General features: G+C 41.0%; 1 protein-coding gene across 1 annotated transcript; it reads right to left on the bottom strand.

The window, feature by feature from the left end:
* Window positions 1-30,729: 30,729 nt before the first annotated feature.
* Window positions 30,730-54,627, bottom strand: LOC128692413 (facilitated trehalose transporter Tret1-2 homolog). The gene is made up of 3 exons (XM_053781582.2): window positions 54,235-54,627; window positions 52,739-52,877; window positions 30,730-32,473 (listed from the first exon to the last, which is right to left on the bottom strand). The coding sequence occupies exons 1-3, from the start codon at window positions 54,457-54,459 to the stop codon at window positions 31,245-31,247; spliced, it is 1,593 nt and encodes a 530-aa protein (XP_053637557.2). The 5' UTR covers window positions 54,460-54,627; the 3' UTR covers window positions 30,730-31,244.
* Between the last annotated feature and the right edge of the window lie 17,462 nt (window positions 54,628-72,089).

The raw sequence follows: 72,089 nt of genomic DNA, 5'->3' as shown, positions 1-72,089 counted from the left end.
AGTGTGCTGCCTGGTTTCTTTAAACACGTTTTGCCACGTTGCTACACGTTTTCTCCTGATACCCCCAGTGACACTGCTACCTGCTTACTACACACACACCTGATCATGGCGTTGCATACTTGTTGGAGACACTCCTGACCACAGTGCTGCCTGCTCGATGCAGATAAAGCTGATCACAGTGTTTCTTGCTTGATTTACACTCACCTGACGACGGTGCTGCCTCCTTGAGGCAGCGCCTGCTTGTTCCAGACACTAGTGATGAAGATGCTGTCTGCTTGTTCTAGTCACTTGATCACGGTGCTGCCTGTTTGCTGCAGACACACTTGACCACACTGCTGTTTGCCTGCAGCTGACACACCTTACCACTGAGTTGTTTGCTTACTCCACACACACCTGATCATGGTTTTCTCTACTTTGCCTAGACTCACTTTCCATTACTTCGGGATGGTAAAACTGCATAATAATATATTACTCGGTTCCTGTGATCTTGCTGCATCACTTGGTACCACACGATCCTTCAGAATATTCGGTGGTAAACTTTCCTAATCTTATTCTTTTTGTTTCCCAGTTATCTTCTTTATTAATCAAGTCACATTTGCTTAAAATTCAGCTTAATTAAAAAACAAATGCCTTAATGAACATGTTTTTCTTAAACCTCTTTTACTAAATAGACTTCTTGGTATGATAATTTCACGAGTCATTCTACAGAAACTTTCTGAAATTACAAAAATTTAAGAAAATGAGGCATTCAAAATATTGAGATAAAAAACTATTGCTCTAATCAGACTATACTATCTGAATGGAAACAAAGTTTTTTAGATCACTGTTTTGATTACTAGGTTTGTTGTAGATCCCTTCACAGACACACTTCGTCTGATCACCATTCCTTTCCATTATAGCAACCTCTTGAAAAAGCGTTGGATGCCACACGAAAGGCCTAGAACTATCACTCAATTCCCCTTATGATTGTTTTGTGTGTGTGTGTGTGTGTGTGTGTGTGTGTGTGTGTGTGTGTATATATATATATGTGTGTGTACTCACCTATTTGTACTCACCTATTTGTGGTTGCAGGGGTCGAGTCCTAGCTCCTGGCCCCGCCTCTTCACCGGTTGCTACTAGACCCTCTCTCTCCCCGCTCCATGAGCTTTATCAAACCTCGTCTTAAAACTGTGTATGGTTCCTGCCTCCACTACGTCATTTTCTAGGCTATTCCACTGCCTTACAACTCTATGACTGAAGAAATACTTCCTACTATCTCTCTGACTCATTTGTGTCTTCAACTTCCAATTGTGGCCTCTTGTTTCTGTGTCCCCTCCCTGGAACATCCTGTCCTTGTCCACCTTGTCTATTCCACGCAGTATTTTATATGTCGTTATCATGTCTCCCCTGACCCTCCTGTCCTCCAGTGTCGTCAGGCCGATTTCCCTTAATCTTTCTTCATAGGACATTCCCCTTAGCTCTGGAACTAACCTTGTTGCAAACCTTTGTACTTTCTCTAGTTTCTTGACGTGCTTTATCAAGTGCGGGTTCCAAACAGGTGCTGCATACTCCAGTATGGGCCTGACATACACGGTGTACAGTGTCTTGAATGATTCCTTACTAAGGTGTCGGAATGCTGTTCTCAGGTTTGCCAGGCGCCCATATGCTGCAGCAGTTATCTGATTGATGTGTGCTTCCGGAGACATGCTCGGTGTTATACTCACCCCAAGATCTTTCTCCTTGAGTGAGGTTTGCAGTCTTTGGCCACCTAGCCTATACTCTGTCTGTGGTCTTCTGTGCCCTTCCCCTATCTTCATGACTTTGCATTTGGCAGGATTAAATTCGAGAAGCCATTTGCTGGACCAGGTGTCCAGTCTGTCCAGGTCTCTTTGAAGTCCTGCCTGGTCCTCATCAGATTTAATTCTCCTCATTAACTTCACATCATCTGCAAACAGGGACACTTCTGAGTCTAACCCTTCCGTCATGTCGTTCACATATACCAAAAATAGCACTGGTCCTAGGATCGACCCCTGTGGGACCCCGCTCGTCACAGGTGCCCACTGTGATACATCATTACGTACCATGACTCGTTGTTGCCTCCCTGTCAGGTATTCTCTGATCCATTGCAGTGCCCTTCCTGTTATATGCGCCTGATGCTCTAGCTTCTGCACTAATCTCTTGTGAGGAACTGTGTCAAAGGCCTTCTTGCAGTCCAAGAAGATGCAATCAACCCACCCCTCTCTCTCTTGTCTTACTTCTGTTATTTTATCATAAAACTCCAGAAGGTTTGTGACACAGGATTTGCCTTCCGTGAATCCGTGCTGGTTGGCATTTATACTCCTGTTCCGTTCCAGGTGCTCCACCACTCTCCTCCTGATAATCTTCTCCATAATTTTGCATACTATACACGTCAATGACACAGGTCTATAGTTTAGTGCCTCTTTTCTGTCTCCTTTTTTGAAAATGGGAACTACATTTGCTGTCTTCCATACCTCAGGTAGTTGCCCAGTTTCCAGGGATGTGTTGAAGATTGTGGTAAGTGGTACGCACAACATATCTGCTCCCTCTCTAAGGACCCATGGAGAGATGTTGTCCGGTCCCATTGCCTTTGAGGTATCGATGTCCCTTAGCAGTTTCTTCACCTCCTCCTCATCTGTATGTATGTCGTCCAACACTTGTTGGTGTATTCCTTGTTGGTGTCCCCATCTGGTCTGTCCCCCCAGAGTCCTTCCTGTCTCTACTGTAAATACTTCCTTAAATCTCGTGTTGAGCTCCTCACATACCTCTTGATCGTTTCTTGTGAGTTCCCCACCTTCTTTCCTCAGCCTTATCACCTGGTCCTTGACTGTTGTCTTCTTCCTAATGTGGCTATACAGCAGTTTCGGGTCAGATTTGACTTTCGATGCTATGTCGTTTTCATACTGTCTCTGGGCCTCCCTCCTTATCTGCGCATACTCGTTTCTGGCTCTTCTACTAATCTCCTTGTTTTCCTGGGTCCTATGCCTCCTGTACCTTTTCCATTCTCTGTTGCACTTAGCTTTTGCCTCCCTACACCTTCGGGTAAACCAAGGACTCGTCTTGGTCTTCCTATTATTTCTGTTTCCCTTGGGAACAAAACTTTCCTCTGCCTCCTTGCACTTTGTTGCCACATATTCCATCATCTCGTTTACTGATTTTCCTACCATTTCTCTGTCCCACTGAACCTCCTGCAGGAAGTTTCTCATACCTGTGTAGTCCCCCCTTTTATAGTTTGGCCTGTCCCCTTCAGTTCCTGTTACCTTCTCCACTTGTAACTCTACTATATAGTCAAAACTCAGAACCACATGATCGCTAGCTCCAAGGGGCCTCTCGTAAGTGATGTCCTCGATGTCTGAACTGCTCAGGGTGAACACAAGATCCAGTCTTGCTGGCTCATCCTCCCCTCTCTCTCTGGTTGTGTCCCTGACATGTTGATGCATGAGGTTTTCAAGTACCACATCCATCATCTTTGCTCTCCATGTTTCGGGACCCCCATGTGGCTCCAGGTTTTCCCAGTCGATCTCCCTGTGGTTGAAATCGCCCATGTGTATGTGTGTGTGTGTGTGTGTGTGTGTGTGTGTGTGTGTGTGTGTGTGTGTGTGTGTGTGTGTGTGTGTGTGTGTGTGTGTGTGTGCGCGCGCGCGATAAAATCACAATAAACAGGTGATATCACAATATGTAGAACAACCAATGTGAAAAAAGAACTAAATTTAGGTCACTGATAATGAATATAAGAACATAAGAACTTAAGAAAGAAGGAACACTGCAACAGGCCTACTGACCCATGCGGAGCAGGTCCATGTCGCTCCCCCCCGGATTAGCCCGATGACCAACCCAGCCTGGTCACTTCCACTCAAGGAAGGAGCACGGCATCAGACCCAGCAGCACAAGCTAGTCAGGTCCAACTCACACCCACCCACACCAACTCATGTATTTATCTAACCTATTTTTAAAACTACACAACGCTTTAGCCTCAATAACTGTACTCGGGAGTTTGTTCCACTCATCCACAACTCTATTACCAAACCAGTGCTTTCCTATATCCTTCCTGAATCTGAATTTTTCCAACTTGAGACCATTGCTGCGAGTCCTGTCTTGGCCGGAAATTTTCAGCACGCTATTTACATCCCCTTTATTTATTCCTGTTTTCCATTTACACACCTCGATCATATCCCCCCTAATTCTACGCCTTTCGAGAGAGTGCAGATTCAGGGCCCTTAGTCTATCCTCATAGGGAAGATTTCTGGTACATGGGATCATCTTTGTCATCCTCCTTTGTACGTTTTCCAGAGCATTTATATCCATTCTGTAATACGATGACCAGAACTGAGCAGCATAGTCTAAATGACGCCTAACCAAGGATATATAGAGTTGAAGAACCTGATTGTGTGTTAGCTCTAATTTTCAATATAGACCTACGTGTCACAACAGGTTCCAACAGGCTTGTGGCAGTGTGTTTCTTACCAGACTCAGAGTCTCGCTGACCTTCATTATTGTTCCAGCAGTCATAGAAGGTGGTTGTGCTGTACAAGCTTATATTTTGAGGTGAAAGGTAGGTGATTTTCTTAGCCAAACACTTTTTACACCAAGTACTGCTGCTTTCTGTGTGAATGGGACAGCCATGCAAGAAGGTCCCACTGTATTAGGAGAGACTGGCCACCTCGTCAATCATTGGAGCCTGGGATGAACAATGTTCAACATCCACGTCTCATTGAACCAAACAAAATTTTGTTACCACCACTACACATAAAACTGGGGCTCATGAAAAACTTTGTAAAAGCTATGGACAAATCCGGCCAGGGATTCATGTATTTAATATCAAAATTTCCCTCACTGAGCGACGCTAAGACAAGAGAGGGAGTCTTCATTGGTTTTCAGATTCGAGAACTTATTAAAGATGGTGACTTTGAATCAGACCTTCATGGGGAGGAGAAAGCTGCTTGGGAAATATTCAAGTTAGTGGCGAAGGTTTTTCTCGGAAACAGAAGGGAAGACAACTATGAAGAATTGGTGAAAAACCTCATGAAGGCTTACAAGAGCATCTAATGTAACATGTCACATAAAATCCACTTTTTGGACTCATGTCTAGACTTCTTTCCAGCGAACTGTGGGGCAGTTAGTGACGAACATGGCGAAAGGTTTCACCATGATATTTCAGCCATAGAAAAATGGTACCAAGGCAAATGGGACACAAGAATGCTTGCAGACTATTGCTGGACATTGGCAAGAGATGATTCTTCAGCCCACTATAAGCGTCAAGCAAAAATGCAGAGAATAGGTACGGATTAGAGTTTAAAATATACTAAAACATATTGTACGTTATAATAAAATAATCAAATATTACATGTCTCGTATCTTTAAACCTATAGACAATAAGCATTTTTGAAGGTGATATTTGGATTCAAGACATGAAAATACATTAGAATAAACTAATCTCATTTAACAAGCATACAACTTTTCAAAAATTGTTGACCAGTGACTTGTTTACAAAATTTTGTCCTGGTTACCGTACACGAGCGTTGAAATTGAAGTTGGAAATAGAAAAAGGACCAGGGACCCTCTCAAAGGTCCCAAAAATGCCAGATAGGGAAATAAGATGCAAAAATTTACCTAAATTTAAAAGGAATAGATTATCATATCTCGTAGGTCAAAAGAGAGGCATCTACAGGCGAATCAAAAGGGCATAGAGGCACTTAATAAATAAGTTTATTCAATTAAAAAATAGAAATAACAAAAAATAAGAAAAGCCAAAATTCGCAAGGGACTTCAGGATTAACTAAAGGATTCTTTCATGGACAAGACAGAACCACTTAAATAAGGCTGAGGCTGGAAGGCAGACAGACACACAGAGAGGCGAGGCTGACCTTAGGGAAGTGAGGAAGGGGAGACGTCCGGGGGCCCACGGATGGATTCCTGGACACATGAACCTGGGGAAGGAGAAGGGGGGGGGCCTAAAAGACGAACCACTGGTCTCCACGTGGCAAGGTCTGGTAACTCAGAGATAACTCTGAGGCTGACAGTGGTAGCAAATAATAATTTTATCATTACTAATTGTTATTTGCAATTCAAAAGCGTCAACCTCAACAGTAGCCACGGTGGTGTGATTCCCACTTCAGCCTCCCTGACAGTAGCCACGGTGGTGTGATTCCCACTCCAGCCTCCCTGACAATAGCCACGGTAGTGTGATTCCCACTTCAGCCTCCCTGACAGTAGCCACGGTGGTGTGATTCCCACTCCAGCCACTTCAACGATAGTATGAGTAGGGACAAGACAGACCCACTTAAATAAGTTGATCTGTCTTGTCCCTACTCATACTATCATTGAAGTGGCTGGAGTGGGAATCACACCACCGTGGCTACTGACAGGGAGGCTGAAGTGGGAATCACACCACCGTGGCTACTGTCAGGGAGGCTGGAGTGGGAATCACACCACCGTGGCTACTGTTGAGGTTGACGCTTTTGAACTGCAAATAACAATTAGTAATGATAATAGTAAAATTATTGTTTGCGACCACTGTCAGCCTCAGAGTTATCTCTGAGTTACCAGACCTTGCCACGTGGAGGCCAGTGGTTCGTCTTTTAGGTCCGCCCCCCCCTCCCTTCGCCTTCCCCAGGTTCATGTGTCCAGGAATCCATCCGTGGGCCCCCGGATGTCTCCCCTTCCTCACTTCCCTAAGGTCAGCCTCGCCTCTCCGTGTCTCTGTCTGCCTTCCAGCCTCAGCCTTCCCCAAGTTCATGTATCCAGGAATCCATCCGTCCGCATCCGGATGTTTTCCCTTCCTCACTTCCCCAAGGTCAGCCTCACCAACCTGTATACTTGCCTTCCCCAGGTTCACGTATCCAGGAATCCATCCGTTCGCTCCCGGATGACTCCCCTTCCCCACTTACCCAAGGTCAGCCTCAACATCAACCTTCCTCAAGTTCATGTATCCAGGAATCCATCCATTCGCTCCCGGATGTCTTCCCTTCCCCACGTACCTAGGGTCGGCGGTGCCTTCCCCGGATCAGTGTCTCCAGGAGTTCACTTGTCACCTGAGTGAACTCCCTTCCCCACTTCCCCAGAGTCAGTGGTATTCTTGCGTTTCCCCAGGTTGATGTATCTAGGAATCCAGATGTCTCCCCTTCCCCACTTACCCAAGTTCAGCCTCAACTGCTAGTATTCATGCCTTTCCCAGGTTCATGTATCCAGGAATCCATCCGTCTACCTCCAGATGTCTCCCCTTCCCCACTTACCCAAGTTCAGCCTCAACTGCTAGTATTCATGCCTTCCCCAGGTTCATGTATCCAGGAATCCATCCGCTCGCTCCCGGATGTCTTCCCTTCCTCACGACCCCAAGGTCAGCCTCAACATCAACCTTCCTCAAGTTCATGTATCCAGGAATCCATCCGTTCGCTCCCGGATGTCTTCCCTTCCCCACGTACCTATGGTCGGCGGTGCCTTCCCCGGATCAGTGTCTCCAGGAGTCCACTTGTGTCACCTGAGTGGACTCCCTTCCCCACTTCCCCAGAGTCAGCGGTGCCTTCCCCGGATCAGTGTCTCCAGGAGTCCACTTGTGTCACCTGAGTGAACTCCCTTCCCCACTTCCCCAGAGTCAGCGGTATTCTTGCGTTCCCCCAGGTTCATGTATCCAGGAATCCATCCGTCTACCGCCAGATGTCTCCCCTTCCCCACTTACCCAAGTTCAGCCTCAACTGCTAGTATTCATGCCTTCCCCAGGTTCATGTATCCAGGAATCCATCCGCTCGCTCCCGGATGTCTTCCCTTCCTCACGACCCCAAGGTCAGCCTCAACATCAACCTTCCTCAAGTTCATGTATCCAGGAATCCATCCGTTCGCTCCCGGATGTCTTCCCTTCCCCACGTACCTAGGGTCGGCGGTGCCTTCCCCGGATCAGTGTCTCCAGGAGTCCACTTGTGTCACCTGAGTGGACTCCCTTCCCCACTTCCCCAGAGTCAGCGGTGCCTTCCCCGGATCAGTGTTTCCAGGAGTCCACTTGTCACCTGAGTGGACTCCCTTTCCCACTTCCCCCGAGTCAGCGGTGCCTTCCCCGGATCAGTGTCTCCAGGAGTCCACTTGTCACCTGAGTGGACTCCCTTTCCCACTTCCCCAGAGTAAGCGGTGCTTTCCCCGGATCAATGTCTCCAGGAATTCACTTGTGTCACTTCATGTGGACTCCCTTCCCCACATCCCCAGAGTCAGCGGTTGCCATCCCCAGAGACTTTGCTGGGTGGAAACTTGGTCTTGTCTAGCTGGTCTACGGTAGAGACTGTCCAGGTGGGTGGAATTACTGGAGAGGGGACACAGTAAACTGCGTCCAGTAATTACACCCACCAAGACAGCCGCGACCGCAGGTCAGCTAGACGCCACCAAGCTGCTACACAGCTCGGCCACCAATGAGAGGCTAATTAATAGCAATTTTGGAAATCCTTTTATATTACACTATGAATTTATACTTAATACGAGTATGTTTTGCTTATTTAGTAATTTAAAAGTATTTGTGAGTGTTTTATTTTATGTAGATGATTGTCCAAGCGTTGAAGAACTTTTCCACCTCCATCAAAACTGTGTTAAATATTACACTGCTTTCATTTTTATTTATTTATTGGTCTTTTTCATTTGACACTGAAAGGTTAACAAGCGCACAAACATACACATATTTAAGTGTTTTCACATATATTTATACGCTGATTTACGGTATTTTGACGACATTCTTTGTGAAACATAAATATATAAAGACGGGACACGTTTGTGACACTAGTGGAGGACTGTGTCATGTGTACATGTTATTGTTTATAAATGAATGTAATGCTTACGTGTTATTGTGTATGGGTGTTATGTGTACATGTTATTGTGTATGTGTGTCATGTGTACATGTTAGTGTATGTGTGTTATGTGTACATGTTATTGTGTGTTGATGAATGTCGTGTGTACATGTTATTTTGTAAGAATGAGTGTAATGTTTACGTAATGTGTATGAGTGACACATATTGTTTATGAGTGTCACATACTGTGTATGAGTGTACATGTTATTATGTATTGATGAGTGTCAAATGAGATTTTCTAAATCTCCATGAAAACTGTAAAATAATGATAATCTCTGTTTCTCGTGTTTCTTAAATGAATTTGAGGGTCGCAGATGGAATCAATGGCAAATGCATGCATGTATACATAACTGAACGCATATATATATATATATATATATATATATATATATATATATATATATATATATATATATATATATATATATATATATATATATATATATATAATGTGTGTGTGAGTGGTGTGTACAGAGTTTTAACACAGTATGTTAATAAAGCTGTGTTTACAGTGACATCTGGTTTACATGATGGATTTTTATGTATATATGGTCTTCTGACCAAAGTACAGTGACATCACACGTCTTTAAGACCACAGGTGACATCACACAACATTATCTAACACCCAGTTTTATGAGTAAATGCTTGCCGTCTTTCTTGTATATTATAACTTAATTCAACACTATAGCTACCAAAACATTACGTAAGATTAAATAAATTTGTAACTCTACTACATCTCTCTTGTATCTTTTTCAAACCAATAAATGCACCCAAGTGCGGCTTTCCTTTATATATGTGTTCTTATGTATTTCAGTATTTACACATGATCTGCAGATTCCCTTCCTTTCTGAACTGACCCTTCCTTGATGTTGGTGAGGGGCTCTTGATTTAGGGAATTGGATCTGTGTTCCAGTTCCCCGAATTAAGCCTGAATGCCTTCCACAATCCCCCCCCAGGCGCTGTATAATCCTCCGGGTTTAGCGCTTCCCCCTTGATTATAATAATAAATCTGAACTGACACTCTTCTTTCTTATCCATATTTTGTCTTTACCATCACTTCAGTAATCATAATTCTGACACACACTTTACCTGGTCTGGTCTACAGTCTTATTCCATTATAATTATTACATTCTTTAAGGGTTTGTTTTACCCTTTTCTTTTATAAACATTATGAACAAATTTATTAACTTTTTAGGTACTTTATTCCAACTGCGTCACAAACTTCAATGTTAATCCATTCTAAATTTCCCAGTTTTAACCGTCTTATTGTCTCATTTCTTTTATACTGACTAACTCTGTTGACAGCAGAGTTAGTTAGGCTGGCAGCAGAGTCAGCCAAGCTGACAACAGAGTCAGCCAAGCTGACAGCAGAGTCAGCCAGGCTGACAGATGTACCACAGAACTATGCTCTTCTTTATTGCGAATTATGTAGACCATACATGTCTTATCTGATGTTTACTTTTCACTTTCATCTACACATACACATCACTACAAACACACTACTACCAACACACATATATACATATATATGTACACGTTCTCATTGGCCTATCTGCACTCTCCCTCACCATTGTTTAAATTAAACAATACTCTATAGTATAAGAGAAGTAAGAAAATTCTGATTATATAATTTAAATTTTCTTGATAAATTGGAATGAGGGTTACAATATTTTGATGAAATATTTTGGGAAAATAAGTAAACATGTGAAGAAGTGACTAACTTGAGAGACTTGTGTTAAGACAGATATTTTTATAAATCATCTTAATAAACACTTTAAGTAGAATTAATTATTTAATACGTCAGTTTTCACACATCTCTCAGCTCTTCATTAATAATATAAAAAACATTCACCACCACATACAAAATATAAACTTTAAGGGATGAAAACAAAAACTGTCAACTTGGATGATTCGATCTCTTGACAAAAAGAATTTTGGTGGTGGCTGCCACAGTCTGGCTATGACGTCTCTTTGTTAATATATCCCATACTGTTATGTACTGTGATGTATGAATGTTAACATATATTACACATTGAATGTTGTTGTGCACTATGTTGCAGAGATATATAGCACAAAGTCAGTAAGTAATGAAAAAAGACACAAAGGAAAGGAACTATTGAATGAAGAAGATTGTTTCACAGGTGAAAGTTCCTCTCTGTTGTTATGTGTGTTTTCACCACCATCGTTGTGTTGTGATGCGTATAAAGTTTGTCTGATACACCAGAGTTAATAACACTGTACGTAACCTATTTGGTAAATAACTGATAAAAGACTTATTGGTAGGATTCTTTTCTTAGGATTCTGTTGGTAGGATTCAAGTGTATAAAACTGGACGCTATTGGAAGACTGCTACTGGAAGGATTGTTACCAGAAAATTATTGGAAGACCTCTGGTCTTCTACCAATAGTATAGACCTCTGTATATTGAAAATTAGAGCTAACATACAATTTTAACCATGATATTCATTATCAGTGACCTAAAATTAGTAGGAAATTGCTACACTGGTCTCAGAGGCGTTTTGATTGTTGACCTGTGAATTATCAAGGAACTATGATAGTTCCTTGATAATTGAGAAATATATTTTAGGTAAGTTTACAATAATTTAAAAATAAACAAACTCAATGAGATATATTTTTTCGTTAGGTTCAGAATGATATTTGTGAAATTATTGCATACACTAATTTTCGCTTGCCTTATCGGCAAGAAGAGCGTTGCTATTTAAGCCAAAAACGCAAGTTTTACCTATTCGTCACGACATATACATACTTATTAGTATGTATGGTATCGGTATCCCATTAATTATGACCGATACTATACGATACTTTTAAAATATTAATAGTGCATGTGGGCTTAAAAAAAATAAACACTACCTCACAATTGTGAGGTGTTACTCACACACACACACACACACACACACACACACACACACACACACACACACACACATTATCGACAAGTAACTTTGTCAACAAGTAATTATCACAACAAGCCAAGAGATTAATAATGGCGTTATCGTCTCAGAGAAATTAAGTTATTGAAAAGTAACGGTATCAGTAAAATTATTGGTATCGTAGCAACAGTAATATACATATAGTTTCTCAAACGTCTTGGAAGATATAAACCAATAAGAATAAATACATATTAGGAATAATAAATGAATTTGACCCAGAGACAGCAAGTTGTAAACTGTAAACGGGAAAAATCAAGGGGTTAGAAGCACTCTGAATACCCAATAAATTGATTTCCCTAGAGACCACTTTCACTGGTTTTAAACGACTGAGGGATGTTCTTGACCTCCCTAGAGAGACAATCCATTAGGATGAGCGGCTCAAGAGTTTAGAGACGGCTGGAGGTTCCTCGATGAAGATAATTAAATTTAAATGAACATAACAATACTTTTTCTGGTGTGAAAATGTGATACGTGTGCTGAAGCCCGTCCATTCTCTGTCTTACTTTCAATTAATTGTGAGTGCTTAGGAAGTCACATCACTGGTTGTAGAAAACATGCAGACAGTTGGAACATGTATATTCTGATTCAACACAATTAAGAACAATGAAACCCATCAGGAAAAGAAAATAATAGATAATTTTTAATATTGTTCTATTTCCCAACAAGACATTGCGATTCAATACAGGAAACATTCGCTTTCACTCGTTTCTTAGAAATGTTTCCATCAGCTTATTATTTCAGTGTTTTCTACATATATTGAAGTGAAAATTTCATACCATCTATTTGAAATTAAAAAAAGAATTGTCTTTATTTATCTCTTCTCTTAGTCTATCCTGCCTTACCATATTTTGTTCCAATTTTGTCAGTTTTTCCATCTATCCATTAGATTTCTTTTCTCCTGGTGCATTATTATTATTATTATTATAATCAAGGGGGAAGCGCTAAACCCGGAGGATTATACAGCGCCTGGGGGGGGGATGTGGAACGCATTCAGGCTTAATTCGGGGAACTGGAGCACAGATCCAATTCCCTAAATCAAGAGCCCCTCACCAACATCAAGGAACCTTCCTTGAGGGGATCTCCTGGTGCAAATTCTGAGCTGTCTAGGGCTACAAATATTTGGCAATAATATATCATAAAATATATAATTTTTCCTTCTCCCGGTTTGCTTCTATGATGTAAACTGTCCTGTGGTTCACATCAAAGTACAGAATCACAAACATATAAGAAAACTACAACCATAGGGACAGAAAAAATAATTTAGTACCCGAAACGGGAATGCAGCAAGAAATAATTAGAATGTATCATCACCTAGAAGCCGTCTTCTGTTTGAATATTTACTTTGCTTAATTTGGGACACCACTCAGTACGTCGCTCTACTGCCAGTACTGTCAACAGGCAGAGACATCTTTCTCCAAGCCGTGATATCTGACGTCCTTTTGAGAAACACTGCAAGTGCGAGAGAGACAGAGAGAGAGAGAGACAGAGAGAGAGAGAGAGAGAGAGAGAGACAGAGAGAGAGAGAGAGAGAGAGAGAGAGAGAGAGAGAGAGAGAGAGAGATTGAGATTTTAGGTACAGAGCTCCCAATAACCGTTCGGATCCAATGCTTCTCAAATTCCACAACCATCCTTCTTTTTTTTTTTTTTCACTCGCGGAGCAGCCCAGCAGTTTGTCATGTATTGCGCCCTCTCGCACCCTGACCTCATCCATTCACTCCACAATGAGAGGGGTGAGCAGGCTCGGTCTCTCTGAATTTATTGCATTCCCACTTCCACTTCAAGATAAGACTCACTTGAATTTAATCCAAACTTCTTTGCGGTCATCCTCTATTGACAGGTCCTTCGCTGGTAAGTGGGTTTTTCCTGGCAAGGAGGAGGGAGGGAGGGAGGGAGGTCCTTTCTTATCAGGTGGTCCTTTCCTGGCAGGCAAGTCCTTTCCTGGCAGGAAGAAGTCTCTCGCTTGCTGGCGGGTCCTTTCCTGGAAGGAGAATCCTTCCCTGGCAGGCAGATGGTCACTGACAGGCAAGTCCCCTCCAGTCAGGCAGAATCTATCCTTGAAGATAAGTTAATATCACGGAAGCCATTCTTATTTGTGAGGTCGGTTCTTCCCAGCGGTTCCCAGTAAGAAGTTCTTAGCATATTCAAGACAGGAGTTCTTCCCGGTAGATTCAAGTAAGAACGTTCTCTCAACGTATCTTCCCAGCTGATCGTCACAAGCACGTTTTTCCCGTCCTCCGTTCACTTAGTTGGATCACCTTACAGCGGTGGCATTATCTGGACGGTCTGTGCCTTTTCTCAGAGAGAGGTGTCACTCTCCCCACACAACCTGTTATCATTTTATCAAGTTAATTATTAAGGAGGTGCTCAACGTCAGTTTCTTAATCCTTCCAATTTTTCATCAAATGCTGTTAGTTTATATAGTTTAAATTAGGTATATTTAATTTCTGTTAGGTTTGATTTGGCTACCTTTTGTTGGGTTAGGCTACATAAACCTATTGCAATGTTTATGTAGCAGCAAATAAAGAAACTGCTAAAACGAGCACAAGATGTCTGATTTCGAGGTGGCTGAGAACAAGAGCACTCAGAGTTCAAATCTGAAGATTTGTCACATTCGGTGCTGGAAAGGTTTGCTCCACAGGGTCCTGGCCGGGCCCATAACCCAGATTTTCATTCGACATAAACAGTGGGGATAATTTTCCCTTTCGTCTAAATTTGTTCAGATCTTCAAAAGACATGTTCTTTAGAGCAGACCTTAATAAGAAATATTTCTAGCAGAACTTACGAAGCAGATCCTTCCTAAGTACTTCGTAACAAGTACGTTCTTCCCAGCAGGTCTAGCAAGCATTTTCTCCCTAGCAGAATTTAGTATCATTATCCCAGCAGATCACAGTAAGCACCTTCTTCCCAGCAAATGTTAGTATGCAAGTTTTTTCCGAGTACATCACAGCAATTGGAAAAATAATTATATATTTAAATGATTGAAGATAAAGGATAAAACATGAAATTTATATTAAATCGGAAAAAATATTGTTTAATTAATGTTAGGAACAGCGATCCAAAAAAAAGGAGCCTTCACTGGATCAAACCCGGTTACCTCTCATTCCCCAGCCTCTATATTCCCAGTAAGAGTTTAGCATTTCCCCATTAATTTAATATAATAAGTAGTATTAATTTTTAATTTGGTGGAACAATTTATTGATAATTTGTATAGTTATATAATTAATTATAAATATTTATGACTGTTTTCAGTACATGGCCAAAATCAGATTCTATATAGTCATTTAGTTATGATTCATTTTTGTATCTGGTTTGGATAAATGTACAGTGTCATCTTCAAGACTATACCTACAGCAGATGTCAGAATTCTTGTTTTTACCCTTATTTTTCTTCAGGGACTTTTCTCCCTAACTAAAGAGCGTCTTTCCTGAACGGTTCCAGATACTGAATTCTAATGCACAGTGTCCAGGGCAAGGTTCCTGGGCTCTGCAGGTGCTGCTGCCAAATTTATATACTAAAATGGTATCATTTCTATATAACAACATGGTAATCTCTGTTTTGATATTCAAACTTTCAAAGTGATTGAATATTACTAAGCCTGGGGACACTTGGTACCAAAGATGAGGAGGTACTTGTACCTCCTCCCATGGGAGACTTAAGTCTCGAGACACTCCCCAGATAGGGAGCCAAGGCCGGGTCACCATTACTTGGAAAAGACCCGGGCCGGGAGAATACCGGCGAATAAAAAAAAAAAAAAAAAAAAAAAAAAAAAAAAAAAAAAAAAAAAAAAAAAAAAAAAAAAAAAAAAAAAAAAGAGGAAAGTTCAGTTTGGCACTGAAATATGAAAGTGTGAATTTGCTAATTTAGTTTTGATATTGCGTGGTACATTTTTCGGTGCAGTAACCTGGGAGAGACTCTTGAAATGCTTTATATTTTATACATTGATGTATCCTGTTCTACGATAAGTTTATTTTATTTCCATGCTGAATAGGCACAAATCTACTGATTTACAAAAATAATAAAAATGGAACTTCATTGTTTCTATGTGGTAAATAAAGAATACCTCTTTTATGTATTTCAAATTGCTTAGTTCTGTTGTACATAGCTACAAAAAATAGTTTACAATGTTATTTGGCTGTAAAGTCCAAATTCGATAAGTTTATTAAAAATATTGGAATATTTTTTTCTGAACACATGAGTATCATAATTAATAAAGTGGTTTAGATTATTTTTGCATTGTATAGATTTCAATTTGAATAAATGGTTTAGAAATTTGACAAGTGTCCCATTTATCAACTTGTTGGGTCTTTAAACCGTTTATTCAAATCTCACCTAACAGCAACATTTCAGAATCTTGATGCAGGGAATTCTTCAGAGTTCTTGTGACTTAAAGGCATGTACTACTTCCGCTAGTGGATTTTCCATTGGTGACTCCGCCTACGACTACTGCACCCCATCTGTCTGTATAACATAAGTCCCATCTCGGCGAATGTGCTGCATTTTTATCAAGACTGATGGACTCAACACATCGACTCAAGGATAAGGGACTCATTACTTAAAACTGCTGCTCATTTTCACTATTCTCTGCATGGACTGAAGAAGTCACTGTCTGGTGAAACGTTTCCAGAATAAAGATTTCCAAATGTTGCACAACTGACTCATTTATGAGATTTCAATATGCTAATTTATTTAAGGAAATTAGGACATGATTTCTCTGCCGATACTTGAAAATGCCTCTTTAATTAATGCTCCAAACTTTCGATGATAGTTGTGTTCTACTAATCCCTGTTAGAGCAGACTAACTGCTGCGTACTTCACACAGTTAAGTTGTTGTCCCGATGTAAGAATACTTATTACCCAAGGTCAGTATTGGAAAGTCTACGGAACCCCCCCCCCCCACCACACACACCATGTTTCACGATTATACTCGAATTTTAAATGCTTAAATGAGTTAATTTCTAGCTCTAGAGCCTCTTGAGAGTGCAGAGCTACAGTCCCTCTCATTCTGTTGGGCGTAGGTCTGCAATTTCTGAGATTTTTAGGATCTTAAGCTACAGAAGCTAGGCTTCCTGTGCTCGTTCACAGGAAGCTATTTCACTTCTTGAAATTATTGATCCATCGTACAGCACTTGGATCTATTTGGAGGGTTGAGTTATAGCTCCTAGGTTTGTCGAGAGAGTTGAGCTACGGTTCCTCTGTCTATTCAGATATTTGAGGTACACTTTTTTAGGCATTATGTGCGTATTGTTGTAGTGATGGCTGACATTGTTATTCTTAGGATAACTCTGTACCCGTCATGTGTCATACATTTCCTGGGGAAAGGAAGGTAATCCGAGTTGACACTGGTAAGAGAACGATAGTTCTAATTTTTCAGCTCAAGAGTCTTTTATCAGCATGAATGCCCTTCCCTCTACGTTGCAGGATATGACTAGGCACTTATCAGGTTTTGTGATAAGGAAAGATCTGAGTATCTGTCATAGATCTCATTTAATTTGCAAAACTATTTTTGCTTTAGTATTATGTGAATTCACAGAACTCGTATGTTTGTTTAATACACATCTAGTTTTTAAATGTGTAGAATAGTTAGTGCAAATTGTTTGCTCTTATCAGTTTGATAAGCCAAATTTTCTTTTATTTAACATATCTTGATGCAGTGCATCAAGATAATTATAATGCTGTGCATTAACTTTCATATTTATTTATTGCTCCAAGTAAATGGATTTTTATTATTTCATATCTGTATTCAAACTTCGTATGACATTAAAAGGCATAGTGATACTGCAACATAGATGGAAGGACACACGTGCATACACATAGAATATAGAATTTTATTTTTTGATACGCTTCGGTCTTGAGACTTTAATCACTCCAAATGATACAAGAGAATGAGAGAGCATAGTATATATAGTGGAGAATGTATATCAGAGGTCAGACGTTGGCGTCAGGCAATTAATTACCGTATCAGGTGGCAGCAGGGAGTCAGCGTGAAGCGGTATCATATGTGCCAGAGTAATTGACATGATGTATTTGCCGTCTTTGATCTATGGTGTTGGAAGTAGCAATTAAGGATACTTCAATTCAGTGTCCCTTGTTCCTGTTGGATTCTCTAGATAATTTCTGCTTTGTTCCAGTGCATGAGATAGCCTTTAGATCCCCGCAAGATACAAGCATTGCTAGTGTAGTCTCGGTTGCAAGCATTTCTGTATTTATGGACTCGCATGAAAAGATTCCTCCATGTTTTTCCTATGAAGATCTTGCTGCACCCTCCGCATGGTACAGTGTAAACTCTTGCTTCGCTGTTAGATATGTCATGGTGATCTTTCTTCCTGGTAAGCTCTCTGAAGGAGTACCTATAACAGCTTCATATATTACAACAATTACTTCTGTTTTCCGCTAGCAAATGGGGCATCTTACATTTGAAGTAGCAACAGTATTACCCTACACGACTCTGATTAGTATCCATTCCCATTCAGGTGGGGAGACTTCCATTATCTGAGTGTGTGAGTGGGTCAGCAGGGAGAGCTCCCCTCAGGCCACCGCTCTCACACGCTCACCCCAAGTGATTCAATATGCAAAACAGGTCTTCCATTCCAAGCCACCACAACACGCCAGCACAAGGCACTTCCACAGGACCACTGCCAGGAAGTTAAATGGTGGAAGTGGTAGACACTCTCTAGTAATATTCTGAGAAACTGATTACAATAAAGAACACACCTAATTAATCACTGAGAACCTGTTTACTAGATAGAATACACCGCCTAATTATTGAGAACATGTTTATTAGAAAACACTAATCCAGTGACTGAGAACCCGATTGCCAGACAGAAACCACCAGTGTAATTATTGAAAACACGGCTACTAGACAGAAAACATCAGTCTTATTATTGAGAACTTGCTTTATAGATAAAAATAAAATCAGCCTAATAATTGACAGCCTACTTATTAAAGAGAAAACATTAGTCTACTTGTTAAGGTTTTACTTAATAAGTTGAATTCAACATTGTAACCAGATAGCAACTTTTTTGTTAGTGATGGAGAAATTTTGTTAGTGATGGAGAAATTTTGTTAGTGATAGAGAAATTTTGTTAGTGATGGAGAAATTTTGTTAGTGATGGAGAAATTTTGTTAGCGATGGAGAAATTTTGTTAGTGATGGAGAAATTTTATTAGTGATGGAGAAATTTTGTTAGTGATGGAGAAATTTTGTTAGTGATGGAGAAATTTTGTTAGTGATGGAGAAATTTTGTTAGTGATGGAGAAATTTTGTTAGTGATGGAGAAATTTTGTTAGTGATGGAGAAATTTTGTTAGTGATAGAGAAATTTTGCTAGTGATGGAAATTTTTTGTTAGTGTTGGAGAAATTTTGTAGAGTAAAGGTGGAATTTTCATACTGAGTCATGCTGGGAAGGAACCTTCAAGTTGGTTCCTTCTGCTACAGTAAGACCACGTGTTACAAAAACCAGGTGTTATGGAGAATAGGTTTTTAAATAAAACAGGTGTTATTGAGACCAGGTATTAAGGAAACTAGGTTATAAATCCCAGGAGTTATTAAGACCGTGTGTTAAAAAACTGGTGCTATTGAGATCAGGTATTATGGAAACCAGGTGTTATACAAAAGCAGGTGTTACAGAAACCAGATGTTACAGAAACCAGGTGTTATGGAGACTAGGTGCTGAAAGAAACAGGTATTATAAAAAAACAAGTGTTATGGATACCAGGTGTTAAAATAAACAGGTGTTATTGAGACCAGGCATTATGGAAACCATTTGTTATAAAAAACAGATGTTATGGATACCAGGTGTTCGTGGTACCACCAGTGAAGAGAATATATAGTATTAGATTTATTTTCCTTTCTTCGTTGGAAGATAAGATGAGAGAGACAACAAGGACGCAAGTTATTACAATCTTTATATATATATATATATATATATATATATATATATATATATATATATATATATATATATATATATATATATATATAATTCACGAGTAGTAGTACAGGGATTCCTTGATGTCGCTGAAGGATCCTTGATCCTGGAAGTTGGAGCTACTCTCTCGTTCCTTTGGTCGAACCTGATTTCCTCACATTCCTCATTAGCTGTGTGATCCCTACAGATTTAGCGCTCTCCCATGAATACAATATAGTATTAATCTTGATATGCACGCCTTAAATAATTTTTGTACTACCTAAACCAGATCTTGCAGCAAGTAACGTCTGTAGGTGGTGACGTCAAAACAATGTAAAAAACGATTTTTTTTATTTTACGAAGTTTAACCCATAGTGTGATTGCAATTTCTTGTTTGAGATAAAGTTCCATTGGGTGATAAAATCCCGCTATGGCAGATAAAGTCGTAATATGATTGATGAAGCTCCTCTGTAGGTGTCAGGGGAACGCCTTCCGCCTGAACAAAAGAATTGAAAAGTAAAAGGACACAAGTGCAACTAATGTGACATTTATTGTGGCAACGTTTCGCTCTCCAGGAGCTTTATCAAGCCTGATAAAGCTCCTGGAGAGCGAAACGTTGCCATAATAAATGTCACATTAGTTGCACTTGTGTCCTTTTACTTTACATATTGTCGGTAATTCTACCAACTTTATTACAAAAGAATTGAAATATAAATAATAACTGAGGCATAACAACTAAAATAATTTTCCTTTGACTTTAATTAAAATTAAGTAAAATAAAAATGACCGCTGTGGTTTCAGTATGATGTTGAGACAGGAGTATCTTATGCCCAGGATGGTCTCTTGTGATGTTTTCAGAAGAAATGGTATTGGTTATCCTGGTTGGCGGTGTGTGTCCAATGTTCTGGAAATCCTGTCAATACTTGGTCGAAGTACAGCACTTCCCATTTGAGAGAGATGAGGAGTCGTTTTTTCCCGCTATGTCCTGTTTCAGGGATCTTGCTCTAGTTAACTAGTGTCTACCCTGTTTGCCCAGACCAGTAGCAGAGCTGATCAGGAGAAGAGTGGAGGTGAAGTGATTCTCCAAACTTCAACCCACACCAGGTAAGGTTAATACTACCAGGAGTAGAAATTAAAGCAAATCAGACCCCGAGGAACTGAAGTTTAGTCTCAGCCTGCTAGATGGCAGTGCGGGCGGTAACACGCTAATGGTTCCTGGGTGTCTGAAGAACCATAACCCCCCCTTTTAAGGACTTTTACCTCACAGTTGGAGATAAAGCCCTACTGTGGGTGACAAATAATCCAGTAATATAGCCTAAACTCTGAAGAAAACTGGTAAGAAGATAAAACTTTCGGTAAAGATGTGTAAGAATGTCTTAAAAAGATGTCAAAAGTCCCGAAAATTCACCTTCTACTCAGAGCAGGTAATGTTTTTCCAATCTTTAGGTGCACATTTTGGGGCAGCCTGTGCCCATTGTAACCACAGTTTCCTGTTCTTAAGTGTCAGGAGTGGAGCCCAGTGATTCTTCAATTATTTCTTTACCCATCCACTTCGAGCTTCATCGTTTTGTGCGTTCAGAGATGCTCTTTTGCATACCACTGTTGTGGTATGCAAAAGAGTCATTGTATTGTATTGTTGAGTTATTGTATTCTTCCTGTCCACTTGATCCAGTCTGGCCATTCTTCTCTGACCTCATTAATAAGGCATTTTGGCCCACAGAAATGGCACTCACTGCATGTTTGGTGTTTTTCACTCTATTTTCTGTAAACTTCAGAGATTTGTGCGTGAAAATACAGGAAGATCAGCAGTTGCTGAGATACTTAAACCATCCCATCTGGCACCAACAATCACTCCACAGTCAATGTCGCTTAGATTACATTCCTTTTCCATTGTGATATCCGGTCTGAACTTCACTAAACCTCTCGACTATGTCTGCACGCTTTTAGGCACTGAGGTGTTGCCATTTGATTGGCTGATTAGATATTTGCATTAACGAGCCACAGAGTGTATATCACATGAATTACTAATATATAATTGTATTATACTATGTATGCTATACTTATTTTCACATATTCTGAATAGAGATAATGAATTGTACATCGCGCAGAGAGAAGCTGGGTTCTACTGGTTTTGTAAATGTAGGATAAAAGGGCCATAGAGCTCGTATTGTTGCGCATCAAGGGAGATAATGGTCTTCAAGAGACGATGGAAAAACGCATCTACTGAAGGTTCATGTTTCTTGCCGCAAGAACTACACACGTCAAAACACAATTACGCCGGAAAAAGAAAATCGTCAGCTAGTTTAACACGAAAGAGGGAGAGACAACACAGTTGCGTTCAGGCATTCCAACATTTGATATTTTTGATATCCAGTAACAGTAGTAATGTGACCTCCGCACCATGAATGAAGTATCCAGCTGCAGTGACCTGATTGCCACATCTTCATTTTTGTACCTGGCAACTGTAATGCGACCTCCACTGTATCAGCGGTGAACCAAGCAGTAATGACCTGTTCTTCACACCATCAATGGTTTACCCAACACTAGTAATCTGATTATCACACCATCAATGGTGAACACGTGGTGGTGACTAGACCACCACACTATCAATAGTTTACCCAGAAATAATGAAGCTGCCTCTACACCATCAATAGTGAACCCAGCAACAGTGACGCGACCTCCACACTATCAACAGCAGTGGTAACACTATTTCCACACCAACAAAGGTGCATCATTATTATAATGGTGTACAATGCAGACAAGTAGATGAGGAAGACATATGTGCAAGCTTGATGTCTTTATTGAGGATACGTTTCGCCTGCTCATCAGGCTTTTTCAGGCAAAATACAGGTGGTGAAAACAAAAGTAATAGAGATGGAGATACGACATGATCAGTCTCTCAGCCGTGAAGATAAAGTAAGTCAAAGGTGAGTGGTCAGTTCACAGCTTCAGTCAATGTGAAGGTGATGCATGAGAAAGCAGCCTTTTGTACTGCCAGAAGTGAAATGTGGAAATGTAGATTGTTACAAAAAACGCGATTCTAAAAGCTTAGAGATCTCCAGTGAATACTAGAAAGGACTGCCCTTCTAGCATCCAGCCTGTTACTGGGTTTTCGTAACAATTAGTCAGTATCCTTGTCCAATTATCCATTAAAATTCAGTATTATTCAATAGTGCTTCAGGATTACAACTGGTAGGCTACTAACTAGAGAAATTAAAATTTAATAAATTTATTAAGTCTAGAGGTATATTATCAAATTAAATTAAATTAATCACAGTAATCAAAATAAAATCAATCTCTCGAGTTCAATATTATTGTGCTGAAAGCACATATCACATTTATAATTCTTAAGTACCGTCTGGTACATTAACATTTAATAAGATATTACAAATATGTACAAGTAAGTTTGTGTATGCGTGTAAGTGCTCTAAGTAGTTCACTATGTCTCACTACTCGACTAAACTTAAACAAGTGACTGACAAAGTCCACACATAAACTAACTTCTTGACCAACTGGCAACCAGAACAGTCTGCTTGAACAATGAAAAGAATGCTAAGCCCAATAGCCATATAACAAGCGACTGCAACACAATCAGGATCAAGGAGATAATATAACGACACTAAGTAGGGACCATCAGCAGATCCTCCACAAAAGTTACAAAACTCCCATACTACTGAATCTAAGTTCAGCATAGGAAAAACCCTGACTGTGACAATACACAGCAACCAGTACAAGTTAAGTCAGGACCTGAGATACTCAGAGTGTCTATGTGACACACAACGTCGAAAATCACTAAGTCTATACAAAGTTCTGTGAACAGAGTTCTACAGAACTAACAAGAATAATGAGACAGACAATCTGTCCAACCACCAAGCGAGTCTCGAGCAGACTGAATACTTCACGAGAGGTGAGGACACCCCCCCTCGATCACGTGATAGCCCCGTGGACAGCACAGCTCAGAAGCCGGCAGTATAACGAGCGACAAGCGATAATTACAGTAGTTTTACAATCAAGACTTGAACTGAGCACATATTATGTACATCCTAACAACATAAGTCAAATAAGAATATAAAGCAATATATTTACGATTTAGCTATTATCGCAAATATAAGCAATATAAAATTATATGAAAAGATAATATACATTATATATATATACATAATAATCATTGTAACCCATTCAGGGGTTGCAACATAGATGGCATCACAAAACATAGGCCTACTAGTGGAAGTAAGAACAGTGGAATTAAAGAGCACTGCACCTAGCCTACCGACCCATGCTGGACAGAACCTCAAAAGCAAATCTATTCTCGTTCAACTAGTGGACGAGCCATAAAATTTGACAAAAAGTCCTCTGTACCAAGATATCATGGTGTCACAAGTACCATTACATTAATGGTATAGAATACCAACAGGTAGGTGAGCAAGACATATGTGCCGTTGTTTGGTATCTTCGTTGTAAAACACTTCGCCTGCTTGGCACGAAATACAGAGGAGACAATAGATGCAGGAGCAACACCACGGTAACTTGGGATAGAGGACATCTAAAAATCTGTTCAACAACTAGTTATAAGAACATAAGAACATAAGAAAGGAGGAACACTGCAGCAGGCCTGTTGGCCCATACTAGGCAGGTCCTTTACAATTTATCCCACTAACAAACATTTGACCAACCCAATTTTCAATGCCACCCAAGAAACAAGCTCCGATGTGCAAGTCCCTCTCAAATCCAACCCCTCCCACTCATGTACTTATCCAACCTAAATTTGAAAGTCCTAGCCTCAATAACCCAACTAGGTAGACTGTTCCACTCATCAACTACCCTATTTCCAAACCAATACTTTCCTATGTCCTTTCTAAATCTAAACTTATCTAATTTAATTCCACTACTGTCTAATTTAAATCCATTACTGAGTGAGGAGAACTGGCCTGGAGCACACCCCTCTCACCAACTTACTTTTCCACTATCCCCACTTACCCCTTACCCCACAAGGGTCTTACCTATACTCTCTTGATTTTGATCTTGCCTTGAGCACCTGTCCAGCAGGCTTGCTGCAGTGCTCTGATTCCTCTATGCTTACCTCCATTAGTGGGCTCACCCTCTGTGACGTCATGCACACTTCCACATCTCACTCCTGGCAGTAAAAGGGTTGCTTTCTCATGCTTCATTTTCACAGTGATCGATGGATACATGCCGAGACATAAGAACATAAAGAAGGAACACTATAGCAGGCCTACTGGTCCATGCAAGGCAGGTCCAAGTCACCTCCCAGCCCATGCCACTGACCCAACTTAGCCAGGTCCACTTCACATCCACTTAAGGAAGGAGACAGAGAGACTGACAGCCTTATTTCACAGAAGAGGAACTAATTACCTCATATCTGCATCTTCAGAACATATGTTTTGTCTACTTTATTTCGACTAAAGTACAAGCGATTTCTGTTGTTCATCCACCATGAACGGAATACCCAGTTTTTGTGACGTAACCTCCACACCATCTTTTTATGCCTGTTGTAGTAACAATACCACTATGAGGAGGTACCTTGATGCTGGTGAGGGGCCCTTGATGAAAGGCACTGAACCTGACCTCCATACCATCGATGAGGCATCCAACAGCACACAACGGTGACCTCCACACCAGCCAGCCGTCTCACCTTTACCTTCGCACACATACATGTGTCTACCTCGGACTACCCTGTGTTATTCTTATTACATCCTCACGTTTTCTGTCTTCAGTCCATTACTGTGCAGGAGTACCACTATTCTCTTCTCTCCACTGGCTGTCCTCCAGCTGCGTGGGTCATGAATTTCTTCGTTGCTCTTTGTTATGTTTCGCTATTTTACCGAGTGTGTCTTTTGTATTTCCTTGGATGTTCTTCTGTGTGTTTTGTGTTTATTTTTATCGCTAAGAGAGCTGAATTATCTTTCAGGTCAAAGGGTTCTTTAAATATCACAACTTCCTTCTCTCATGTATTTCTTCCTTCCTTAACATTTCTTTTTATTTCCTTTCTCTCGTCTCTTGTTCTGCCGCAATATAAACAGTTCTTTGTCGCCCACTCGTTCCTGGGCAGTTTATTATATACCTCCACTGCTCCAGTTTTTCCTTACAGTATAAACATTTTGAAAACGTACTGACGAGAAAATAAGACAACCATAATCATAAAAAAAAATTACCCCTTTGTTGTACAGATGAAAGCCAGATCTGACCGTGGAGAAATAAATTCTAATAAGGAAGTCTTGTTTTATTTCAGGAAGCTTGTCCTTGCGTGACCACAAGATTGCATTATACAATTGTTTATTTGAGATGATGATTATCCATTTTTACACTTGGTTTCTCTCGTTTGTTTCTCTATTCTTATTTCTCTCATTCTTCTTCTGTTTACCCTTCACGTTTTCTACCAGGTTTTCCTCCACTCAAAGTGATAAAAACGGGGAGGGGGGGGGGGACGAGAATGGTAATTAGGAAAGATTTCTGTCTCTTATATCGAGAAAACAAGAATATCTACACTAGGAACTAACCAGTGGCAGTGTGACCCCTCCTGCTCTTCACCTTTAGTCAGTGGTGTTGGTGACACTGGTACTGGTCGAATCTTAGTGGGTAACTTTGGAGACCTGGCTCAGGACACCATCCAGGACGCTCATCATTGGTAACGTTGGTCACTATTCTTCAGAAGCATTCTCTAGGCTGGTGACCTCTCAAGGGAGAGTCCTCCATGCCGGAGGACGTTTTCTCTCTTTCAGTGGATCAAACCTAATTGTCCCTTATTTCGCAGACACCGCATGACCCCTACAGTTTCAGCATTTTCCATAAATAATAATAATAATAATAATAATAATAATAATAATAATAATAATAATATCGATTGGTGGCGATCTCCGGCTTCAAGGAACTGTAGTTGTCTTCCAATCCTTTTAAACAATCTTGATTATATGCCACTTCCCATGAGCTGTGACACCTACGGGTTTAGCGCTTCCCAGTGATTATGATAATAATCATCCATCTCTATAAGCTGGGTATTTGAAGATAAAAAGTTGCCAGTGTCCTGTGCTTGATACCTGATTAATAATGTTCGAAGTGTAAAAATTATATATTTTTCTCGAAGCAAAAGTGAAAACTTTACTGTCAATTATTACACTTGGGAATAACTTAGTTTTATTGACCATCATTCCTACATTGACCTTCTCACTCTACCGACACTTCTCACTCTACCGACACTTCTCACTCTACCGACACTTCTCACTCTACCGACACTTCTCACTCTACCGACACTTCTCACTCTACCGACACTTCTCACTCTTCCGACACTTCTCACTCTACCGACACTTCTCACTCTACCGACACTTCTCACTCTACCGACACTTCTCACTCTACCGACACTTCTCACTCTACCGACACTTCTCACTCTACCGACACTTCTCACTCTACCGACACTTCTCACTCTTCCGACACTTCTCACTCTTCCGACACTTCTCACTCTACCGACACTTCTCACTCTACCGACACTTCTCACTCTACCGACACTTCTCACTCTACCGACACTTCTCACTCTACCGACACTTCTCACTCTACCGACACTTCTCACTCTACCGACACTTCTCACTCTACCGACACTTCTCACTCTACCGACACTTCTCACTCTACCGACACTTCTCACTCTTCCGACACTTCTCACTCTTCCGACACTTCTCACTCTACCGACACTTCTCACTCTACCGACACTTCTCACTCTACCGACACTTCTCACTCTACCGACACTTCTCACTCTACCGACACTTCTCACTCTTCCGACACTTCTCACTCTACCGACACTTCTCACTCTACCGACACTTCTCACTCTACCGACACTTCTCACTCTACCGACACTTCTCACTCTACCGACACTTCTCACTCTACCGACACTTCTCACTCTACCGACACTTCTCACTCTACCGACACTTCTCACTCTACCGACACTTCTCACTCTACCGACACTTCTCACTCTACCGACACTTCTCACTCTTCCGACACTTCTCACTCTTCCGACACTTCTCACTCTACCGGCACTTCTCACTCTTCCGACACTTCTCACTCTACCGACACTTCTCACTCTTCCGACACTTCTCACTCTACCGACACTTCTCACTCTACCGACACTTCTCACTCTACCGACACTTCTCACTCTACCGACACTTCTCACTCTACCGACACTTCTCACTCTACCGACACTTCTCACTCTTCCGACACTTCTCACTCTTCCGACACTTCTCACTCTACCGACACTTCTCACTCTACCGACACTTCTCACTCTACCGGCACTTCTCACTCTACCGACACTTCTCACTCTACCGACACTTCTCACTCTTCCGACACTTCTCACTCTTCCGACACTTCTCACTCTTCCGACACTTCTCACTCTACCGACACTTCTCACTCTACCGGCACTTCTCACTCTACCGACACTTCTCACTCTTCCGACACTTCTCACTCTTCCGACACTTCTCACTCTTCCGACACTTCTCACTCTTCCGACACTTCTCACTCTACCGACACTTCTCACTCTACCGGCACTTCTCACTCTACCGACACTTCTCACTCTTCCGACACTTCTCACTCTTCCGACACTTCTCACTCTACCGACACTTCTCACTCTACCGACACTTCTCACTCTACCGACACTTCTCACTCTACCGACACTTCTCACTCTACCGACACTTCTCACTCTACCGACACTTCTCACTCTACCGGCACTTCTCACTCTTCCGGCACTTCTCACTCTTCCGACACTTCTCACTCTTCCGACACTTCTCACTCTTCCGACACTTCTCACTCTTCCGACACTTCTCACTCTTCCGACACTTCTCACTCTTTTGACACTTCTCACTCTTCCGACACTTCTCACTCTACCGACACTTCTCACTCTACCGACACTTCTCACTCTTCCGGCACTTCTCACTCTTCCGACACTTCTCACTCTACCGACACTTCTCACTCTTCCGACACTTCTCACTCTTCCGACACTTCTCACTCTTCCGACACTTCTCACTCTTCCGACACTTCTCACTCTTCCGACACTTCTGACTCTTCCGACACTTCTCACTCTTCCGACACTTCTCACTCTTCCGACACTTCTCACTCTTCCGACACTTCTCACTGTTCCGACACTTCACACTCTACCGACACTTCTCACTCTACCGACACTTCCCACTCTTCCGACACTTCTCACTCTACCGACACTTCTCACTCTACCGACACTTCTCACTCTACCGACACTTCTCACTCTTCCGACACTTCTCATTCTACCGACACTTCTCACTCTACCGACACTTCTCACTCTATCGACACTTGGTCACTACACCTCTCAGTCTACCGACACTCGGTCACACTTTTCACTCTACCGACACTTGGCACCACACTTCTCACTCTACCGATACTTGGTCACCACACTTCTCACTCTACCGACACTTGGTCACCACACTTCTCACTCTACCGACACTTGGTCACCACACTTCTCACTCTACCGGCACTTGGTCACCACACTTCTCACTCTACCGGCATTTGGTCACCACACTTCTCACTCTACCGGCACTTGGTCACCACACTTCTCACTCTACCGGCACTTGGTCACCACACAGTAGTGGCGTGATTTGATTAGTTTAGCCAGAGAATCCAGCATCGCTTACCACTTTTCCGGCCTAACCTGAGGGAAAACGTCTTTGTCAAATTTACCTCTCATTACCTACATATGAAATTTTGAATATCCTGTGTAACTTAATGCGTCTGACTGTGTCAATAAGTTTAATTATTATTTAAGTAACAGTTCTTCCCGTTTTGATAAGTCAAGGCCCCTGTCAAGGTCATTTAATTTCTGTAGACTGATTAAGTGAGGTTGTTTCTAATTCTCAGATTCTAGTGGTTCATAAGGATCAGTGTTATCAGTTTCTTCACTGCTATATCGTTCAGTGCCATAAATAACGGCTATAACATGTATAGGAGTGTCCTCACTATGTGGCACAGGTTTTAATGCTGAATCACAATCTCGATATGTTATCTTGTTCATGTTTTTCTCGAAACGCCAAAATACATTACTAAGCAGAAGAAACAGTCTAGTACGTTTCTTGTTCAACTACTGTGTTATTCCTGATGTACAAACAGTACAGCATATATGTGGAGGCCATGTTTTATCTTGATCACCCATCCTGCATGCAATCTTGACACGATTTATTTTGTCATTGATAACATGGTATATACTTGCTGTATACACAGTAAAAGTTGTCTGCACTATTCAGGTATCCTCGCCTATTCATGTTAATCCGAAACAGAGATTTCATGTAATAGAGAAAAAGAAAATGATGCAAATTTGGAAATGTGCATAAGGCAGAAAAATGTCATTTAAGCAAAATAAACACTACTTTACACCATTAAATAGGAACCATTTGTAAATATGTCAGAATACTGGGATAGCCAGAGCACAACTCCGACAACTCTTCTTGACAAGCAGCCTTGATGAGTAGGATTCATGTTTATGCTTTTAAGCAGACACCCGCAAGGCCTTCTTCATATAACACAGAACCACTCGAGTGGTCAATACCTCACAACATGATAGGTTAATTCTGACTTCAGATCCCGTTTCAACTTGCTTAAAATAACTTAAAAAGCCTTCATTGTTCAGTGTTACAGTTCGAGACATTCCAGTGCTCACAACAATGAAGTAAAGACACACGTTGCAGAACAAACTTTTGTTGTAGCAACGTTACGACTTGCTTAGATCTTCATTAAGCCATATCTTGGTAAAGATCTAGTTTTGGGAGTGAGGAAGGGGAGGTCAGGTCCGGTTACACGGATCAAGAGCCTAAGAAATCACACTTCAAAAATATTACTATCGTGATGTTGCTGCTTTTGGCAATTAAAGGATGGAGGAGCGAACCTCTGTCACTCTTGACGATGAATAACCCACGCGGGTTTAGCAGTTTATAAGCGTATTTCACCGGCAAGAATACTGAAAATCCCCCCCCCTCCCCCCCCTCGCTCTGGCAAGAAACATTGTTGCCTGTTTAAGTAAAGACCAATAACAATAGTTTGTTCAGTATTTTATCAGATTTATTTACTCATTTATATACTATGAAAAATACTATAAAGCAGTATTTTACAAGCATAAACGATTTTTTTTTACCTACCAAAATAGAGTAACCGGAAAAAAGAAAGCAACTTCACCGTCATTCATTCATTAGCTGTCCTGAATGTTACGTCTGCGCCCTTCTGGCAAGACATCATTTGCATATTGGATAATGATGAATGCGTCACTTTGTGTTTTGGGTCAACCTTCGTTGGTGGGACACAACCAAGGTCTTAAAAATAAAGGTATAAAATCAATTAATTCTTAAATTCAACATTTTCTGATTTCCTGAATACTCTTGGTAACATTACATGGGATATTATGTCCAAATTATTTTAAGAATATGGTAATATAAAGGTCACTTTCCTTTATCTGTGATTAATAGCGAATGGCTCCAAGCTGGTATATGATATTATGACCATCCAAGATACTAATGGTTAGACATTGTGACGATCTATGGAAACGTTGATGTTACTTTTAAAATTTTGTCGTTTGGTCCTGATTGTTCATGTTGTTTCCAGTGATCTCTTCCAGTGAGCGTCCACGAGTCTCTGGAAGACCGACAGCACTGACTAAGGTTACTGCTACATTAACACAACTGAAGAGCCAGAAAGTCCCATGTATGCCAAGTGCCTCTACGACTAAAGGATAGGTATAAGATGTTATAAATGCTCCGAACATCAATGTAAACATTAACACTGAATTTCCAATAGCTCGACATGATGTAGGTAGAAGTTCCCCATTAAATATTGATAAAGCAGGCTGGCCAACCCCAGTAAAGAAGTTAAATATCATTGCTGCCGCAATAGGTATCCAACCCATGCTACTAGCATCACCTGTCTCGTGAGTATTATGCATGTAAAAGTATATGCCATAAATAACCATACACAGTGAACACAAAGAATATGAAACTAAGATCAATGGTTTGCGTCCCAGACGGTCAACAAGACAAAGATAAACTAAAGTTCCAAACGCCTTAGCAAAGTTAAATATTATGGCGCTGGTGTATGGATCCAGACTGGCCTCCACTGCTTTGAAAATGGGCACCAAATATGTCGATATGGCGAAAAACCCATTCATAGTGTGTAAAATTGTTAAAAATGTCAATAAGAAGAATACACGTCCTGTTGATGGCTCAAATAACAGCCGTACTTGTTGCCATGAATTATCTACTTCTCTACTTACATTGCTAATTTGTTGTGTGATATCTAGTAATTCTGGCTCGCAGTTACAATGTTTTCCTCTGAAGAAAACAAGAGATTTGTGAGCTTCACTAAGACGACCATGAGTGACGAGCCAACGAGGAGAGTTAGGCAGGAACAAGAGGCAAAACAAAGGAAATGTTGTCATTCCACCAGAAACGAAACTCATTTGTCGCCAGTCGAGCTTAGAAACTCCTAGAGCAGACACCAATATAAAGCCCAATTGCCTAGTTAAGGTAAGGATTCCAGAAAGAATTCCACGTATATTCTTATGAGCGATTTCGATGGTATATAGAAATGTAGCAGTAAACATGATGCCTATGGTGATACCTAGAATGGCGCGGCTAGTTAAAAGCAGCCAGACGGTTGGCGAAAGAGCGAGGGTGAGCCAGGAAGCTAAAGTAATGGGCAGGGTCACTAGGAGTGTTAATCGTCGGCCAAGCTTCACTAGTAGTGGTCCACTCACACAGCTTCCAAGAGCACCTCCCAGATGAACCAGGCTTCCTGCAGAGAATAGTTATAGGAATAAAATCATTTAAACACATCGTACCTAGCAAGGTAATACTATTAACATACTTTACAAAATACCAACAGTACATGCTAAAGATATATTTTCCAAATTCAAGAACGAATTTTTAAACCTAGGCCAAAATGTTTTCCATTTCTGCAGTCTGCCTTTGATATTCATTTATGGCAACACTGTTTGTGAATCTGAGCCATGATGTCCTCCACTGAACAACTTTACCAGCAGCTTAAGGAGGAGCTTAGAGTAGCTAAGCTCGAGATAAGAACATAAGAAAGGAGGAACACTGAAGCAGGCCTGTTGGCCCATACTAAACAGGTCTTTCGCAATCCATCCCATTAATAGAATATTTGCCCAACCCAATTAACATAAGAACATAAGAGGAAATGGCATGGTGATGCCGACAAGATGTGGAAAAAGACACTTATATACAGTTCAGGACATTTATTAAAGGAAACGTTTCGCCACTCGTAGCGAAACGTTTCCTTTAATAAATGTCCTGAACTGAACATAAGTGTCTTTTTCCACATAAGAATATAAGAAAGGAGGATCACTGCAGGCCTGTTGGCCCATACTCGGCAAGTCCTTTACAATCCATCCCACTAACAAAACATTTGCTCAACCTAATTTTCAATGGTACCCAAGAAATATGGTCTGATAACTCTATCCACTCATCTGCAAGTCCCACTCAAATCCAACCCTTCTCACTCATATATTTATCCAACCTAAATTTGAAACTACCCAAAGTCCCAGCCTCAATAACCCAACTAGGTAGACTGTTCCACTCATCAACTACCCTATTCCCAAACCAATACTTTCCTATGTTCTTTCTAAATCTAAACTTGTCTAATTTAAATCCATTACTGCGGGTTCTCTTTTGGAGAGATATCCTCAAGACCTTATTAATATCCCCTTTATTAATACCCATCTTCCACTTATACACTTCGATCATGTCTCCCCTCATTCTTCGTCTAATAGGTGAATGTAATTTAAGAGTCTTCAATCTTTCTTCATAAGGAAGATTTCTAATGCTATATATTAATTTAGTCATTCTACGCTGAATGTTTTCTAACGAATTTATGTCCATTCTGTAATATGGAGACCAGAACTGAGCTGCATAATCTAGGTGAGGCCTTACTAATGATGTATAAAGCTGCAGTATAACCTCTGGACTTCTGTTGCTTACACTTCTTGATATAAATCCCAATAATCTATTTGCCTTGTAACGTACGCTTAGGCATTGCTGTCTTGGTTTAAGGTTACTGCTCACCATAACCCCCAAGTCCTTTTCACAATACGTATGGCTAAGTTCTACATTATTTAACTTATAAGTGCTAGGGTTATGGACACTCCCGAGCTTCAGAACCTTGCATTTATCTACATTGAACTGCATCTGCCACTTTGCTGACCAGGTATTGAGTTTGTCTAAATCCTCCTGAAGTTCCCTAATATCTACGTTTGAATCAATTTTCCTACCTATCTTTGTGTCATCGGCGAATTTGCTCATTTCACTAGTAATTCCCTCATCAAGATCATTGATATATAATATAAACAACAACGGGCCCAAGACTGATCCCTGTGGAACGCCACTTGTTACAGATCCCCACTCGGATTTAACCCCATTTATGTGGACACTCTCTGCTTCCTGTCTGTGAGCCATGACTCGATCCACGAGAGCCCTTTTCCCCCAATGCCATGAGCTGCCACTTTCTTTAACAATCTTTGGTGCGGAACTCTATCAAAAGCCTTACTAAAATCTAAGTAAATAATATCAAATTATTTATCTTTATCGTGATCAACAGCCTCAAAAGCTTTACTGAAGAAAGTTAATAAATTACTTACACAAGAACGGCCTCTCGTGAATCCATGCAGAGTATCATTAATCAAGCTATGCTTATCGAGATGGCTTCTTATAATTTCAGCTATAATTGACTCTAGTAATTTGCCTACAATTGAGGTCAGGCTTATTGGGCGGTAATTTGACGGTAACGACTTGTCCCCTGCTTTAAAAATAGGAATTACATTAGCCATCTTCCACCTGTTTGAAGAGATAAATTAAAAATATTAGTTAATGGTTCACAGAGTTCCATTTTGCATTCCTTAAGAACCCTTGAAAAAAGCTCATCAGGACCCGGCGACTTATTTTGCTTCAGTCGGTCTATTTGTTTCATAACCATTTCACTAGTGACTGTGATGTTACATAATTTATCTTCTTCAGGCCCACCATAAATGTTAATTACTGGAATATTGTTAGTGTCTTCCTGTGCAAAAACCGAGAGAAAATAATTATTTAAAATTGAGCACATTTCATTCTCTTTGTCAGTAAGATGCCCATGGTTATTTTTAAGGGGACCTATCTTATCTCTAACTTTGTTCTATAGACCTGGAAAAAACTTTCTGGGTTAGTTTTCGAATCCCTAGAAACTTTAATTTCATAGTCCCTTTTAGCTTTTCTTATCCCCTTTTTAACGTCCCTCTTAATGTCAATATACTGATTCATAAGATGACCCTCACCTCTTTTGATACGCCTGTAAATTCCTTTATGCCATAGTAGATATTTCAGCCTATTATTCATCCATTTTGGGTCATTTCTATTTGATCTAATTTCTTTATACGGGATAAACGTTCTTTGAGCAGCATGTATGGTGTTCAGAAAGCAGTCATATTGATAGCTCTCTTCGTTACCCCAGTCAACAGATGATAAGTGTTCTCTAAGCCCATTGTAATCTGCTAAGCGAAAATCTGGAACTGTTACTGAGTTGTCCCTACTATCATACTTCCATTCTATGCTAAAGGTAATTGATTTGTGATCGCTTGTGCCGAGCTCCTCATTAATTTCTATATTATTAACAAGGGTTTCCTTGTTCGCCAGAACCAAATCAAGAAGGTTATTTCCCCTTGTAGGTTCTGTCACAAACTGCTTCAAAAAACATTCCTGAACTACTTCTAAGAAGTCATTTGATTCTAAATTCCCAGTCAAGAAATTCCAATCAATGTGACTAAAGTTAAAGTCCCCTGGAATTACTACATTATCGTGCCTTGTGGCCTTAACAATTTCCTCCCACAGTAATTTCCCTTGGTCCCTATCTAAGTTTGGGAGACGGTGTATCACTCCTAGAATCAACTTTTTATGCCCGTTATGCAACAGTTCAAGTGATCTCGGACATACAGTGCCACCCCACCTCCCTTACCGATATTTCTATCTACTTGGAACAATTTAAAACCCTGAATGTGACATTCCGAAGGCATGTCCCGACTTTTGGAATTAAACCATGTCTCAGTGATTGCAAATGCATCAATGTTACCTGCACTAGCGACTAATCTCAACTCATCCATTTTATTCCTAGCACTACGGCTATTAGCATAATATAATTTTAAAGACCTTCTCTCTCTTTACCCTTCCTGCTCAAAACTATTCTTTCACTAAACCTATTACTGTCCTTGTCGCCTAGTGCCATTGGCTTTCCAATATCCACCTCATTCTGCCTATTACCAGTTCCCCTAGAACTCATCGTATTACTACACTGGGACTTCACTGTATTCTCGCCAAAACCCGTACCACTAACTATTCCTAGTTTAAAGCCCTAACAGCTCCCTCCACTGCCGTTGCCAGTGCCCCCACCCCAGACCTAGATAAGTGAACTCCATCCCTGGCATACATGTCATTTCTGCCATAGAAGAGGTCCAAGTTGTCAATGAATGTTACCGCATTCTCCTTACAGTATTTGCCCAGCCAGCAATTGACACCAATTGCCCTGGACAACCATTCGTTTCCAACTCCTCTCCTTGGCAAAATACCACATATGACAGGGTTCCCACCCTTCTTCCTAATTATCTCTATTGCTGACCTATACCTGCTAATCAGGTCCTCACTCCTACGTCTGCCAACATCGTTGCCTCCCGCACTGAGGCAGATAATAGGATTGCTCCCATTACCTTTCATGATGTCGTCCAGACGGCTAACAATATCCCCCATCCCAGCCCCAGGAAAACATACCCTGTGCCTCCTCTTCCTGTCCCTAAGACAAAAGGCCCTATCCATAAACTTAACCTGACTGTCTCCAACTAAAAGAATGTTCTTACCTTCATTTGTGGAATTTGTTGTGACGTTCTTGGTCTTCATTGGGGTATCAAGGGATGTCTCACTCACGTCTGCCAATGCTCCCTTGGTGCTCGTTGTGACGTTCCCAGTAGACAACCCACATTCGTCTGGTAACACCGAAAATGGGTTGGAAGTCTCCACAGCAGTCTTCTGGATCTTCGTTGTTTCCGCCACTCCAACAGACTTCTTGATTTTCAGCTTTGTTCCATGTTGGCCGGCCACTGACCAGGTTCCTCTCAATTCTACCCAAGCAATAAGCTTTGATAATTCTATTAACTCAAGTGCAAGTCCCACTCAAATCCAACTCCTCTCGCTCATGTATTTATCCAACATAGATTTGAAACTACCCAAGGATTTAGCTTTAATAACCCTACTAGACAGACTGTTCCACTCATCAACTACCCTATTTCCAAACCAATACTTTCCTACATCCTTTCTAAATCTGAACTTGTCTAATTTTAATCCATTATTGCGGGTTCTCTCGAGGACAGATATCCTGAGTCAAGACCTTGTTTATATCCCCTTTATTAATACCCATCTTCACTTATACACTTCGATCATGTCTCCTTTACTCCTTCGTCTTACAAGTGAATCTTTTTTCAATCTTTTTTCATACGGAAGATTTCTAATGTAATGAATTAATTTTGTCATTCGTCGCTGAATGTTTTCTAACGAATTTACATCCATTCTGTAAAATGGAGACCAGAACTAAGCTGCATAATATAGGTGAGGCCTTGCTAATGATGTATAACGCTGTAATATAACTGCTGGACTTCTGTTGCTTACACTTGATATAAATCCCAGTAATCTATTTGCCTTATTACGTACGCTTAGGCATTGCTGGAGGCAATGATGTAGGCAAGCGTAGAAGTGAGGATTTAGTTAGAAGGTACAGGGCAGTAATAGACATAATTAGGAAGAAGGGGAGACGCCCTGTTATATGTGGCATTTTGCCAATAAGTGGTGTTAGAAATGAATGGTTGTCCAGGGCAATTGGTATTAATTGTTGGCTGGATAAACAATAAGGTTAATGCAGTACCATTCAATGACAACTGGGACCGCTTCTACTATAGAAATCACATGTATGCCAGGGATGGGATTCACTTAAGCAGGGCAGGTGTGAGTTTTCTTGTTAGCTCAGTTGAGGGTGTTGTTAGGACTTTAAACAGGGATTAGTTAGAGGTATGAGTTTAGAAATGGAAAATAATGAGTATGGATATATTGACTTAGGCATTGATATTATGAATCTTAATAATAACAGTCACTGAGTAAAACTGGGCAATGATAATTACAGAAATTGTGTAAAAGCAAAGGTGAATAGAAAAAAGGTGCAGAAGAAAAAAACATATGAATGTATTTTATGCTAACAGTCGAAGTGCAAGAAATAAGACTAATGAACTACATTTGGTAGCATGTGCTGGGAACTTTGATGTCACTGCAATAACTGAAACGTGGTATGATTTAAAGAGTCGGGATATGATTGCTGAGTGTCATATTCAAGGGTTTAAGTTGTTCCATGTAGATAGATATAATGGGAAAGGGGGGTGGAGTTGCATAATATGTACGAGAAAATATAAATTGTTGCATAAAAACAAGTATAAAAATAGATGGATTAGTAACAGAATCTGTTTGGGTAGAGTTTCTAGAAGGTCAAGAAAAACTAATTCTAGGTGTAATATACCGACCTTCAGGCTTGGATCAGTATAGAGGGAGACGTCTTTGGGACAAAACTGTTAGGGCTTCTAGACAATAACGTAGCGATAGTAAGGGATTTTAACTTTAGTCAAATTGACTGGACTTCTTTGACCGGTAATCTGAAGCACAGTGACTTTATGGAAGTAGTTTAGGACTGTTTTCTGAAACAGTGTGTAATGGAGCCTACCAGGGGTAACAATTTGCTCGACCTGGACTTGTCAAATAAGGAAACACTCATAAATAATCTGGAGTTCGCTGAAGAGCGTGGCGCATGTGATCACAAATCCATCACTTTTAACATTAACTGGGAATACGAGAATAATGATAATACGGTAAAAGTCCCTAATTTTTGTTCTGCCGATTATAATGGGCTTAGGGAACTCCTGTCTAATCTAGATTGGGATAATCTAGCTAATTTTATTGATGATCATACTTACGATTACGAAGGAATCTGTGTTTATGAATTTTTTCCTTAATAATGTACGTGCTCAGAGCATATATATTCTCCAAAAGGAAATTGGTCAAATAATAACGATCCCAAATTGGTTAACAGAAGGCTAAAGCATCTACTAGGACAGAAAAGGGCAATTTATAGGCGCATCAAGAGAGGAGAGATTAATCTTATTGACCAATATGTTCAGTTTGAAAAAGAAATAAAAAGGGGGATTAGAAAAGCCTAAACATGACTAATGAATCAAAGACTAATCCAAGAGTGCTCTTTCAAGTGTATAGGACCAAGGAGAGAGAAAAAGTAGGACCTCTGAAAATTGGGAATGAACTTTTGAAGGATACCGAACTGGAAATGTGTTTTTTACACAAGAAGATGTAAGTGAGATTCCAGAAATTAACAATTATTCAGTTCCCAAAGAATTCAAATTAACTAATATTACTGTCACGAGGGACATGGTTATCAAACAAATAGGTAAACTGAAACAAAATAAGTCCCCGGGACCCGACGAGATGTTTTCCAGGTTACTTAAAAAATGCAAGATGGAACATAATCAGCCATTAACGAGCGTGTTTAATGCTTCCATCCTAACTGGTGTTGTGCCAGAGATGTGGAAGATAGCTAATGTAACTAATTCAAATCAGGGGATAAGTCCATTCCATCAAATTACCATCCAATAAGCCTGACTTCTGTAGTAGACAAATTATTAGAATCAATTATAGCTGATATTATTAGAAGTCACCTTGAAGAGCATAATTTGATTAATGAATCTCAGCTTGGGTTCACGAGAGGTTGTTCCTGCCTGACAAATTTACTGACGTTCTTCAACAAAGCAGTTGAGGCAGTAAACAGTAAAGCTTTCGATGGAGTACCTCACAAAAGACTCTTAAGTGAGTGGCAGCTCATGGTATAGAGAACATAAGAATGGAAGAACACTGAAGAAGGCCTAATGGCCCATACAAGGCAGGTCCTTATCAAAACCACCCCTACCCAAAGCTACCCAAGAATTTACTCCCATACCCAATGACACCAATCAAACCCGGCCCCTCCCACTCATATATTTGTTCAGTCTCTTTTTAAAGCCACCCAAGGTCTTAGCCTCTATCACCCTACTCGGAAGATTGTTCCAGGCATACACAACTCTGGTCGAAAACCAGTACTTACCTATGTCCTAACTGAACCTAAATTTATCCAACTTCAATCCATTATTTCTGGTACTTACCTGGTTCGACACTTTCATTACTTTTTTAATATCACCTTTGTTTATGCCCATTATCCACTTATACACTTCGATATCTCTCATCATTCTACGTCTCTCCAGAGAGATTCAAGGCTCTAAGTCTGTCTTTATACGGGAGATTCCTTATACAGTAAATCATTTTAGTCATCCTTCTCTGTATGTTCTTCTCCAATGAGTCTATATCCATCCTGTAGTAAGGAGACCAAAACTGAGTGGCATAATCTAAATGAGGCCTCACTAGTGATGCATAGAGCTGTAAAATAACTTTTGGACTTCTGTTACTTATACGTCTTGAAATGAATCCTAATAATCTGTTAGCCTTATTGCGCACACTTAGGCACTACTGTCTTGGCTTTAGATTTCTGCTTACCATGACTCCCAAGTCTTTTTCACATTCGATATGAAGAAGCTCTACTTCACCTAGTTTATAACTACGAAGGTTATTTTCAATGTGAGTGGTGACCTGTACTTAGCTGTGGTGACCTGTACTTAGCTCAGTGATGACCTGTACTTAGCTCAGTGGTGACTTGTACTTAGCTCAGTGTAAATGTGTCTAGTGTACTCCTTGTGGACTGAACCAAGATGCCCTCCAGTGAGCAGCTTAATTAAGGAGGAACTGAGGGTAGCAAAGCTCGAGATACGGCGATTGACAGAGGAAAATAAGAGGATTCGTAGCAGTCCTCCTGTTGTGATTCCTCAGGTCAGGAAAGGAACCTTGGTAGTGGCTGGACAGCATGGAACGAAGTTGAAGATCAAGAAGACAAATGGAGAAGTAGAAACGATGAAGAAGAAAGAGACTGTTATGGAAACTTCGAACTCCTTTTCTGTGCTACCAGACGAATGTGAGTCGACTACTGGGAACGTCATGATGAACGACTCCAAGGAAAGTGAAAACGTTGTTGTTGGGGATAGCCAAGTTAGGTATATGGATAGGGCCTTCTGCTTGAAGGATAGGAGTAGGAGACAGAGGGTTTGCTTTCCTGGAGCTGGGATGGAGGATATTGTTAGCCACCTTTACATCATGAATGGTAATGGGACCAATCCTGTTATCTGTGTCAGTGCTGGAGGCAATGATGTAGGCAAGCGCAGAAGTGAAGAAAATATAAGGCAGCAATAGACATTATTAGGAAGAAGGGTGAGAACCCTGTGATATGTGGCATTTTGCCTAGGAGAGGAGTTGGAAATGAATGGTTGTCCATTGCAATTGGTGTCAATTGCTGGTTCGATAAACACTAAAGAAAATTCAGTAACATTCATAGACAACTGGGACCTCTTCTATGGCAGAAATGACATGTATGCCAGGGTTGGGGTTCACTTATCTAGGTTCACGGTGGAAGCACTGGCCAATGCAGTGGAGGGAGCTGTTAGGTCTTTAAACTAGAAATAGATAGTGGTATGGGTTTTTGTGGAAAATCATTGAATTCTCAGTGTAGCTATAGTGAGAGTTTTAGAAAAACCAGTTATAAGCAGAATGAGGCAGAGTTATTGGTGAATATTGGAAACCCAGTGGCACTAGGTGACAAGGACAGTAACAGGTATAGTGGAAGAACAGAACTCAGCAGGAAGAAAAAAGGGAAGGGAGGTTTTCTAACATATTTTATTATAATACACGTAGTGCGAGAAGTAAGATGGACGAATTGATATTAGTTGCAAGTGCGGGTAACATTGATGTTTTTGCCATAAGTGAGACGTGGTTTAATATGAAAAATCGGGACATGCCTGCAGAAAGTCACATTCAGGGTTTTAAATTGTTTCAAGCAGACAGAAGTATCTGTAGTGGGCGGGGTGGCACTATTCAAATTCAAAGTTTATTCTCTATAAGGATTACAATGCTGAGTTTACAGAAATTCGGTTATTGTTTGGTTTACATGTAGTAAAATTGTGATTACAGAGTGTACCACTAGAACGCTTAGCATGGCTAGGCATTTCGGGCATACTTAGTTTTATTCTTAATTGTAAAATATTACAAATTATGAGGTAAGTTGGTATTATGGCTAAGTGACTAAATACTAGTTTGTGAGTTTAGCAATATGAATGCTTTTATTTTGGCACAGTACATAGTTTCAGTATTGGAGTATCACAGGATTCATTATTTTAAGAATGAGATTAATATTTCTGTTTATGGTCAAATGAGTGAGTGAGTGTAAGTGTGAACCACCAGGTGGTATTCTTAGTAGTTAGTTGACGGGGTGTATCAGGGAGATAAGATGTTTTCTAATGGTAGTTTTGAAGGTGATGAATGTGTCTGCAGTTCTAGAGTTCTCAGGTAGGGTATTCCAGATTTAAGGGCCTTTGACATACACTGAATTTTTGTAAAGGTTTAGTCGGACACGGGGAATGTCGTAGAGATGTTTGTGTCTGGTGTTATGCCTGTGGGTTCTGTCACAACTATCAAGAAAGCGTTTTAGGTCAAGGTTGATATTAGAGTTTAAGGCCCTGTAGATGTAGATTGCACAGTAGTAAGTGTGGATGTACTGAACTGGGAGTAAGTTTAGATCTATGAAGAGTGGGGGTGTGTGTTGCCAGGGATGGGATTTAGTGATTATTCTTACTGCAGCTTTTTGTTGGGTTATTATTGGATTAAGGTGTGCTGCTGCAGTTGATCCCCAAGCACAAATAGCATAGGTGAGGTATGGATAAATAAGTGAGTGGTATAGTGTGAGAAGGGCATTTTGCGGCACGTAGTATCGTATCTTGGAGAGGATCCCAACCGTTTTGGATACTTTTTTGGCTATATGCTGGATATGGGTGCTGAAATTCAGGTTGTTGTCAAGGTATAAGCCTAGGAATTTTCCCCCATTATTTCTGGTAATTAGAGTGTTGTCAATCTTAATGTTAATTTGTGCATCTCCTGCTCTGCTACCAAACATAATATAGTAGGTTTTGTCAGTGTTAAGCGTAAGTTTATTGGCTGTCATCCAAGTCGATATTTTAATCAGCTCCTCATTCACAATGGTGTTGAGGGTGGCAAAATTAGGGTGAGAGATGACATAAGTCGTGTCATCAGCAAAGAGAATGGGTTTCAGGTGTTGGGATACGTTTGGAAGGTCATTGATGTATATGAGGAAGAGCAGGGGACCAAGGACACTTCCCTGCGGAACTCCAGTATCAAGTGGCCGTGTTGCTGATGCTGTGTCTTTAATGGTGACGTACTGATACCTATTAGTAATGTAAGATTTGAAATAAGCAAGCGCATGGCCTCTTATACCGTAGTGATCAAGTTTGTGGAGTAGGATGTCGTGGTCTACTGTGTCAAAAGCTTTTCTTAGGTCAATAAAAATTCCTAGTGGATATTCCTTATTTTCCAATGCTGTGTAAAGCAGATCTAGCATTTTTATGATTGCATCATTAGTGCTTTTATTTTTCCTGAATCCAAACTGGCAGGGGTTGAGTATGTTTTGAGCCGTTATAAATGAATACAGTCTCCTGTGCACGAGTTTCTCAAAGATTTTGGATAGCAATGGTAAGTTAGATATTGGCCTATAGTTGTTTAAGTCTGTAGGGTCACCACCTTTATGTATTGGTGTAACCCTTGCCATCTTGAGTAGTTTCGGGAAGGTGCTAGTCTCTATTGACTTGTTAAAAAGTAATGAAATAGCATGTGAAAGGACATGGGCCGCTCGCTTGTACAGTAATGGTGGGACATGAGACAGATTCCCCGAGTTATTTTTAAGTGACTTTACGATCTCAATGACTTCCGTGGGCTCAGTTGGTGCAAGATAGAAGGAATTAGGGAAATTTCCATCTAGGTAGTCCCCGGCATGGGCATTGGTATGTGGGATTTTACTGGCGAGATTAGATCCTATGTTTGAGAAGAAGTCGTTTATCTTGTTAGCTGTGTCAGTGGGATGTAGTGGTGTTTCATTAGGTTTAGTTAGGACAATATTCTTGGTTTTTCTCAGTTTGTGGGTCCCTAGAATCTGAGAGAGTGTTTTCCAGGTCTTTTTTATATCTCCTCTAGTGTCTGTGAATCTACTGGAGTAGTATAGTTGTTTGGCTTTTTTTATCACTTTGGTGAGAGCTGATGAATAGTGTTTAAGAGTATCTTTGGGTATTAAGCCCTGTCTGTATTGCTTTTCATATTGGTGTTTCTTGTCAATGGATTTCAGAATGGTACTGGTTAGCCATGGGCAACTAAGCCGTTTGTTTGTGATCTGTTTTGTTTTTATAGGACAATGTTTGTTGTATAGTCTAAGTAATTTGTTAAGAAAAATGTCTGTCCAGTCATCAATACCATTGGCCTTGGAGAATTCTGTAGGCCAATCAACAGTCTCTAAGTCAGCTGTGAACTTCCTTACTGAGGCCTCGTCATGGAGTCTAAATGAGACTTTGTTGTATTCAAGTGGTGGTTTACTAATGTTTGTCAGGAGGAAGGTAGGGTAGTGGTCTGTAGTGTTATCTGTGATTATCCCTGATTTAAGGGGGGCTAGTATATTGGTCCATATGTGGTCTATTATGGTTGCACTTGTCTCAGTGAGCCTGGTTGGTTTAGTTATTGTTGGTATGAGAAGTGTGTTGTTCATATTGTTGATGAAATCAGTTACAGTCTGATCATCTAGTAAGCCAAGGTTGATGTTGAAGTCTCCAGCTAAGAGAAGGTGGTGCTTATTCATTTGTCTGTTTGTTATTAGTGACTTTAATTTCTCACTGAAATTTGGGATGTTTGTGTGAGGTATCCGGTAAATGGCACCGATTGTTATAGGCGTCTTAAGGTTTTTTACAGTAAAATTAGCAAAAATGTATTCCCCATATTCATCACTAAAGCAAGTGGTGCTAAGACAAGATAATTGGTTAGAGTAATAGATTGCAATACCACCCCCAACTTGGTTTGTTCTGCAGTTGTGAATTGCTGTGTATCCTGGTAGAGGGTATTTATCTATTGTGTCCTGCTTAAGCCAGGTCTCAGTAAGAATAATGCAGGAGAAGGGTGTCTTTAGTGATTCAAGGAGTGCTAGGAGGTCATCAGTGTTTGCTTAAGGACCTGATGTTGTAGTTAAGTACTGATAGACTTTTAGCATTGTTTAGGATAGTGGTGGCTTGTGATGCTGTGTAATAAAGGCAGTTACTTTCCAATAGGTTTTGATTGGGTGTCAGATTATGGAGGTTTAGATCAGGGTCAACGTGATCAATCATCTTCTAGGTTTAAATTATGGTTAATTATATCCTGAGTTGTATGTTGAGTTCTACAACTGATATCTGTAGTGGTAGGAAGTTTGGACAAGTATATAGCTAGAGTATTTTGGTCATGTAGGGTATAGTCACTACTACACATAATGAAGTTGATGTTGTCTATGTGTTGTGCTGGAGTGAACTAAAGTACAACTAGGTATAAACTAGTAATATAAAAATACAAATTAAAAATAGAACAAGACTCTCACTTGTAATTGCACTAAGGTCTAATAATGACTTTTGTGGAGTCTATGTTTTGAGCTAGAGTGAGCTAAAGTACAATAGGTTTAATCTAATAATATAAAAGTACAAATTAAAAATAGCACTAGTCTCTCACTAGTAATTGCACTATGGTCTAATATAGTGAATTTGGTATTGACTATGTCTTGAGGTAGAATGAGCTATAGTACAACTGAATTTAATCTAATATAAAAATACAAATTAAAAATAGCACCAGTCTCTCACTAGTAATTGCACTATGGTCTAATATAGTGAATTTGGTATTGACTATGTATTGAGCTAGAAAGAGCTATAGTACAACTAGGTTTAGTCTAATAGTATAAAAATACAAATTACAAATAGCACCAGTCTCTCACTAGTAATTGCACTATGGTCTAGTATAGTGAATTTGGTATTGACTATGTATTGAGCTAGAATGAGCTAGAGTAAAACTGTGATTAATCTAATAATATAATAAAGGCACAAGACTCTCAATTGTAATTGCACTAAGGTCTTATATAAGTTGTTTACAAGAATTAGAGTATAATTAGATTTAAATTGACAGGATAAAATACACAAATTAAGGTAGCAAAATAATAATAATAAAAAAAAAATGATAAAAATAAAAATGGCAATAACTTGGTTATAATATGCTAGTAAGATGGTAGACAGGATGATATAAAAGTTGTAGTTGAAAATATTAGGTTAAAAAAGTATGGAATAAAAATGGTCAATAAAAGAAGTTTACAATAAGTTTGATCAATATAGTTTAAAGTAAAATTGGGCAATAATAGGGATTTAGAATGTCAGAGTTCGTGTAACGTCTGAAATAACAGAGTCATTCTGGATAGAATTTACAAAGGGGTATGAAAAACTGATTTAGCACGTGATGTACCATCCCCCTAACTTAGATAGGGACTAAGGAAGACTACTTTGGGAGGAAATTGTTACGGGCACAAGGCACGATAACAGCAATTCTAGGGGACTTTAACTTTGGTCAGAGTGACTGGAATTTTTTGGCTGGGAATTTAGAATCTAACGATTTTTTAGTAGTTCAGGATTGTTTTTTGAAGCAGTTTATGACAGAACCTACAAGGGGAAATAATCTGCTTGACTTGGTTCTGGCAAATAAAGAAACCCTTGTTAATAATTTAGAAATTACAGAGGAACTCAGTGCAAGCGACCAGAAATCAATTACCTTTAGCATTGAATGGAAGTATGATAGTAGGAACTCTGTAATTGTCCCAGATTTTCGCTTAGCAGATTACAATGGGCTTAGAGAACACTTATCATCTGTTGACTGGGGTAACAAAGAGAGCTATCAATATGACAGCTTCTTAAACACTATACATGCTGCCCAAAGAACGTTTATCCCGTATAAAGAAATTAGATCGAATATAAATGACCGAAAATGGATGAATAGGCTCAAATATCTTTTAGGGCACAAGGGGACAAATTACCGCCCAATAAGCCTGACCTCAATTGTAGGCAAATTACTAGGCAGTTATAGCTGATATTTTAAGAAGCCATCTTGATAGGCATAATTTGATTAATGATACTCAGCATGGATTCACGAGAGGCCGTTCCTGTCTAACTAATTTATTAATCCTCTTCAGTCAAGCTTTTGAGGCTGTTGATCACGATAAAGAATTTAATATTGTTCATTTAGATTTTAGTAAGGCTTTTGAGAGAGTACCGCACCAAAGACTGTTAAAGAAAGTGGCAGCCCATGGCACTGGGGAAAAATGCTGTTATGGATCGAGTCATGGCTCACGGACAGGAAGCAGAGAGTGTGCATGAAGAGGTTAAATCCGAGTAGGGATCTGTAACAAGTGGCGTTCCACAGGAATCAGTCTTAGGCCCGTTATTGTTTATAATATATATCAATGACCTTGATGAGAGAATTACCAGTGAAATGAGCAAATTCGCCGATGACACAAAGATAGGTAGGATAATTGATTCAAACGTAGATATCAGGGAACTTCAGGAGGATTTAGACAAACTCGATACCTGGTCAGAAAAGTGGCAGATATAGTTCAATGTAGATAAATGCAAGGCTCTGAGGTTCGGGAGTGTCCATAACACTAGTACTTATAAGTTAAATAACGTAGAACTTAGCCATACAGATTGCGAAAAGGACTTGGAGGTTAAGGTAAGCGGCAACCTTAAACCAAAATAGCAATGCCTAAGTGTACGTAATAGGCAAACAGATTACCGGGATTTATTTCAAGAAGTGTAAGCAACAGAAGTCCAGTGGTTATATTACAGCTTTATAAATCATTAGCAAGGCCTCACCTAGATTACGCAGCTCAGTTCTGGTCTCCATATTACAGAATGGATACAAATTCGTGGTGACCTGTACTTAAACTCGAGTCGTGGTGGGGGACATGAATGAAACGATTACAGAGGGCGTGGTAGGCAAGTGTTGGGTGGCAGATGTAAATGATAATGGGATGCCTTTGAACTCTGTAGTGAAAAGGATTTGATAATAGGTTATACATGTTTTATAGTGAAAAGGATTTGATAATAGGTTATACATGTTTTATAGTGAAAAGGATTTGATAATAGGTTATACATGTTTTATAGTGAAAAGGATAAGTATACATGATAATATACAGGGTGTAATGACAGAAGCTTGTTAGACTATGTATTGAAAGTTGAATGACTAATGGGTAGACTTCAGGATGTGCACGTTTGTAGAGGGGCCAGAGGGCAGAGGCCAGAGGGTGAAGGTTCATAAATTAAAAGAGGCAGTTAGGGTAAGATATAAACAACTACTGGAAGAAAGACGGGCTAGTGAGAGTATAGGCAATGGGGTTAAGAGATTTGGGATAGCTTGAAGAATGTAGTGTTAGAGTGTTCAGCAAAAGTGTGTCGTTACAGAAAAGTGGGAGCAAGATGGAAGAAGAGGGAATAGTAGATGATGAGGTAAAGAGAGTAGTAAGAGAGAAAAAGTTAGCATATGAAAGCTTTTACAAAGTAGAAATGGTGCAAGGAGGGAGGAGTTTATGGAGAGAAAAAAAGAGAGGTTAAGAGTGTGGTGAAGGAATGTAAAAATGAGAGTGAATGAGAGAGTGGATGAGATGCTATCAATAAATTTTGCTGAGAATAAGAAAAAAAGATTTAGAATGAGATTAATATGTTAAGAAAGCCTAGGAAATAAATGAATTTGACAGTTAAAAATAGGAGAGTTATTAGAAGGAGAGTTGGAAGTATCGGGAAGATGGAGGAACTGTTAAATGCTGATGAAGATAGGCAAGTTGTCATTTCGTGCATTGGACAGGGAGGTACAACATCTTATAGGAGTGAGGAAGAGCCAGTTGTGAGGTGCGTGAGACAATGGGCAGAACAAAACGGGGTGAAGCTGCTGGGATTGATGGAGTAAAGATAGAAATGTTAAAAGTAGGTGGGAATATAATTTTGGAATAGTTGGTGCTTTTCTTTAATAAATGTATGGAAACCGGGAAGGTACTTAGAGATTATTAGAGAGAATTCATAATTCCTTTCTATAAAGGTAAAGGGATCCAAAGAGAGTGTAAAAATTATAAGGGAATAAGTCTGTTGATATATCTGGTAAAGTGTACCGTAGAGTTATTATTAAGAGAATTAAGAGTAAGGCGCAGAGCAGGATCACAGATGAACAAGGCGGCCTTAGGAAGGTTAGGGGGTATGTAGACCAAGTGTTTACAGTGAAACAGTGAAGAACAGTATTTAGATAATGGTAAAGTGGTTTTTGTTGCATTTATGGATCTTGAAAAGGCATATGATAGGGTGGATTGGGGTGGCAATGTGGCAGACGTTGCAAATGTATGGAATTGGTGGTATGTTACTGAAAGCAGTTAAAAGTTTTTACGAGGATAATGAGGGTCAGGTTAGAGTATGTAGGAGAGAGGGAGTTTATTTCCCAGTAGAAGTAGGCATTAGACAGGGATGCGTGATGTCACCATGGGTGTTCAATATATTTGCAGATGTGGGTTGTAAGAATGATCGGGTGTTGTCAAGAGGTGGGAGATTAAAAGAGAGAATTTAACACAAAGTGGGAATTTATCACAGTTCTTTTTTTCTGATGACACTGTGCTCTTAGGAGATTCTGAAAAGAAGGATGCAGAGTTGGTAAACGAGTTTGGAAGGGTATGTAAAAGAAGGAAATTAAAAGTGAACGTAGGAATGAGCAAGGTGATGATTTAAACAATGAAAGATTATGTATCAGACTGGAGGGAGTATGGGGGTAGTGAATATATTCAGATATTTGGCAGTGAACCCTTTAGCAGATGAGAGAGAACGTGAATCATAAAACTGATGAGGAAAAGAGGTGGGTGGCGCAGTGAGGAGTCTGTGGAGACAAAGAACATTATCCATGGAAGTAAAGAGGGGAATGTATGAGAGTATAGTGGTACCAACGTTCTTACACCGGTGTGAAGCATGGGTAGTGAATGTTGCCAAAAAAAAAAAAATAGAAGGCTGGAGGCAGTGGAGATGTCGTGTCTGAAGGTAAGATGCAGAGTGAATGTAACACAGAAAATCAGTAGCTTGGAGATTAGGAGGTGCAGAGGGAAGACGAAGGGTTGTTGAGGTGGTTCGGACATTGAGAGAGGATGGAACAAAGTAGAATAACTCGGAGGGCATATGAATCTGTAGTAGAAGGAAGGTGGGGTAGGGGTCATCCTAGAAAAGGATGAAGGGAGGGGGTAAAGGAAGTTTTGCATGCGAGGGGCTTGGACTTCCAGCAAGCATGCGTGGACATGTTAAACAGAAATGGAGACAAATGGTTTTTAGGACTTGGCGAGCTGTTGGAGTGTGAGCAAAGTAACATTTATGACGGGATTCACCGAAACCTGTTAGCCGGATATGAGTCCTGGAGGTGGGAAGTACAGTGCCTGGACTCTAAAGGAACGTTATTATTATGTTGCTGCTTTATCAATGTAGTGTAGGCACGCCTCTGGCAAGACACTGATAGAATGAATGATAATGAAAGTGTTTCTTCTTTTTCCAGGTCACGCTGCCTCGGTGGAGACAGAATAATTTGTTCATTTACCAAGCCAAAATTTTTGGTTAATAAACCCTCTATCTCGGTACTGAAATTCTTGAAATTGCCAAAAAGAAATTGTATTACTTTTGGTATAAAGTTTTGAAAGATCACCAAGAAGATGACGTTCATTTGTTGTATACAGACACAGATTCTAACACGTTCAGCATAAAATGTAGGGATGTTCACAGTGAGTTGAAGAGAAACCATTTGTATCATATATGGATTTCTCTAATTATCCCAGAGATCATCCATTGTTTAATATGAGCAGGGAAAAGTGATTACGTTTATTAAAATCTGAAATAACACTATAATATTAGTGAATTAGGTAGTTCTGAGGGCAAAAATATATTCTGTAAAGTTGGATGATGAGACGGGAATTATCAGCAGAGCAAAACGAATCCCATCCCAGTCCATACGCTGGCTATAAGAGTGCTTTTTCTAATCCAAATAAGGAAACTTCTGAGTGTAAATCGATTAGTAACGTGAAGGGGAAATGTGTACAGTGAAGATTAAAAAGAGGGGTTTGTCCGCTTTTGGTAATATAAAAGATACCACCAGTTCCTTAGGTTATGATCACCCTGATCTACCCCTGACTTAGGACAATGTTCACCCTTATATATGTGAAAAGTTGTGTAACATTGCATATACCTAATAAGATTAAAAGATTTATAAACATGTAACACTGAAATGGTACATAAATGCTCATTATATAATGTATTTCTTGAAGAATGTTTGAAATTGTATTTGTTTATCAATTTCTTACCATTTTTTTTAATGTACTTACCTTTGTTTACCACAATAAAATTTACCAGTGTTTGAATATGTTTAACTCTGTATAAAACCTCGATACACCTTAAGAAAACATAAATGTCACTTATGTGGAAATGTTTCGTAATATGTGCCTTATACACCAATTGAATTTCCTATTTCAATTCTAAGAAAATATAAAAGTAAGAAAATATAAAAACAAGGAGAACAAAATCTTGATCCGAAGATATGGAGTGAAGATAAACTCTTAGGGAAACCAAAACTTTCCCCACCCAAAGGTAAATCACGTAAAATTTTTGATTCGAGGACATTGGGGATGATCGTAGCGTGAAAAGCAGAGGTGATCAGAACGTGAAAAAGGGAGATGATCAGAGCGTGAAAAAAGGAAGTGATCAGAAAGTAAAAAAGGGAAATTATCAGAACGTGAAAAAGGGAGGTGATCAGAGCGTGAAAAAGGGAGGTGGTCAGAACGTGAAAAATGGAGGTGATCAGAACGTGAAAAAGGGAGGTGATCAGAACGTGAAAAGGGGAGGTGATCAGAGCGTGAAAAAGTGAGATGATCGTAGCGTGAAAAAACAGGTAATCAGAGAGTAAAAAAGTGAGATGACCAGAGCGTGAAAAAGGGAGGTGATCAGAGCGTGAAAAAGGGAGATGATTGTGGCATGCTACGAATATGTTACATTTTATTCGGCGTATATCACACTCCCATATAGGCTTCTTCCTGACCAGTGAACCAGGTGCTAAGGGTTTAACGATCAATAGGTTACTCGTCGTTAAATCAGTACCTTGGTTCACTGGTCAATCACAGACAAGCCCGCCAAAGCTGAAACAATGTGCCTCACTTGTGCCAAGTGAATTGACACTTCCCCATGGAGAATAAAGATATATATATATATATATATATATATATATATATATATATATATATATATATATATATATATATATATATATATGATCGAGGTGTATAAATGGAAAACAGGAATAAATAAAGGGGATGTAAATAGCGTGATGAAAATTTCCGGCCAAGACAGGACTCGCAGCAATGGTCTCAAGTTGGAAAAATTCAGATTCAGGAAGGATATAGGAAAGCACTGGTTTGGTAATAGAGTTGTGGATGAGTGGAACAAACTCCCGAGTACAGTTATTGAGGCTAAAGCGTTGTGTAGTTTTAAAAATAGGTTAGATAAATACATGAGTTGGTGTGGGTGGGTGTGAATTGGACCTGACTAGTTTGTGCTGCTGGGTCTGATGCCGTGCTCCTTCCTTCAGTGGAGGTGACCAGACTGGGTGGGTCATTGGGCTAATCCGGGGGGGGGGGACATGGACCTGCTCCGCATGGGTCAGTAGGCCTGTTGCAGTGTTCCTTCTTTCTTAAGTTCTTATGTTCTTATGTTTTTATATATTCAAGGGAATTACACAGTCTCCATGCCTAAGATCTTTGAAGTAGATGCAATAAGGTTCAAGAATGATTCATAATCCGAGGAATTAGAGCTACTCTTTCTTTTCTTGGATCAGACCTCATTACCTCCCATTTTCAGTTCTTCCCCCACGATTTAATTCATATAATCCATACCAAATAATGCTGCTTGTGACTGGTTTAAGAAGAGATCGTTTGTCTGTTGGTCGGTGAGTTGCAGCAGCGTGATGCCAGAGAAAGCCATTACAATGCCACTCCCTCCTTCCACGAGTGCCATAACCAGTGATGCAATTACCTGTGTAAACAGATACATGCTAGTCATAGTTATATGCCAGCTTCGGTATATTTTATAAGCCTAAATCTCTTGGTCCACGAAATTTTTGATACTTGAAAAATTAGGAACTACTGTATGTATTGTTCCAATTAAAAAATAATAATCTGCCACACATTTGCCAAAAAGGCCGAAATTTTAAGAAAGAATTTATTGAACCTCAGATCTAAACTGAAGCTCACACAATTCAAATATCTAATTTTTATAACCGTATCATTAGTCTGGAAAGTGAATTTTAGCTTCTATTTCCTTGGACCAAAATATTATGATTTTAGTATAAGCAAACTAAGAAGATTAACTACACAAACTCACACTTAAATAGGGAAATTTAGACTACGTTTCGTTTCCTCCTTCACCATTATAAGGGTAGACAGACATACGGGGTTAGGGAATTTAATATAAAAGGGGTGAATGATTTGTGAATTATTCCAACCACTGTACTGTGACTTTCAATGTGGGTTGGCTGCCACATTATGCTGATAAGTAGTGTGATGAGACACAGACACAGGTAAAATATTCTGACAACGTTTCTGCAATAACGATAAAGTTTAGCACTGACAGGAACAAAGTGAAAATAAAGACAGTCTCTCCAGAATGTCTCTCTTTACTACACAGTAAACCAACAAGAGAATTTTTCTCTAAAATTGTTTACAACTTACTGAAAATATAAGTAATAACCCAGAGAGTGATTAAAACACTGAGTACAGTCGACCCTAGGTGCGTGCTCACCAATGCAAAGACTGACCTCCAAGACCAACCACTGTCAGAAGCCCTACGCCCCTAGGTGGGTGCCCCAGCAGTGTCCACCTCGACCTACGTGCCTCTCATGCATGTCATTTCCAAAAGGATGCCATGCATATATACCAATTCCACAAAACACCATATTGGTATAACTTAAAAAACGACACTTTCCAAACAGAATCGCTCAAGCATTTTCCTCCTACTGAAGATAATTAACAAGAAACACTACCGAACTGCTTCGCATGATCCCTTAAACATTCCTCTGGGGATTGACTTGATGCCAATAAAGGGTTCGTGGTCCAAGAGGTTCATCTTCCATGGACCAGACCTAACTTCTAATAATTTTTCTTTCGTTGTATAAACCCCTGTGGATTTAGTGCTTCCATATGTATATAATAATATTGTATCTATAAATATACCTTGAATCATCATACTTGTTCAGTGAATACTGATGGAATTCAAAAACAGAAGCATGCAAGTAAATATCAGTGAAAAACACCTGGAAGACATTAAGATTAAATTGGGTTATGCAGTTTGACGGAAACTGATGCATCTTATCTTGAAAAATTCTAGTACTTACTTGAGAGGCTATGACAGGCTTGGTGTCAGTCCGAAGAATGTTCTGTTGGGAGTGTCCATCAGGAAGGTGTTGTGGGGTGTCCACACACTCGGTCTCAACAGATATCGTCTTTCTAACGCTGTTTGTATCACCTGAAGAGTTAATACAGGTTCCCTTGTCCTTCGTGGAAACATTTGTATTAGCAGATTGCGGTGAATTGCACGCAACCTCTTTTAAATTGTACATCGTTTTGTTGAAGTTATAGGCCTTCGTGATGCGCTCGTATAATTTTGTGTAAATATTGCAAAATGTGATTATTTTTTTAAATATTTCGTGAAATTTTCAGGAACTCGACGTCAGAACTTTAATTTATTTCCATATATTATGTCTGATCTTTAATTTATCTCCAGATATTTATGTCTGAAAAATAATAATATGTGAGAGACTTTATTATATAATATAGTATGTTAGCAAACTTAATCTTAAACTTAATATTAAGTTAGTTGTCTGTGTATCTCTAATAATGAATATGATGATTAAAAGTCTTGAGTTAAGGGAATACTTGTAAAAATTGTTGATGAACGTTGTATGACAGTTGTATATAGAACTTTGATAAAGAAAACTTGCCTTAATTATGGAAATTATAGTTTATGTAGTGACTTATTTACCAATACTTTTAAAACTGGTACAGGACTTCATATAGAGGACACTGTAGGGTTAACATCGATGTATTAAAACAGATGTGGTCGCATTAAAGGTGACAATATTATGAATATTCTGAACTTCGTATGGGTGCAAATTTAACGATTTGGTGTAAAATATTGATTTTTTTATTCCTGTTAAATTACACAATATAATTTTCAGTTTATATCTTCTGAAGAACTTCACTGTTAAAATACTGACGTATCTTAAGGTCAGGATAGAATTTATTATTATCACTGGAGTGCAGCAGATTTGTTGATGTTGTAAAATAGTGGAACAAAAGGTAGAATCACTAGAATCCGTGTCAAAACTGAAGAATAATCATGTGATCGGCTACTGTCGGGTTTAATAAATCCCGAATTACCAATTTTAGTGAATAAATGAAAAAAAAATCTCTCCACTGGAGAGTGGAAAATAATTTTTTGTGTGTAATCAATGTGTGTCGTAAGAGGCGACTAAAATACCAGGAGCAATGGGCTAGTATCTCGTTCTCCTGTATAAATTACTAAATTTAAAAAGAATGAAACTTTCGTTTTTCTCTTTAGGTCACCTCGTTGCTACGGCCGGTGTGTTAAAAAAAAATATTAAAAAATTAAAGAATTCTTCGTCCAAATTTGAAACTTCAATGAAATAGATAAAAAAAAAACTTGGAATCACTTAAATCAAATCAATTACAGAAGAATGTCTTTTCTGATCGGAGTCAAACTTTTACCATTGGTAGTCTTTATTAAATCACAGACTGACATTCTCTTTGAGCTCCCTAAGTTTTAATTTCCCAATTTCATTAAGTAAATTGTTTTAAATATCATATCTAGAGAATGTCTCTTCTGATCGTTCTCAAGCCTTAAATACACGAGTATCTTAATTGAATTTTTTTAGTACTAATTTTGGGCTGTATTAGTGCCATTTATTTTTTGGCCAAATTTATCAAATTGAGATTTTTAAAATTATCAAAATTATATTTTTCTTACAGGATTCTATATAATTTTAAATATAATGTAAATGAGAAAACACAACTGGAAAAAAGATAATTTTGTGGTTTTATTGTGTTTATTAGTTAAACCACGAGACTCTTTCTCGGAACATTCTCATTAACATTTTCCTTTTCTTTCTCACAAATTTTCGTTAATTACTCGAGAAAACCTTATTCGGTCAACTCCAAACTTTCAATGCTTGTATAATGTATTTTGAACAAGATTCAAGGATCTATTTGCAAGTATGGGCGCCCTCTGCTCAAAGCTACATACGTCATTCCCAAATTTTGTTTGCAAGTGATAGGTGACAGACTCCTCTGATCGGCTTCAAATATTATAAAAATAATTGAACAAGATACTAGAGAAAAATAATTAAAAGACGCATCGCTCTTACAGTAAGAAACAAGTTACACATTGATAATGAACTTACTGTAAACAAAACCTGAAATAAAATAATAACACAAGATAGTAATCATTGGAGACTTGCAGAATCACACTGAGCATAGAGTTACACACTAGAAAAAAAAAAAATAGAACATAAATCTGTAACACAGTACACTGACTCAAAATGGCACAGTATATCACACACTTTAAGAGTTAATAAATGTAACAAAGAAAGTCCTGAACAGTATCACTTGGCGAAAAGTACACAGAGTCATTACACTGTAGAGTTCTAGAATGAATCTTAATAATCCATATGTAAATATGTCTTAACACAACACTATAATAATTAATAAATTGATTCACAATAATACACAAAGCGAGGAGAATCACTTAGAGGCAAGAAGTGGAGAGAGGAGGCAGCAGTGCAGGCGATGACTGGAGTATGTGTGTACTTGTACATTAGTCAACTGATAGCAAGGAGTGCACGAAGGTGCTCAGAACAATGGCTGACATCACAACAACTTCTTGGAGAGAAAGATGAAGGGGGAGAGGAGGAGTGCCTCTTTAACAGATCCGAAGCATTCAAGCCTTTGCGTCAGGCTCAATAGAAATCTTTTTTCTTCACCTGTCTCTGAAGAAAACAGCGCAGCACTCTTGGAGATGCACACATATACCCAATAACCTCTACACTGCTAGCTAACTGAAACACCATGTAACTCGATGTAAGCCACAGGAAAGGTGTATGTGTGTCTGTGGATCTGTGGCACGGCCACAGATCCACAGATACACAGACACACAAAATAAGAGAAAAACAAGAAATGATAAATGAGAATTTGAAAGAAATTAGCATCTTTCACATAAAAAAAGCACCCAAGAATTTAATAAAAATCAAGCGGACCAGACGTACTTCCCGCTATATTAAAATATTGAAACCCAATCATGAACTCATATAATATTAAGAGAAACAATAGAAAGATTTATGGGTGAGGATCCATAATGATGGTGTCATTCTATGAACCTCAGTGACAATCCAATTCATGGATGAGTGAGGATCCAGGATGATGGTGATATGCTCTGAACCTGAGTAATACCTGCACATATCCATGGAGGGGGATCAAGGATAACGGTACCGTTCTCGGATTATTATTATTATTATTACAATCATAACTAAGCGTTAAGTCCACAAGGGCCATACAGCTATACTTTTATGTAGGTTACCAGTATCACTGACAACACCCGCACGTCTGAGGGATCAGAGAAACCCATGGGCTGAGAAAAAATAATTATAAGAACGTGTTACACGCTTAACCAGTTAGCTGCTTAAAACTGTATCGACTGGGTGGCGAATTAATATTAATTTCAGGTACTAACACTGTCACCTAGGATAATTCAAATACTGATGATGACAAGTATTTACACATCTTATAATAGCTGAAAGCATTTATAAGGTGTGTAATAAAGCAATGAAGGAAAAGACCAAGTTGGCCTGGTGGCCTGGTGGCTAACGCTCTCGCTTCACACGGCGAGGGCCTGGGTTCGATTCCCAGCCAGAGTAGAAACATTGGACGTGTTTCATTCCACCTGTTGTCTATGTTCCCCATCAGTAAAATGGGTACCTGGGTGTTAGTCGACTGGTGTGGGTCGCATCCCGGGACACTGACCTAATTTGCCCGAAATGCAGAGCATAACAAGGGAGTTTCTATATAGTAGTATGTCATTGTTGTCAGCTAGGACTGTATACCTTGTACATGTACTTGTAGTAAATAAAGATATTATTATATTATTATTATATGCGCGGACAGGAGCAGCTCAGACAAAAGTGAGGGACAAGGTTCTCAGAGCAACATAAATAAGGAAAAGTAGAAAGAAGATAAATCTGGTTGCAACCGCGAGTGACAGGGGAGGCAGGGAGAGATGCCTGGCAACCGCGAGTGACAGGGGAGGCAGGGAGAGATGCCTGGCAACCGCGAGTGACAGGGGAGGTAGGGAGAGATGCCTGGCAACCGCGAGTGACAGGGGAGGGAGGGAGAGATGCCTGGCAACCGCGAGTGACAGGGGAGGTAGGGAGAGATGCCTGGCAACCGCGAGTGACAGGGGAGGTAGGGAAAGATGCCTGGCAACCGCGAGTGACAGGGGAGGAAGGGAGAGATGCCTGGCAACCGCGAGTGACAGGGGAGGTAGGAAGAGATGCCTGGCAACCGCGAGTGACAGGGGAGGTAGGGAGAGATGCCTGGCAACCGCGAGTGAAAGGGGAGGTAGGGAGAGATGCCTGGCAACCGCGAGTGACAGGGGAGGTAGGGAGAGATGCCTGGCAACCGCGAGTGACAGGGGAGGTAGGGAGAGATGCCTGGCAACCGCGAGTGACAGGGGAGGTAGGGAGAGATGCCTGGCAACCGCGAGTGACAGGGGAGGTAGGGAGAGATGCCTGGCAAGCGCGAGTGACAGGGGAGGTAGGGAGAGATGCCTGGCAACCGCGAGTGACAGGGGAGGTAGGGAGAGATGCCTGGCAACCGCGAGTGAGAGGGGAGGTAGGGAGAGATGCCTGGCAACAGCGAGTGACAGGGGAGGTAGGGAGAGATGCCTGGCAACCGCGAGTGACAGGGGAGGTAGGGAGAGATGCCTGGCAACCGTGAGTGACAGGGGAGGCAGGGAGAGATGCCTGGCAACCGCGAGTGACAGGGGAGGTAGGGAGAGATGCCTGGCAACCGCGAGTGACAGGGGAAGTAGGGAGAGATGCCTGGCAACCGCGAGTGACAGGGGAGGTAGGGAGAGATGCCTGGCAAGCGCGAGTGACAGGGGAGGTAGGGAGAGATGCCTGGCAAGCGCGAGTGACAGGGGAGGTAGGGAGAGATGCCGGGCAACCGCGAGTGACAGGGGAGGTAGGGAGAGATGCCTGTTAACGCGAGTGACAGGGAAGGTAGGGAGAGATGCCTGGCAATCCCGAGTGACAGGGGAGGTAGGGAGAGATGCCTGGCAAGCGCGAGTGACAGGGGAGGTAGGGAGAGATGCCTGGCAACCGCGAGTGACAGGGGAGGTAGGGAGAGATGCCTGGCAACCGCGAGTGACAGGGGAGGTAGGGAGAGATGCCTGGCAACCGCGAGTGACAGGGGAGGTAGGGAGAGATGCCTGGCAACCGCGAGTGACAGGGGAGGTAGGGAGAGATGCCTGACAACCGCGAGTGACAGGGGAGGTAGGGAGAGATGCCTGGCAACCGCGAGTGACAGGGGAGGTAGGGAGAGATGCCTGTTAACGCGAGTGACAGGGGAGGTAGAGAGAGATGCCTGGCAACCGCGAGTGACAGGGGAGGTAGGGAGAGATGCCTGGCAAGCGCGAGTGACAGGGGAGGTAGGGAGAGATGCCTGGCAACCGCGAGTGACAGGGGAGGTAGGGAGAGATGCCTGGCAACCCCGAGTGACAGGGGAGGTAGGGAGAGATGCCTAGCAACCGCGAGTGACAGGGGAGGTAGGGAGAGATGCCTGGCAACCGTGAGTGACAGGGGAGGCAGGGAGAGATGCCTGGCAACCGCGAGTGAGAGGGGAGGTAGGGAGGGATGCCTGGCAACAGCGAGTGACAGGGGAGGTAGGGAGAGATGCCTGGCAACCGCGAGTGACAGGGGAGGTAGGGAGAGATGCCTGGTAACCGAGAGTGACAGGGGAGGTAGGGAGAGATGCCTGGCAACCGCGAGTAACAGGGGAGGTAGGGAGAGATGCCTGGCAACCGCGAGTGACAGGGGAGGTAGGGAGAGATGCCTGGCAACCGCGAGTGACAGGGGAGGTAGGGAGAGATGCCTGGCAACCGCGAGTGACAGGGGAGGTAGGGAGAGATGCCTGGCAACCGCGAGTGACAGGGGAGGTAGGGAGAGATGCCTGGCAACCGCGAGTGACAGGGGAGGTAGGGAGAGATGCCTGGCAACCGCGAGTGACAGGGGAGGTAGGGAGAGATGCCTGGCAAGCGCGAGTGACAGGGGAGGTAGGGAGAGATGCCTGGCAACCGCGAGTGACAGGGGAGGTAGGGAGAGATGCCTGGCAACCCCGAGTGACAGGGGAGGTAGGGAGAGATGCCTAGCAACCGCGAGTGACAGGGGAGGTAGGGAGAGATGCCTGGCAACCGTGAGTGACAGGGGAGGCAGGGAGAGATGCCTGGCAACCGCGAGTGAGAGGGGAGGTAGGGAGGGATGCCTGGCAACAGCGAGTGACAGGGGAGGTAGGGAGAGATGCCTGGCAACCGCGAGTGACAGGGGAGGTAGGGAGAGATGCCTGGTAACCGAGAGTGACAGGGGAGGTAGGGAGAGATGCCTGGCAACCGCGAGTAACAGGGGAGGTAGGGAGAGATGCCTGGCAACCGCGAGTGACAGGGGAGGTAGGGAGAGATGCCTGGCAACCGCGAGTGACAGGGGAGGTAGGGAGAGATGCCTGGCAACCGCGAGTGACAGGGGAGGTAGGGAGAGATGCCTGGCAACCGCGAGTGACAGGGGAGGTAGGGAGAGATGCCTGGCAACCGCGAGTGACAGGGGAGGTAGGGAGAGATGCCTGGCAACCGCGAGTGACACGGGAGGTAGGGAGAGATGCTTGGCAACCGCGAGTGACACGGGAGGTAGGGAGAGATGCAGGGGAGGCAGGGAGAGATGCCTGGCAATCGCGAGTGACAGGGGAGGCAGGGGGAGATGCCTGCCAACCGCGAGTGACAGGGGAGGTAGGGAGAGATGCATGGCAACCGCGAGTGACAGGGGAGGTAGGGAGAGATGCCTGGTAACCGCGAGTGACAGGGGAGGTAGGAAGAGATGCCTGGCCTCCGCGAGTGACAGGGGAGGTAGGGAGAGATGCCTAGCAACCGCGAGTGACAGGGGAGGTAGGGAGAGATGCCTGGTAACCGCGAGTGACAGGGGAGGTAGGCAGAGATGCCTGGCAACCGCGAGTGACAGGGGAGGTAGGGAGAGATACCTGGCAACTGCGAGTGACATGGGAGGTAGGGAGAGATGCCTGACAACCGCGAGTGACAGGGGAGGTAGGGAGAGATGCCTGGCAACCGCGAGTGACAGGGGAGGTAGGGAGAGATGCCTGGTAACTGCGAGTGACAGGGGAGGTAGGGAGAGATGCCTGGTAACCGTGAGTGACAGGGAAGGTAGGGAGAGATGCCTGGCAATCGAGAGTGACAGGGGAGGTAGGGAGAGATGTCTGGCAACCGAGAGTGACAGGGAAGGTAGGGAGAGATGCCTGGTAACCGCGAGTGACAGGGAAGGTAGGGAGAGATGCCTGGTAACCGGGACTGACAGGGAAGGTAGGGAGAGAGGCCTGGCAACCGCGAGTGACAGGGAAGGTAGGGAGAGATGCCTGGCAACCGAGAGTGACAGGGAGGTAGGGAGAGATGCCTGGCAACCGCGAGTGACAGGGAAGGTAGGGAGAGATGCCTGGTAACCGCGAGTGACAGGGAAGGCAGGGAGAGATGTCTGGTAACCGCGAGTGACAGGGAAGGTAGGGAGAGATGACTGGCAACCGCGAGTGACAGGGGAGGTAGGGAGAGATGCCTGGCAACCGCGAGTGACAGGGGAGGTAGGGAGAGATGCCTGGCAACCGCGAGTGACTGGGGAGGTAGGGAGAGATGCCTGGTAACCGCGAGTGACAGGGAAGGTAGGGAGAGATGCCTGTTAACCGCGAGTGACAGGGAAGGTAGGGAGAGATGCCTGGTAACCGCGAGTGACAGGGAAGGTAGGGAGAGATGCCTGGTAACCGCGAGTGACAGGGGAGGTAGGGAGAGATGTCTGGTAACCGCGAGTGACAGGGGAGGTAGGGGGAGATGAGTGCAACCGCGAGTGACAGGGAAGGTAGGGAGAGATGCCTGGTAACCGCGAGTGACTGGGAAGGTAGGGAGAGATGCCTGGTAACCGTGAGTGACAAGGAAGGTAGGGAGAGATGCCTGTTAACGCGAGTGACAGGGAAGGTATGGAGAGATGCCTGCCAACAGCGAGTGACAGGGAAGGTAGGGAGAGATGCCTGTTAACGCGAGTGACAGGGGAGGTAGGGAGAGATGCCTGGTAACCGCGAGTGACAGGGGAGGTAGGGAGAGATACCTGGTAACCGCGAGTGACAGGGAAGGTAGGGAGAGATGCCTGGCAACCGCGAGTGACAGGGGAGGTAGGGAGAGATGCCTGGTAACCGTAATCAACACACTACCGCACTGCCACAGAAACTGGGCAAAAATTTTTGAGGCCTTTCAGAGCCTTCTCTTACAGTTGCTGCACTGTTGCTTTGTTGCTGCACTGTTGCTTTGTTGCTGCACTGTTGCTTTGTTGCTGCACTGCTGCTTTGTTGCTGCACTGCTGCTTTGTTGCTGCACTGCTGCTTTGTTGCACTGTTGCTTTGTTGCTGCACTGTTGCTTTGTTGCTGCACTGTTGCTTTGTTGCTGCACTGTTGCTTTGTTGCTGCACTGCTGCTTTGTTGCTGCACTGCTGCTTTGTTGCTACACTGTTGCTTTGTTGCTACACTGCTGCTTTGTTGCTACACTGTTGCTTTGTTGCTACACTGTTGCTTTGTTGCTGCACTGCTGCTTTGTTGCTGCACTGTTGCTTTGTTGCTACACTGTTGCTTTGTTGCTGCACTGTTGCTTTGTTGCTACACTGTTGCTTTGTTGCTACACTGTTGCTTTGTTGCTACACTGTTGCTTTGTTGCTACACTGCTGCTTTGTTGCTACACTGTTGCTTTGTTGCTACACTGTTGCTTTGTTGCTACACTGTTGCTTTGTTGCTACACTGTTGCTTTGTTGCTACACTGTTGCTTTGTTGCTACACTGCTGCTTTGTTGCTACACTGTTGCTTTGTTGCTACACTGTTGCTTTGTTGCTACACTGTTGCTTTGTTGCTACACTGTTGCTTTGTTGCTACACTGTTGCTTTGTTGCTACACTGTTGCTTTGTTGCTACACTGTTGCTTTGTTGCTACACTGTTGCTTTGTTGCTACACTGTTGCTTTGTTGCTGCACTGTTGCTTTGTTGCTGCACTGTTGATTTGTTGCTTCCCTGCTGCTTTGTTGCTGCACTGTTGCTTTGTTGCATCACTGTTACTTTGTTGCTACAATGTTGCTTTGTTGCTACACTGTTGCTTTGTTGCTGCACTGCTGCTTTGTTGCTGCACTGTTGCTTTGTTGCATCACTGTTACTTTGTTGCTACACTGTTGCTTTGTTGCTGCACTGTTGCTTTGTTGCTGCACTGCTGCTTTGTTGCTACACTGTTGCTTTGTTGCTACACTGCTGCTTTGTTGCTGCACTGTTGCTTTGTTGCATCACTGTTACTTTGTTGCTACACTGTTGCTTTGTTGCTGCACTGTTGCTTTGTTGCTGCACTGTTGCTTTGTTACACTGTTGCTTTGTTGCATCACTGTTACTTTGTTGCTACAATGTTGCTACACTGTTGCTACACTGCTGCTACACTGCTGCTACACTGCTGCTACACTGCTGCTACACTGTTGCTACACTGCTGCTACACTGTTTCTACACTGCTGCTATACTGCTGTTACACTGCTGCTACACTGCTGCTACACTGCTGCTACACTGCTGCTACACTGTTGCTGTTACATCGTAGCACTGTGCTAAACCGTTACTTTATTACTAAACCTGTATTCCGGTTCTTCGTCATATCACTGTTATTTTCTTGCTGCACCGTTATATTGTTTTAATACTTGGCTTTATTGTTACATTTACTATTTTATTAACAAAACTGTGAAAAATATGTTGCTACAACATTGTTTGTATGGAACCCATTATATTTTTAAACCTTATTGTCTATTTATTATCTATGTAGGCAAAGAAATGAATGTATGAAAGTATAGTAGTACCAACACTCTTACATGGGTGTGAAGCTTGGGTTGTGAATGTTGCAGCGAGGAGGCGGTTGGAGGCAGTGGAGATGTCCTGTTTAAGAGCAATGTGTGGTGTAAATATTATGCAGAAAATTCGGAGTGTGGAAATTAGGAGAAGGTGTGGAGTTAATAAAAGTATTAGTCAAAGGGGTGAAGAGGGGTTGTTGAGGTGGTTTGGTAATTTAGAGAGAATGGATCAAAGTAGAATGACATGGAGAGCATTTAAATCTGTAGGGGAAGAAAGGCGGGGTAGGGGTCGTCCTCGAAAAGGTTGGAAGGAAGAGGTAAGGGAGGTTTTGTGGGCGAGGGGCTTGGACTTCCAGCAGGCGTACGTGAGGGTGTTCGATATGAGTGAATTGAGACGAATGGTATTTGGGACCTGACGATCTGTTGGAGTATGAGCAGGGTAATATTTAGTGAAGGGATTCAGGGAAACCGGTTATTTTCATATAGCCGGACTTGAGTTCTGGAAATGGGAAGTACAATGCCTGCACTCTAAAGGAGGGGTTTGGGATATTAGCAGTTTGGGGGTGTGTTGTGTATCTTTATACGTATATGCTTCTAAACTCTTGTGTTCTGAGCACCTCTGCAAAAACAGTGATTATGTGTGAGTGAGGTGAAAGAGTTGAATGATGAAAGTATTTTCTTTTTGGGGATTTTCTTTCTTTTTGGGTCACCCTGCCTCGGTGGGAGACCGCCGACTTGCTAAAAAAAAAATTGTCTATTTGTACCTTATTGTCTATTTTTCCCCATTGTTTATTGTTTCCAGTTTTTGTACTCTCACTGTCTTTTGTATCACGATTTTCTTTAGTATAAACATTGTCCTTATTATAAACCTTGTCCTTGTATCATTTTTGATTAACACATCGACCGTCTCCCACCAAGGCAGGGTGGCCCGAAAAAGAAAAAAATCTCATCATTGACTCCATTACTGTCTTGCCAGAGGCATGCCTACACTACAGTTATAAAACTGCAACAGTAACATCCCTCATTCAGAGTGCTGGCACTCTACTTCCCATCTCCAGGACTCAAGCCCGGCCTGCCGGTTTCCCTGAATCCCTTCATAATTGTTACCTTGCTCACACTCCAACAGCACGTCAAGTTCTAAAAAACATTTGTCTCCATTCACTATCAGACACGCTCACGCATGCTTGCTGGAAATCCGATCCCTACCCCGCCTTCCCTCCCCTACAGAGTCATACACTCATGAAGTCATTCTATTATGTTCCACCTCTCTACATGTCTGATCCACCTCAACAACCCCTTCTCAGCCCTCTCGATAATAGTTTTGGTAATCCCTCACTTCCTAATTTCCAAACTACGAATTCTCTATTATATTCACACCACACATTACCCTCAGATCTGACATCTCCACTGCCTCCAGCCTTCTCCTTGTTGCAACATTCACCACCCATGCTTCACACCCATATAATAGCGTTGGTATAATTATACTCTCATACATTTCCCTCTTTGCTTCCGTGGACAAAGTATCAATATTGTTTATTTCTATTGTATTTTGTTCCTCATTGTACCAACTTTGATTTATTGTACCATGATTACTTTTTTCTCCGTTGTTTACTCCTCTCTAATGATGATTGGTGTGTAACCCTCAAGGGTTTAGAAAAATTTTTAGGATTAAAAAAATCATACACAAGCAAATTTACGCAAATGAGCATGCGAGCAAATTGGCATATATTTTTTCTTTCCGCCGTGCCTGTCCACACAGCTGACGTAATTCACAATAAGACTATATTTCCACGATGAAGTGCTGGTCATTACGTGTGATATATTGGCGAGCGAGCTCCTCACCGCCCTCACCCTCTATGTACAGCCTTTAAATAGGGCCTCCTTAGGGTTAAATGGTGGTTAGGTGATTACGAAGGTAGGCAGATGTGGTAGTAGGAAAGGAACTACGATTAATTGTGGACAGTTATCATGCTGGTTGGATAGTTAAGCAGTAGATAGTTCAATATAATGATGACTGGGTAGTTAGGGTGATAATAACTGGATGTGTTTTGGCTGCTGTGAGATTCAAGAGATAACCCTAGGCTTCAGTGCTCGAAAAAGGAATGACAACTGTACCTTAAAACACATAAGAGCCAGTGAGTTAAGGTTTAACCTCAAGTGACCCTTGAGTTATAACTCAGCGCCCTCGAATTAATTTTCATATTTTGGCAAACTGAGACTTAAAAGAAAAGAATGTGAACCTGTCGTTGAGTAAAATCCATCAGCACTGAAAGTTCGAAAATAGTCACTCTTGGTTCTACACTTTTCCCCAGGAAGATTAATAATCCATTCTTTTTCAAATGTTACATACGAGTTAGCTTTATCAGCGTTGTGTGTTTGACACCGTTTAGAAGAAGCCATGTTGAGTTATCTCACAGTTTTTAAAATTAAATAGACAAATTACCACTTATAAAGCCCAATAACAATCCAAAATTTTGTTTAAGTACGATAAACCAGTATTGAAAATTTGAAACTGATCGGAAGAAGCGTTTCTAAGTTATCGCAAAGAATACTAGGAAGAACAAAATACAGACAATTACTATATTTAGCCTCCATCAGGGAATATGTACTTCTAATACTACTGCTATCACCAATAATAATATAATTATTAGTAGCATTAACAGTAATAATAATTAAGGACTTAGCTTATGTGATGTACAGAGATACACAATTTCCCTCCCATTATCTCCTGTTCTCTCTCTCCGTCCCTCCTTCCCTCCCATTATCTCCTGTTCTCTCTTTCCGTCCCTCCTTCCCTCCCATTCTCTCCTGGTCTCTCTCCGTTCCTCCTCCCCTCCCATTCTCTTCTGGTCTCTCTCCGTCCCTCCTTCCCTCCCATTCTCTCCTGGTCTCTCTCCGTTCCTCCTTCCCTCCCATTCTCTCCTGGTCTCTCTCCGTCCCTCCTTCCCTCCCATTCTCTCCTGGTCTCTCTCCGTTCCTCCTTCCCTCCCATTCTCTCCTGGTCTCTCTCCGTTCCTCCTTCCCTCCCATTCCCTCCTGGTCTCTCTCCGTTCCTCCTTCCTTCCCTAGCATCCTCTCCCCCACTCTCTCGCTCTCCTCTCTCCTCTCTCTCGGATGCTCCTTCATTAGCCAGATATCGATATTGGGGAAACTTAATGGAAGTTATCATTATGAGGAAGATCATAAAATTTCTGATAGATAATACCTTATTATTGGAAAAATTGGATGGATATTGCAATAAAAAATTCTTCCTAATTGGTTTTACTAAAATTTACCTTTTAAATATATACACATTAGTAGGCCCGATGTAATATGCCTCGACATTCCAGACAAGTAAGAATAATGAAGCATGTACAGTGGAGAGGAAGTAGGTATAGTAGAGACGGAGTAGGTACAGAGGGTGGCTGAGAAAGTACATGTGGGCGCGCGCACACACAATTTATAGCTGGATGAGATTTTCGCCTTATAATCGGTGATACACACGTAACAACATGTATATATATATATATATATATATATATATATATATATATATATATATATATATATATATATATATATATGCCACCTTTATATCAACAATGTATCTCTTAAATCTTCTGTGCCATATTATGTAATAAAATATTCCTATTGGTAAAAAAAAATAGTTTAAAAGATGGGGTGGTAGGGGAAGTGGAATATTCAAATGGCTTCAGGAAGAAATCCAAATATTCTTCGTTGAAGCCTTTTTATCCACTATATATATATATATATATATATATATATATATATATATATATATATATATATATATATATATATATATATATATGTCGTGCCGAATAAGCAGAACTTGCGATCTTGGCTTAAATAGCAACGCTCATCTTGCCATATAGGACAAGTGAAAATTTGTGTATGCAATAATTTCGCAAAAATCATTCTGAACCTAACGAAAAAAATATATTTCACTATGTTTGTTTAGTATTAAATTATTGTAAACAAATCTAAAATATATTTAGTTGGGTTAGGCTAAAATAAATTGCTCTTGTTATAATAAGGTTAGGTAAGTTTTCTAAGACTCTTTTGGTGCAAAATTAAATTTTTTTACATTAACGTTAATGAAAAAAATATATCTTTAAACGTATAAGAGAAAATTTTAGAAAGGTCTTAATTTTAAATGAGTTCTTGCTAATTGACCAGTTTTGCATATTCGGCACGACATTATATATATATATATATATATATATATATATATATATATATATATATATATATATATATATATATATATATAATGTGTATGTGTGTGTGTGTGTGTGTGTGTGTGTGAAGCAAAACAACCACGGGGGAAGTTGAAAGATACTTCTAGGTCCTTCTTTTTGCAATCAACACATCATCAGTTGTTTCCAATGCTGTAGAAAAGATGAGGAAGCCCAAGCAAATACGTTCAGAGGAAGAGTCTTTGGTCGAACGAGGCAGAAGGTTGTAAGTGCCCCGGGCACACCAATACTCAGTGCCAGATTGAATATTAAAGCATTAGAAGACAGCCAGCCCACAAGCACTGATATTGTAGTAATGACCTAATGAACGTAACATCCGTGACTTGACAATTATCAAAAATTAAGATTCTGATATGATATAAAAAGACTTTACATTCTAGATATAGATTTATCTGGCAATTGGCTCAGGAATTTTTCATACATTTAGAAAACGGGTCCATGGCCGACTCATTTAAAGGGAGACATCTGTAATTTATCCAGAGGAAGACGGCCATAGTTTATCTATCATACAAGATTCCCACGCAGGTGCAAGTCTGTCAAGAACAAGCAGTAAAAACAGGCTCTAATTCCTCGATGTGGGACTAAAACACTTACAACAATCCATAGCATTGCACAATAGTCTCAACTCTAAAGGGGTTTAATTTTAATAAGCTGCCACTATTACTATATAATTGCCTTTTCTACAATATTCTGTTCAAGCCATGTGGAACAATGAACAATGACTCTGGCTTCCAACCAGTTCACCGAGTTACTTCAGACTCTAATGTTGCTGAAAACTGCATTTAATTCCTGAGCACTTTGTTTCGAATATCAGTGTTGTGATATCCTAACATCTAGAGGTTTGCCGATCTGTCCCACATAAGATAAATTGCGACCATTACAACTTATTCTGTAAACACCATCAACACAATGTTAGAGAGAATTCTTATCAAAATATTTTTAACAGTCCATGAATTCTAAAAACTACTTATATGTTAAATCTTTTAAGGACATTCATCAGGACAGATAAATTCTCATTTTCTTGACCGAAATATTGTAGAATCGGCAATTATAAAACAGGATAAATGTTCATTATAAAATAACAGTGGTGGTTTACTCAAATTAGTCAACTTTATAACTGAAGGTATTGTTCACAATCTGAAGCGTGATTCCTATTTGAACTCATTGATTGTCGTAAACACATCTTGACAATGCTTGAGTATCTTTTGCTACTCCCAATCAACCTCATGAATAAACCAGCATTTACCTGAGGGGTATTGGGAGAGCCTCTGGAAATAGGAGGGTTTGCCTTTCTTGCTGCTCCCCCATTTTCTTTATGCCAGAACACTAAAGTCATGTATAATGATATATGAAGCCTGACAGTGTGGAGATAGTTATCACAATACTAATGTTGTGTTCGTTAGGCCATTACTAAATGTCGACTGGTTTCTTTACGCCGCTACTACTACTGTAATAAAGTTGGTAGAATTACCGACAATATGTAAAGTAAAAGGACACAAGTGCAACTAATGTGACATTTTATTTTCTGTTTCAACACACCGGCCGTATCCCACCGAGGCGGGGTGGCCCAAAAGGAAAAACGAAAGTTTCTTCTTTTACATTTAGTAATATATACAGGAGAAGAGGTTACTTGTCCCTTGCTCCCGGCATTTTAGTCGCCTCTTACAACACGCATGGCTTACGGAGGAAGAATTCTATTCCACTTCCCCATGGAGGTAAGAGGAAATAAACAAGAATAAGAACTAGAAAGAAAATAGAAGAAAACCCAGAGGGGTGTGTATATATATGCTTGTACATGTATGTGTAGTGTGACCTAAGTGTAAGTAGAAGTAGCAAGACGTACCTGAAACCTTGCATATTTATAAGACAGAAAAATGGACACCAGCAATCCTACCATCATGTAAAACAATTACAGGCTTTCGTTTTACACTCACTTGGCAGGACGGTAGTACCTCCCTGGGCGGTTGCTGTCTATCAACCTACTACCTATAACAATATATATATATATATATATATATATATATATATATATATATATATATATATATATATATATATATATATATATATATATATATATATATACATAATATAATTTAAAGTTCAAAGTTTGCAGTAGCGAGACCGGTCTACCTTACAGAGACTTCATAGGACATTTCCACAGATATGTCCTTGGGTAGTGACTGGCCGAGTAAGCTTTGAACACTGAGAACAAGTTATTCAGGATTTGGCAGTACTTGGTTTGGCCCCCTCCTTCAACTGGACTCATACGCTTGAGACAAGCATCTGTCCGGCATACACATCTCATCCACAGCAACGCGTTCACAGGTGCTCCTGTCTCTGTGTAGCTTGTGACTTGACTGACTGGATCCTGAGGTCCGTACAGGTGGGGTGCCTATAGAGACCTCAGGGAAGCCTTTTGGTATTGATAATGTAATTGGGTATTTAACTGATTCTTGATATTGTAACCTGGTATGATATTATTTGAGTTGACTGTTAGTTGCGTTTAATGTTTGTTGATTCAGTCCATGCTTTGTGTTTCTGTATGCCTGTGAGTGTTGAGTGACTCGTGCGGTCAAGGTGTTCTTTAACTGTCACAACCATTACTGCTTCAGTTAAATAAGTGGAAACACAAAATGGTCAACTCTTCTGCAAATCATGAAATTTGAAACATAATTCTATGCGAAGACCGTAATCGTTATGAGGTGATTGAACATCTGGGAAATGGATGGATATCAGGTTTGATTCAAGGATACGAGAAAAATTCCATTTCCTTGGACCAAGAGTCACTGGTCTCAAGGCTCTTACCGTACGAGGGGTAAAATTTAAAGGAAACCTGCTCTTTCTATTTCATTATCTCGTAAAATCAAAAGCCTCAGTTACTGAAGCATAAACCACAGGTTGACCCCGGAGGTTTATTATTCTCAGGATAAACAGAAGAACAGTATGTATGGCTAATTTTATTTCAATGGCGTTCTTTGGTACAGTGTCCTAGGATGCGACACACAGTAGTCTACTAACTTCCAGGTACAAATATAGCGCTAAGTTAACAAGGGCAGGAGGTATTAAGAAGACGTGCACATACGTCTCATCATGCTCGGATTATTTAGCCATGTATTGCAAATATGTGCGTCTAGAGGCACGTACAGCAGTTAGGGGGATTCAGCTGGTAAGAAATTCAGCAAATGAGCTTGTACAGCAGATAGCAAGGGAAACTGATGAAGCAAGTGCAGCGGAAAGGGCATGTACAACAAGGAGCAGGTACACTGTAAATATACAAGATTACTGCATCACAGTTATGCTACTGCTGGAGACACTGTTGATGAGCATGAAGTAGGGAAGGTGTAAGCGACAGGTACCATTATTATTGGGACGTTTAATGAACAGGTAAAACAGGCCAGAGATAACAGTCATTTACGTTACTTGAGAAGGCATAACACGTACTAAGGTGAGCAGGAGATATAAATCTGTTCTGGCCTGTGGGAAGGTGAAACAGGTGAACGGGTACCTGAGGAGGTAGCTGCAATCCTCAGTTGTATATAACAAATGGACAGATAATTACTACAGGCAAACAGGTACATGCAAGCACAGTAAGTGGGCAAGGTTGCGGATAGACAGTTCCTAAGTAGACGGATGTCCATGACAGAAGTGGCCTAAGTGGAAGACGCTGGCTTGCATATTTCATTCTCAAGGTCACAGAGGAGAGGCAAGGCTGCCCGCCTTCTGGCGTCCAGGAAA

This window comes from Cherax quadricarinatus, chromosome 53 (genome assembly GCF_038502225.1).
Source record: "Cherax quadricarinatus isolate ZL_2023a chromosome 53, ASM3850222v1, whole genome shotgun sequence".
Taxonomy (NCBI): Eukaryota; Metazoa; Arthropoda; class Malacostraca; order Decapoda; family Parastacidae; genus Cherax; species Cherax quadricarinatus.
This window is presented reverse-complemented; position numbering and strand designations above follow the sequence as displayed.

What these genes read in the sequence shown, in the direction of transcription:
- LOC128692413 (XM_053781582.2), bottom strand. Translation starts at nt 54,459, where the DNA reads ATGTACAATTTAAAAGAGGTTGCGTGCAATTCACCGCAATCTGCTAAT. An exon ending in AGCCTGTCATAGCCTCTCAA is followed by an intron (nt 52,878 to 54,234) that starts GTAAGTACTAGA and finishes CTGTTTACACAG; the next exon opens with GTAATTGCATCACTGGTTAT. An exon ending in GTCACAAGCAGCATTATTTG is followed by an intron (nt 32,474 to 52,738) that starts GTATGGATTATA and finishes TATTCTCTGCAG; the next exon opens with GAAGCCTGGTTCATCTGGGA.